This window comes from Aythya ferina, assembly GCF_964211825.1.
Source record: "Aythya ferina genome assembly, chromosome: 2".
NCBI classification, from domain to species: domain Eukaryota; kingdom Metazoa; phylum Chordata; class Aves; order Anseriformes; family Anatidae; genus Aythya; species Aythya ferina.
In genome coordinates, this window is record NC_140297.1 from 89376952 (window position 1) to 89449040 (window position 72089).

The 72089-nt window shown below is 37.4% G+C and overlaps 1 long non-coding RNA gene across 1 annotated transcript; it reads left to right on the forward strand.

The window, feature by feature from the left end:
* The first annotated feature begins 20283 nt into the window (after positions 1-20283).
* Positions 20284-30694, forward strand: LOC311431790. Its single transcript, XR_014689645.1, has 3 exons — positions 20284-20404; positions 29136-29220; positions 29769-30694. It is a non-coding gene; the product is annotated as an uncharacterized lncRNA (long non-coding RNA).
* The last annotated feature ends 41395 nt before the right edge of the window (positions 30695-72089 follow it).

Genomic DNA, 72089 nt, shown 5'->3' on the forward strand with positions numbered 1-72089 from the left:
GGTTGAAGTTCTGGCGAAGTTTGACTGATTTGCGGAAAACTGACTCCACAATCAGTAAGATTGTAAAGTAGGTATGTAAAGTAGGTATGTTTATTCAGCGCTGGGCAGCACGGGGGTAGTCCCACCAAAGTCGTGCACACCTTAAGCGGCAACTTGCTTTGGTTATATGCAGTAAAGAGTTACATGAATTCATATGCATGAATTTTCCCAGTACACCTATACATATGCATAACCTGTCCCCGCTTAGTATTAAAATTAGCTCCAAGAAGTCATTTCCATAAACTCCTGTCTGCGCTTGTGCTGTGCCTTCTGGTGGTGGGCGCTGAAGGTTGTGAGGATGAAGTAAGATGTCTTCATCAGGGTTGAACTTTTCACTTCATCTCTTTGCGCATGCTCTCTGAGGTCTTGGTCACAATCTGGGCCATGAGGTTGGTTTGGTCTGGTTCTCAGGGTCCAAGGGGCTCCCGTTATCTTCACAGAATCACAGAATTTCTAGGTTGGAAGAGACCTCAAGATCATCGAGTCCAACCTCTGACCTAACGCTAACAAGTCCTCCACTAAACCATATCACTAAGCTCTACATCTAAATGTATTTTAAAGACCTCCATGGGCAGCCCGTTCCAATGCCCAACAACCCTTTCGGTAAAGAAGTTCTTTCTAACATCCAGACCTAAAAGGTCTTGAGGCTTGCATGTTTGACATTCTTTATCTTGTCCTTTTGTGAACAGTCCTCCTTATCTTTGAGCCCTTGGTCAAAGTCCAAACCACGAGGTTGGTTCTCAGAGTCCTAGGGGCTCCTGTTATCTGGAGGCCTAAACACAGCACAGGCACAGTCCATTGTAAATGTAGCATATATTAAGCAATGAGTGTTGCCTACTTATTAATTCTTAATCAATCGCTCTCTAATTTCTAATCCCATGTTTCATGACTTTATCTTGAAAGCTTACGCATAGTGGACATGTTCTCTCCTTGGAGATACTATTCAATACTGAATTAGCAGGCTGAATTCAGTAAAGGAATTCAGAAACAAGCGTCTTGGTTCAGCTGGAAAAAAATAAACACTTACAATGAAGCTCTGCATTTCTCTTCCTAGGGGTCTAGGAGTCCAGTGTTATCACCAACCATGGGGCTTGTCGATCCCCATGGCCACGCTCCCACAAGAAGTTGCATAGATTTGGGTGTCCCCCCCAGATCTCTGCTTCATCCAGGCTTCTTTGTCACGCCTCTTGCCCTGCGCTGCCTGAGAGAGGAGCATGGTGGGATGGGGCTGAAAGCACCAGCGCAACAGCTCCTGCACCCCCTGCCACAGGCACATTGTGGGTGTGCTCCCAGCTGCTGCCGTGGGAGCATGCAGGCACCCAGTGCCGGCTAGCACTAGGAGGAAGGGGCATGGAGGCACCAGCACCCCACTGGGCAGGGCACAGGAGGCACGTTCACACTGGGAGAAGGGGAGCCTGAGCCAGCACCCTTGAGGGGTGCTGGGGGCAACCCGCAAGGGGAGCTGGGGGTGACCCGTGGGGCACCAGGCCTCACACCGACCTCTGTGACAGGTACACGGAGCCCCCTGCCCATAGAATTGGGGCTCTGCCTAGGAAGCACTGGGGGATTTTTGGTAGCTGCAGGGGATTAAGATAGAGGTGCAGCCTGAGCAGCTGCAGCCCTCAGGCACCTTTGGTAAGCATAAAGAGGAGCACCTGCCTCAACTCAGGACCAGTGTCCTACACCTCAGCAGCAGCGCAGACCTCAAGGTGTAGTACCAGCCCCCTGCAACCCTCTGCCAATGAGAGCTGCGATGACAAGCTTTGGTACCTCAGCCTGGCCAGAGCTACCTGGGGAAACCGAGGATGGCAGCTCCCCATATCCTCCTATCAGCCTGGCTCTGCTGCAGAGCCCACAGGAACCCTGCTTGGGTTGGGATCAGAAGTGCTGGACACAGACAGCACCAGCTGTCCCCTGTAAAGACAGCTTTGGGCACCACGGGTGTCAGGGAAGCAGGGTGACTCCAACAGTTCTGCCTCTCGCCCTCCTGGGTCTGGGGCAGCTGACCTCAATCAGCATCCAGGTGGTTGTAGGACAGGGAGTAACTCCTGTGGTCTGTGTCAAAGGAGTCATCTTCTTCTTCCTCAAAAAGCTGCTCCTCAAAGAAGCTCCCACCCAGGCCATAATCCTGCTTGTGGAAAGAGATCTCACTGGAGGTAAGGTGGGAGATGCCGCTCATGAAGTCAGCAAATCTCTTGGGAGACTGGATGCGGGAGACTGCGGTCCAGGCAGAGAAATCCATGCTTCTGCAGTAGCTTCAAAGCTCCTTGAGGGCCTTGCGTGTCTCCACCTCGCCCTGGATGCAGTACTCCTCCTGAGTCAGCAGGCAAGGGGGGATCAGCCCCAACTGGGTGCTCTGTGCTCTCCTGCCAGCAGCATGGCACCAGTTACTGCTCTCCCAGCCCGGACAGGGCACCTAGCATGGGTCCAGACCCCAGGGAGCTGGGCCAAGATCTGGCGGTGGGATGAAGCAGAGCTCATGGCTCCTCACTATCAAGGGAGGCTCCGACATGCGAGGAGTGTGGTGCTGCCCTACACCAACCCTGGGAGGAGGGGAACATCTCCCCGTTCTTTAACAAAGAAAGTGCAATTAAAACACAGAGAAAAAACTATCAGGCATACTAATCCTATCTTTAACAAACTTTGTAACCACAACCCTGGGAGAGGCAGGCACTGAGTGCTTAAAAATTTAAAGAACGATTTAAAAAATTAATAACATAGCATGCTTTAGCTATCTTTTCCTGGGATCACACACCTACTCTCCCTTTTTTGTTTTTGAAGCATAGCTTTTAGGGTACCACAGGCTTGTTCACTAATTGCTTGACCCATGGGGAGAGTGAGGTATACCCGTCAGATGTTGAATATCCTGCTGTTGAAAAAAAAGTGGGTTGCGTGGGCCACATGTCCTGGCCCATTACCTGTTTTAATTGTTTTGAGGATTTCTAATGTCACAAAAACTGACAGAAAATGTTTACACACACCCTTTGCCTTTTCTCCTGCATGGACAGATGCAAAAATACAATCAGAAAAGTATCAATTGAAATATAAACATAGTGAAGTTTTACAAATTCTGGCAAATGTGTAAAAAGCCAATCCTTTAAAGTCTATTACTATTAATGTCTATGACTGGGGGAGCATAGTTGGAGATGGCAATCCTGGTTGAAGTGCTCTCCTGTCTTCCATGACTTCATTAATTTTTCTCAAATCATGTAACACTCTCCACTTTCCATTCATTTTCTTGATTATAAACACTGGAGAGTTCCAGGGCTAGTTGTGGGAACAATATGTTGTGCTTTAAGTTTTTAAGCAACTTGGCCTTTGGGTCTTATCCCTCCTGGATCGAAGGGAAACAGATCCAGCTCCTTTTTGGGGCCTATAGGGCCTGGATCGAAAGGAACGTCCAGGTCATCAGGGAGTATAACAGAAAAAGTCTGCAATGGCAGTAGCAACAGGGGGGGGCAATGGCATTGCAGGAGGATCGGTGGATGAGCCCACAGCTCCCTCACTACCTGGCAAGCCGCACGTTTCTGACTGTGGTCCCACATGGCTCTTTAAGGCATCAGAGATTGCTTACCAGGTGCTGAGCAATCCAGCTGCAACCTTGTAGTTTTCAGCAGCAGTGTCCCAAAGCTTGACCTCAATTTGGTCCTATGTTTCAGGATCATAAACTGTCTGATTCATAATACAGGGAATAAACTGGAAGGTTACCAGGACATTCTCTGTTTCTAAGGACATATGATTCCCCATAGTGTGCAACTGCTTCCGTTTGGCCAGTGAGGGGCAGTTGTGTGTGCAGGTCCGCTTCCCTCAGCTGGAGCTTCCTTCCAGCTCAAGTGCACTTCCTTTTAGGAGTGACTTTCAGTATGAGCTTCCTTTCAGCGACTTTAAGTATGAGCTTCCGTCAAGCTCGGGTGCACTTCCTTTAAAGGACTCTCAGTAGGAGCTTCCTCTGAGCTGTTTGCTGTGTTTGGCCAAACCTATCTTCATGAGGCAACCAGTGTCCTTGCTCCTGTTCTGTTAGCCTGTTCCCTGTTCCTGTTCTTCAAGTCCCTGTTCATTTTTGTCAAGTCCCTGTTTGGGCACCATTTGTGGTGTAATGGACCACACAGACACCAGGGTTCTTTTAGGATCAGTAACTGTTGCTACTTTATTGATGACATAACTTCAACTCCCTCTTATTATGCTTTGCAAGATCTAAGGGCCATGAGTACACCAGAGCCCATCCAGGCTAACCCTCTAATCTGAATTTAGTGTGTGTACATTTGCAGAAAATAAATTGTTTTACACTCAATATATCCATCCTGCCAATAAACGAACTTTTGTTTGCATGTCAGTGGGTGGTGTGGTTTCGTTCTAGTGGCTACCCCACACAACATCCCAATGCCTTAGAATTTTGCAGTGTATTTTCCCTCATAAAATGAAATGTATTTAACCTCAGAAAACTGTAATTCTTACTTGAAACAAGATTTTTCATTTTACCACCAGTCCTATTTGTGGAAGAAGTACATTACTGAGAGAATCCCAGACTGAATGTGCAGCTGCGTGTACAGGTACTATGATTCTCTTTGTCCTCAGAAGTAGAAATTTCTTACTTACAAATTTACACAATATGAAAGAATTTTAATTGCTGAGAACTGTACACATGTGTGAAGATGAACAGTTTAACTGATCTTACAATTTGCAAAAGGTAATCTAAATAGTGACTTGTCTTTAAATAGGAGACAAATAATATGTGTTCTGCAAGGTAGTCACACCTTACTTTTCACACAGGACTTTCATCCTGAAAGATTACAGAACCAGGATTGTTTAGTTCCTAATGAGACAGCAAATTCAAAGTGTTTCAAAGTCCTTTGTTCCTTACAAACAAACAAACAAATAAATAAATGCTGCAGACCTGGCATTCAAATAACGGTATTTAGTAATTGTGCACATAGTTGGCCAGGTAAATACATATTGATATTTTGACTTATGTCTGGCCCCTTCTCAGAGATCATAAAGCTCTAGATAAAATACTCAGTCAAGAGATAATAGCTTATTAACCAGTGAAGCTAGCTAATTCTAAAGCGCAGGGAAAACAAGGATTGCTTTTTTGCCTATTACACTTTCTATTAGATCTTGAGTAAGACTGCTGTTATGTAAGAGATGAGAACAAAAATCCAGCCATCCTTGGGAGAAAGTGTTATTCCTAAATGCTAAGATTTTCTAGCATTTCCAGACAAAGATTTTCTAGCATTTACATGAATGTCATCTTAAGAGCTGCCTGGAAGATTGGGGTCTACCTGCTGCCCTTGAATATACCTGTAACCCTTATCCTCTGTGCCATTTAGGTAAAACAAATCACATGTAAAACCTCTATTTCATATATGCTCTAGTGTGAATTCATTTCCTGCTTGATGTTAACTAATCAATGTGACTGTAATAAATCAAGTTACATGTAAAGAACCAAGGAGGAAGAAAAGAAAAAAAAATCATTTATTAATGAAACAGAATGTCACATAGAAGAGGAAGAAAGCTCCGTTGTGTCAAGTCCTTATGAAGACCTCACCCACACAGCTGCTTGTGGAGTGTCAGGATACATACTCAGATTCTGCCTGATCATTGAAGCTCAGCAGAAATGACAGACATCAGTGCACAGCCGTAAGAGAAGCACATCAGGTAAGCATCAGTCATGGATGGCAATTTCATGTTTCCTGAACAAAGTGTACTTGCACAAAAGTACCTTGTCTGTTGAAACAGTTCCATCTGTGAAAAAAAAGTGGTGGCCAATTCGCCAATAGTGGGAAATTAGACTTTTGAACTGGTTTTGTCCTAAGAGAATGTGGGAAAGGCAATTGCTACCTGGTTCTCCTGAACTGGTCATGACCACTGCCTGAATAAGGGTCTCACTGGGAATAAAATCTCTAGATGACCTAGACGATTACTCAGACACATAAAAACTAAGATGACTTCTCTTGCTCTAGCAAAGCCACTAGTAGTGCTAACAAGGAATTCAGCTTGATATAGGAGGCACTGTGAGCATGGAAAATTTTTAAGTGCAACCACATGAACCCTTTGGATTGTAGCCACAGCGCTGAGAGCAAGCCATCATTACCTAGAGGTCTGCTGTTGAATTCAGATGGGCAGTAGCCAAAGCAGTGTTGGAGCAAGATGGAAAGACAGATGAGGATGTAGATAGTGCAATTGCATTTTAAAAGTATAGATAAGACATTCTGCCTTGGTATAGATGTGTTAATGCAGACCAAAAGCAACCCAGGAAGGAGTGGATGTGTATCTCCTTTAGAAAAAATAATTCTTCTTTTTCTTAAGTAAAGTATATTTTGCTTCTGTACCGTATAAACTACAGTTCTCTTTTATCAGAATGCCTGCAAGTAATCCTACTTGCAATTTATTTTAGCGGTAGAAAGGTAACAAAATTAATGAAAATGTGGAAGTTAGATAACTTAATTATCAAAGTTGGCAAGTAAATCAAAGAATCTAGCTTCTGAGATATCTCAGTTTTATAATGGATCTCAGGAAACATTCTGTGATTATGTAGTCTTAAACTGAGAAAACAAGGAAACCTTGAAGAAAACAGGAAGATTACTAGCTTTGACCTAGCAGAAGCAAGGGAAATAAGGGATAAAAGCTAAAAAACTAGGAGAAAAACAGCTGAAGGAAGATTCCAGTCTGACCTATGGTAACCTTTTGCTCATTAAGGACTATTAACATATTAAAAAAAAAAAAAACAACTATCAAAATGCTAATATATGCAAATGTGAGATTTGGTGTTCCCTCCTGCTGGTCCTCTGTAACATGCAAACTCAGTAGAGATATAAGTTAGGTGAGCTGAAACAGCCAATTAAAAGTAGCCAGAGAGATAGTTTCACAACTTCACTCTGTATAAATAGCAGTGATTCAAGTCAGAGGTGTGCTTGCTTTGTGAAAGATTGCCTAGCACCTGTCTTTGCAGAGTTATATAAGTAATTATTTAATTAAAAAACCTTCATGTGGATTTTGACTCTGTGTGCTTATTGGCAGGATGCACCAGTCATGAACCTATGGATAGCAATTACTCAGACACATAAGAACTAAGATGACTTCTCTTGCTCTAGCAAAGCCACTATATGGTAGTGCTATGTGCCTAATAAAACTAAATAAGTTTTAGAGATAAGAGATAAATATCACCATGATCTAACTCCTCTTCAGACAACTTTAAGACAAAATAATTGTGAAGCTAGGGCTGTCACATATGTTTTCTGACTGTCAGCTTTGCACAATAACAAAAGAATAAAAAGAGAACAGCAGTTTAAAAATGATGCTCTGGACATTTGAAATGGAACATCCAAAGCAAGACATTTAAAGTTTTAAATAGAAAGGTTCTTGTTATAGAAAAGCTACTGCTCTTCATTGTAAGTTTAAAGTAAACGTCCTGCACTTTAACTCCAAAAAAAAAAAAAAAAATCAAAAAAAGACTTTACTTGTTCCTTTTAAAGAAGCATTCAGCAAAGTGAAGTGGCAATTTGTATCACCCAAATTAACTGGTAACAATGAGGTTGACCCAACAACCCAACAACAGATGAGAATTAGAGCTTTAATTGCTGGTCCATGTGTAAACATCCTTGGTGAAGCATTCAGTTTTAACATGGCACATATGTTCAAGCTGAATTTATTCCTTGAAAAAGAGCAGTAGCAACATGTAAATGAATTTCTATAGAAAGTTGGAAATAATTACCATGAATCTCCAAATATTGTGTCTTTCTTTTGATATTGTATTAGCAGATGCAAAATACTTGAGAAAATATTTCTACCTTACCTAAAAGTAGTGTTGTGGGTTTTTTTTTGTTTTGTTTTGTTTTGTTTTGTTTTCCAGCTTGAGTAAAAGCAGTTGTTTCCTCTGAACTACAACTTTTATACTTTTTGCCATGCCACTTTTTTTTTCATGGAATAAACCAAACTATAATACTACAAAAACATAATGCACGTAGAACACACAAAATCACTATCTATTTTGCTAAATCAAATCTGACAGTAACCTTGTAGCCTCTTTGAAAGTTAACATAGCCAACAGGCAAACTCAGAATGACACAAGCATCTTTGTGTAAGAGAATAGCAGTTGTAATTGGAAGAGGATACAAAGGCACCTCTGTTGTTTTTGATGCAAAAGAAACCTCCCACCTCTCACACTTCTCAGATTTCTTGGGTTTGTTTTATTTTTGTTGTACTTCTGAACTGTCTATAGATGTGAAACATACTATAACATATGTTTGCATAAGATTATACTTTGTGTCACTTTATGCACCATAGTTGTTTTAAACAAAGCACAAGTGATGTTTCAGTGTCTTGCGTTAATATAAGAAAGAAATATAAGGCTCAAAATTAAATCCCTCACTCCTACAGATAGCATCCTTACTCAATGACATTTGAGTCTTCTTTAATCAGGGCTATGACGGAAACCAGGAAGCTCATGGTTCTGTTGTCTGACTCAGAAGTGCACAGATGTTTTCAGAGCAGAAGGCTAAAATTAGGACTCTTTACTACATTAGGCAGTATCATTATATAATGAGTAGAATCCCTTTATTCCTGAAAAAGCAAGGGATCTCACTGCCCAGCTGCCTTACCGTACCCTCTTCTCCTCTAGGACAGTCTGAATAGACTGAAGTGGTTGTACAACTTATTTAAGAAAGAAAATAAATCAATTAATGCTTTTGATCACACAGCAGGGTTAAATCAATAAACACCCTTAAAACTGTTGGTATTAATCACTATTCCTTATTCCTCTGTTTGTTTGAGAAAGGCAACTGATGCTTACATCATTTTAATATGAAGGGTGCTGGACCTGGTGCTCATCAGTGCAGAAGAGCTCATTAAAAAAGTTAAGATTAGAGGAAGCCTGGGTTGCAGTGACCATGCCCTGGTTGAGTTTGTGATCTCGAGAGATATGGGCCTGGCTAAAAGTCAAGTCAAGACATTGAACTTCAGAAGAGCCAAATTCCAGCTGTTCAAAGAATTAGTGAATGAGATCCTTAGGGACAGAGGATCTGAGTTGGCAACTCTTTAAGGATATTTTCCTTGGAGCACAAGAGCTATCTATTTCCATGTGTAATAAATGAAATTGGGAAGGTGGGAAACTGACATGGTTTAATAAGGATCTACTGGTCAAATTTAGGCAAAAGAAGAAAATGCACAGGTGGTGAAAACAGGGCCATGTGCCCTGGGAAGAGTACAAAAATGCTGTCTGAATGTGCAGGAGTCTTCTTTTCTGATCAGGATAGCTGACAGAAATAAACTTTGTGAGGGATGCAAAGAATAACAAGAAGTTCTACAGGTACATTGGCCTCAAAAGAAAGACTAGGAAGAGTGTAGAGCCTCTGACAAATGAAGACCTTTGTCTTCAACTGGTAACGATAGGTGGGGAGAAGGCAGAGGTACTTAACATCTTCTCTGCCTCGGTCTTCACTAGTAGTCAGGCTTCCCACAACTCTTGTGTCCCTGAAACTCTAGACGGGTCTAGGGGAGGAGAGTCCCTCTCACTGTAAGCAAAGAGCAAGTTCAGAACCTCCTGACTTAACAACTACAAGACTATGGGCCCTGATGGCATGCATCCCAGGGTACTGAGGGAACTGGCTGATGTAGTTGCCAAGCCTCTCTCCCTCATATTTGAAAACTCATGGCAGTCAAGTGAAGCCCTCACTGACTGAAAAAAGGGAAACATCACTGCCATTTTAAAAAAGGGTAGAAAGGAAGACCCAGGGAACTACAGACCAAAGAGCCTCACCTCTGTGCCTGGGAAGATCATGGTACAAATCCTCCTGGAGGAAATGTTAAGGCACATGCAGGACAAGAAGGTGATCCGGGACAGCCAGCATGGCTTCCCCAAGGGAAAAACATGCCTGATCTATCTGGTGGACTTCTACGATGGAGTGATTGCATCAGTTGACAAGGTAAGACAGACTGATGTCATCTAGTTGGACTTCTGTAAGGCCTTTGACAAAGTCCCGTATGGCATCCTAATCTCTAAATTGGAAAGATATGGATTTGAAGGGTGGACCATTCAGTGAGTAAGGAATTAGCTTAATGTCTACAGCCAGATAGTAGTGGTGAATGACTCTATGTCCGGGTGGAGACCAGTGACAAGCGCTGTCCCTCAAGAGTCTGTCTTGGGACCAGTGTTTTTTAATATCTTCTTCGATGACATAGATGACAGGATTGAGTGCAAGTTTGTAGATGACACCGATCTGAGATGTGTGGTGGAAGGACTTGGGGATTCTGGTTGACGAAAGGCTTGACATGAGCCAGCAGTGTGCACTTGCAGTCTAGAAAGCCAACTGCATCCTGGGCTGCCTCAAAAGAGGAGAGTCCAGCAGGTAGACGGAGATGATTGTCCCCCTCTACTCTGCCCTCATGAGGTCCCACCTGGAGTCCAGGATTGTGGCCCTCATCAGAAGAAGGATGTGGACCTGCATGAGTGAGTCCAGAAGAGGACCAGAGGGCTGGAGCACCTCTCCTATGAAGAAAGGCCAAGAGAGATAGGGATGGAGAAGAGAAGGCTCTGGGAAGACCTCATTGTGGCCTTCAGTACTTAAAGGGGTCTTACAAAAAGGATGGAGAAGGACTCCTTACTCAGGTAGATAATGATAGGACAAGGGGAATGGCCTTAAACTAAAAACATATAGATTTAGATTATACATTAGGAGGAAGTTCTTCACTGTAGGGGTAGTGAGGCACTGGAACAGGTTTCCAAGAGAAGTTGTGGATGCCCCATTCCTGGATGTGTTCAAGGCCAGGCTGGATGGAGCCTTGGCCAACCTGATCTAGGGGGATGGAGTTGGAGTTAGATAATCTTTAAGGTCCCTTCCAACTTGAGCCATTCTATGATTCTATGATAAAATAAGAAAGTTGTCCAGACTTGTGTTAGCATAGGACTGTTGGAGATTTTTAAGGCAAGTTCAAAGTAATAGCAATATCTTATGCAGAGAAGATGTGGTCAGGCAACTTTTTAAACCAAAACAGTGCTGTCACAATCCCAACTGAGGAATGAGGAGCTCACCCTAATCTGCTTTTAGACCATGCTTTGCTTCAATTATTATTAACAAACTGCTGGTACAGATAGTAGAAAGTGTCATGCTGTGTCCTGTACATGTTTTTGCTCTGAGTAGAAGATACTACATGTATCAGCAATACATGCCACAGTCCAGCTGTAAAGACAAGCTAGGTTTATTTTCTTCATGGTTTAGTGGAGGACTTGTTAGTGTTAGGTCAGAGGTTGGACTTGATGATCTTGAGATCTCTTCCAACCTAGACAATTCTGTGATTCTGTGATTCTGTGAAGCCTTATTCTCGCTTAGCATGTTATTTCTTAAAAATATTTTCAAATAACTATGCAAATCATGGGTTGACAATGTATAGCAAATAAACTTAGTTATAGGACAACCTCAAAAAATTGGTGGCTTTTATTATGCTGCACAAAGAGCTGTAGCAATATTGACATGGATGACAAAAACGTTCAGGGAAGTAGATGGGGAAAACAATACATTTTCTTGAACTGGCCATTCTGAAAACAAACAAACAAACAAACAGAAAAAAAAAAAAAAAAGATTTACAATTCTGCAGCAGCTGAAATGATTTTTTATTTCCATTTGAAAGAAAACATTCTTAAACACCACTGTATTTCTAAGTGAATAAAACCACATTTCACTGAGGACAGCTACTGAGACTGAGGTATTGCTTTCCATTTTCCTTGTAAAACATAGTTTTACATTTGCAGGTACTTAATCACCTCACAGAGTCATGATCTCTAACAGTAGCATTGCCTATTATTCTGCATCTGGACAAAATATTTTGTCAGTTGCACTAATAGAATAATTCTTGTCCATTTCAAAAAGTTATTTCACCTATTTGTACTTATTAGTGATCAAAGCAATGATCCAGATGATGAAAAGGAAATAATTGTAATGACTAAAGATAGATAGAAATATTGGAATTCTAGTAGTTTTTGAACTGGTCAAAAACAGTGAGGTAGAAGATTACGAATTTTTTAAAAAAATTTTTTTCTAAAAAAAAAGAAGAAGAAGGAAAGGGTACCTATTACCTTATTGGAAATTAAATAAAATAAAATAAAAAATCAAGAGGAAAAAATCAAGAGGAACATCTCTAATGATGATGATTATTATTTTTTAATTCTATAGTGTTTGCATTTAGGAGAGCTTCAATAAGCATACATGTATTATGAAGGTGTTGAGAAAACAAAGTGTGAAATCTTCCCACAAGATCCCAAGTATTTTCCTGAGTCAATTTGTAAATTGTATAGCATTTACAGAAAAGTTCTGCTTCATAAGCATAAATTTCACACTAAAAATGTTGCCTGAGAAATGGAAATTAGAAGTTTCAATCAAGCCTAGAACTAATTCAAATTTACAAGCAATTTTATGTGGATGTCATCAAATGACTACTGCAGGCTCTTGTTTAGATCAAAGCACCCTTAAATGCTTACCCAGCTGCAAAAACAGTCTCAGTGTAAGTAGTGTTCAGAAAAGGGGAAAAAATCACCTATTTTTGCATGAAATATTAGTTTGATCTTCATTGTGGCAAGGAAACTGCTATTTTTTTTTCTTTTGTTTTTCAAGAGGATTAAGATGATTGAATATTTTTAATTAGTATTTCACAGTTCAGATAAGGATTTTGTTTGTTTGTTTCTTTGCTAAACAGGAGTGATCCTGATTCTTTAGCCTCTCTGACAAGATCCCAACTGAAAACATGTTCCACATGGCAACCATTACACACACTTGACAGATTTGATAAATGATATTTTAGCCCCAATAAACATATGATATACATTTGAGATTTCTGTGTCTGTCCCCATTGGGTCTTCAACCTGCACAAAATTTCTGATGCATACAATCGGCATTATGTGATCAATTATTAGGAAGAACTAGGAAATTGTTTCCCATAATACTGCTAAATGCTGTGCTCTGTGCTCACTTATGCAATTTGGAACACATAAATTTGGATTTTTTCATGAAGTCTGCAAGTAAAATTCTTACTGCATTTCTCAAACCAGACAAGTTGGTGATAATCAAAGTGCACTAAACTTGATATCTGCTCAATCCCTTGACTGGCAAGTTACTTACTGTTGACAAAAAGGTATGCCAACATTTATTTATTTATTTATTTATTGCAAAGGGTACTAAATGAGACAATATAAGTAGCATAACAACATTTACAGAATTTGTGCTCTAATCAGTATGTAACTCTCCAGAATCTGGCAGAACTACAACAGTATTTTCTGCAATTAACACACTCCTTGCTTCCTTCCCTGGAGGATCAATCTGTATATCTGTAACAACAGACTGACTCCTTTGATATGAATCCCAGTCATCTCCAATTGTCTCACATTGCTTCAGGTCTCAGCAATTTTACTTCACACAGTTGAATTCCTTTACAAGAAGCTACACCTGAAGTACCAATGCTAATACATACCCACTAAGGTAACACTTAATGTGGTGTTGCAGTACCAGAAATCATTTGTTAGGCACATAGGCACGTAGTATGTATGCATGAACCATGTGAAAACTACAGCACCCACAGGAGCTACTAGTGCAAACCCTTCAGCTGATCTGTGGGCTATATAGCAGAACAAATGCCGTGAGTATCATTCCATTTACCCTCCAGTGCCAAACCTCTACAAACTTGCTTCTTTGACAATCCTGACCTTGCAGCTCCTTGTACATGTTCAGATATTTTTAATTTTTAACCACTTGCAGTTGAGACCAAAGAATAATTTATCATATAAATGTGAAATTACTCATATACTCATTTTAACAAACATATTTTACAGAATTAAAACTGAAGAAAAATAAAAAATGAAGTACTTTAATAATCTTACTTTAAATAAAATATAGTACATATGTATACTAATAAGTTTTAAGCACTTTTAAATTTATAATTTTCTACTTTTTTTCCTGCATCCTCCAAGAATGTTAACGACTAATATATACATCAGTGATCTGAAAAGAATGTAAACATCAACAACTGTATGGTAAGCGTTCTTCATCTTTGACTTATGTTCAATTTAAAGTCGAAAGAATTTGAAGTTTTTATATAATAACTTTGTAAATAAGTAGTGATGAATGTTTATTTTAATTTGACAAGACTGTTGTACAGATACACCAATGATTAGATCATGCTGTTAAACTCTCAGTCATCAGTTAGTTATAAAAATAGATAGAGAGACCTAACTGATGTTTTCTGCAATTGTGTTTATAAACAATATCCAGATCATCTATTTAGTGTCCACACAATCTGGAAGCAACCTAGAATCTAATGTTGACTTCAATATATTTGAATGCTGTAAGTGTGTCAACATTTGCCAAGATTAATATATTGAAATAGGTTGAGATACTTAGCTTCCATTTCAGACCACATTCACCAATGTTGCACAAAAAGCTTGGTCTGATGGTCGTTTCCCAAAACGTGTTCCAAAAAGGACAACCTGTCTGACAGAATGATCTCTCTAGATCCTCCTGTAGGAAATTGTATGAATTCAGTGATACTTTATACTAAAAATAGAGTAATAACATGCAGAAGTGGGAAAATAGATCCTTAACTAAACAATCTAGCAGATGAACCATAAGCTTGCATTTAACTACAGATAAACTAGCTAGCTATCTAGGATAAATAGATACCAGTCCAAAATAAATAAATATAAACTATTAAAAACAACAAAACAAAACTGATTATATATATATAGGGAAGAAAGAGTGGCTTAAACTGAAGAATTAAAATTCATCACATCTTTAGTTTTGCCTTAAGAATTCTATTTATTTTGATAAAACTAAAATATATTCAGTTCTGTATGTTTCAAACTTACTTTTTTATTGTATTATGTTTAGTGGAGGACTTGTTAGTGTTAGGTCAGAGGTTGGACTCGATGATCTTGAGGTGTCTTCCAACCTAGAAATTCTGTGATTCTGTGATTCTGTATTTTTTCATTCCAGAAAACAAAGATAATTTAAACAAGCTGACCCAAACTAGCACTTTGAGTTGTTCAGCTGTCTAGTCCATAAGTGTCTTGGCAGTTATCACAAAACTTAAATTCTCCTAGAACATGGTGGTCTATTCAGCACAGAGAACAGAATAAGAGTGTACTCTATTTGTTGTGCATGTGAGAAAGTATACAAATATTTATAGATTTAGGGGAAAAAATGGGCCTGTAAGTCCTCCAGACTCTGGAAAATGCTGGGGGTAGAAATCCTTTTTAAATGCATAACTTTGTTGTACGGTTAAAGAAAAGCCTTAAAATAATACCTGGCACCTTGAAGGCTTAGTTCTCAAGTAATGCTCAGACCACAAAGCAAGACATAACACAGATAAGCTACCTTAGGCAGCACCTAAGTATCAACATCACTTTACTTGTACTCTAATAACATAACATTCATAGTTTTTTGTTTGTTTTCTTGTTTGTTTGTTTTTTCTCCCCTGTGATTTGCCCTCAAGAACAGAGAGAAGGGACTCCCTCCTCCACCCCCACCTCCACCAAAAAAAGGGATAGACTTAGCTAAATAATAATAATAATAAAGCAACCCTTGTCTCTATGCCTGGACATTGACACATGGAAGACAGCCAGGACCATTAGCAAACACAGTGGCAGCCACAAGATCTTTGTAGTCCACAAAAATTTGCCTTGATGAAGCTATTACACTGTGACCCATATCTATCTTTCAGATGATTTTGGGTGCTTATTTAATCCTGCTGAATTATGTAGTTTCCTGGAAGTTTTATGTAACTGATGCACTGAACTGTTAAAAATGAGGAATGCATATTGGAGAGAAGTCAAGTATAGAAAAAAATGTTTGGAAGAAAGCCTAGATCTTGCTAAGCATGTCCCCAAGAACATAGAAACAATCAAAAGCTATTTACATTAAGTGTTTTTAACTCCAAGATTTCTCAGTCTGTGCATTAATTTGTCATGGCTAGAGGTAAAGAATTGGCTTACAGCTGCAGTTGCGGAATGTTGATTATATGGATTGGTTAATGTTTTGAGTTAAATTAAAATGGAAGATTATTCCTTGGAAGTGTTAAGCTAAAACTTTTGCACATATCCTGCCAGTTATTTACATAGGGCATTGCAAATTTGCAATGCACTAAAGGGAAAATGACAAAAAAAATGCATAGGCTTAATCAAGTCATGTCAATATTGCATCTTTATTGGATGCAAAGGACATTTTTGGGATTTTGATGACAGATGAAAAGAAGAAAGCTGCAGCTGTCATCATGAATCTGGAGCACCTTCTTGAAACCTGTATTTTAAAGCATAACATACTGTAAACAGGAAAAGGTTCAAGCTACTGAAGGATATCAAGGGAAAAAAAAATATCATATGCTAACAGGGGAAAGGAGAGGAACACAAAATAATGTGACAGGATAAATTCAATTAAGAGGAACAAACGAGGGCTGCCAGGGAAAACTGCTCATACATTTTCACTCATGTTTGCACACATAGGGATCACAATCTTAGCCGTCACCTGAGCCCTGCCTTGATTCCTTTGAGATGGTAGAGTATACCAGGTTGGGGAAGGGGGATGGGAGAGGTGGCAAGGAGAAGAGGGACGGGTGGACAGATAGATGGATGAATGGATGGACACATGATACCACAATGACCCTTGGCAGTGGACCAGTCCAGAAGGCAATGGTCCCACCTTAGACTCTCTTCTGCATGGTGGCAAACAGCCCTGTCACAATGTTCTCCCAGTCTCTGTTTGAGGGGTCTGTGTGTGCGCGCATGTGCATGTGAGCATGTGTGCATGTGTTCAGCCAGACCTGCGAATTAGATCCATCCATGATGAAATCACAATTTGCTCTTTCAGGTATTATTGTTCTACTGGCTGTTGATCTCCAGGTGATGTCAAGGACCATGGCACTCAATTTGTGTTTGTAAATTTGAAGCAAGCAGATTATTTTCAAGGACATATCTCTATAATCTCTATAAAAGACACATAGAATTTAAGAGATTTGCACTCCTAAGTTGTACCTAAGTCAGAAATGAGCAGACGTGGTAAAATAGGGTAAACTATAAATCAATACTCAGGTCAGACAGTCCAAACATATAATGGGAAATGGAAAAGCTTATGAGGTAACAGGTCACTCTATTTGGGAATGGTACCCCCATTTATCAGAAATTCAGTATGTTATATATTGATACTTTTGAAGTTAGTTTATGCTGTTCTCAAACTGAAGCATTAAATAAAAGAAATTAGAAAAGACGTAATATGCCTACAGATATCTGAAGACAGGAAGAGCTTCTGAAGAGAATGGGGATTATATTTCATTAAGGCTGGAGTGTAATTCATAAAAAAGAATAATAAATAATAATTAAAAACTACTTGTAATTCACTTGTTATCTGAATACTCTAAGGAGTTTGGAAATAAATTCACCTTTGTGATAATTGTTTTTCAAAACTTACACTGAACATCATACCATAAATTTGATTATTAAAAACTGATTTAAGTTTCTTGTTTGTGAATAGAACTTGGGACAGAATTTTAGTATGGAGGAAAACCAAAGATAACAGTCTATTTTACATTACAGATATCTACTCTCATTTTACTTTCATACTGACCTTTCTGAACTCATACTAGACTCATTTTAGGGTAATAGCAACATGAAACTCTAGTTCCTAGGAACTACAATAGTAAAAAGAAATAGCAGCGGGAGAAAGCCAGAAGAGCCTCCTTTTTTTTTTTTTTTTTTTTTTTTTTAATGGCAATTATATATATGTATGTGTTTGTGTGTTCCTGCTGCAGATAAGAACATGATTAGATTATAATGTATATTGCTGACATAGGTTCTGATGTTATTTATTAAAATAACTGTTAAAAATCACTTCTGAAAGCTTTCCATTTACCTTGATTACTGGCTTCTTATTGCAAATTATTCACATCAGGTACAAACTCATACATTTTAAATGCTTATGTGAATAGGATTTGAAAAGTCTCATCAGTGTTTTCCATGTAGGGAACATCTGTGACAACATGAACATAAGAACCTTTGGTGCACCTTAAATAGTACACAGGTTTCAAAGGAATTTATATTCCAGACAGAGTGGAATTTCAGTATTTTTTTCTAAAGAAAATATCATCCTATAGGTTTCAAATTGTTTAAAAAAACTTCAATGTAGAAGCTTCAAAAGAGAATATTTAATACCATCAGAATCAATATTATCATAAACAATTGATACTAAAATTCAGTGGCACTGCCACAATACTTCAGAAAACTAAAATTATATTTTAAATGAGCAATATAAATACATTTAAACTTGATAAAATATTTTGAATAGCTCAACAGTTAAATAAAAATGAATGTGGTGAATTTAAGAGTGTTTTTTAATTTTATTCACTCTGTAGCATTTAAGCATATTTCTGCTTCTTTCCCCACTCAGAAAAGCATAGCTGACTTCTAAGCTTTATTCTGATAAATGGGTCTTTTATGAAATTTTTATATGCATCATTAAAGATTTAAATTAAATTAATTTCAATGGACTATTCAGATGTATTGATTCCTCTATCATGACTGACATGACATTGCAAAATTTATGCTGTTCTACATTTGTTTGTGTCATTGGCCCTCCAGATGTAGTTTGGATTTTCTTTTATTGTACGCTTAGTATTAAATATATCCGGAACATTTTTTCATACACTTGCATGATACTCATGTACAGATTGTTTGTATGTGGGGGGTGGGGTGTAAAACTGGCTTTAAAAATAGTTAATTGGTGCTAAAATACTCTTCATGTGAAGCATACTTATGCTTTTAACAGCAGGATTTCAACCACCGGTGCTTGTGTTCCTCAGTATGACACCAATCGGTGGTATTTGGGTGTTTGTTAACAGTCCTTTCAGCCTTTATTCAGCCTTTTGTTTTGTTTTTAACAAAAATAGAGGGTCTTAACTGAAAGACAAAGTCTGCCAGTCTGCATAATGCTTTATCTCATAGCTCTCAATACAGCATCTGCTCCCCGACATTTTTTTTTTTTCACTGCTTGCATTAACTTCATGCATTTTCCAGGTTTAAATATGTTAAATGAAACACTCTAGGCACCTGTTTAATAAATTGGGTATGTATTTCTGCTACTTCACTACCATCAGAATGACAGAATTCTTTGGGTTGAAAGGAACCTTAAAGATTCCACTTCCACTCTCCTGCCATGGGAAGGGACACCTACTAGACTATGTTACTCAAAGCCCCAACCAACCTGGCCTTGAACACCCCTGGCCTTGGGGCATCCAAACGGTCTCTGTGCAACCTGTTCCAATGCCTCACCACCCTCATCATGAAGAATTTATTCATTATATGTAATTTAAATTTACCATCTTTCAGTTTAAAGCTGTTACTCCTTGTCCTATTACTACACTCCCCAAAAAGTCCCTCCCCATCTTTCCCATAGGAAAGATGCCCCCTTTAAATACTGGAAGGCCACAACAAGAATTCTGTGAAGCCTTTTTTAGGCTGAATGACCCCAACTCTCTCAGCATCTCCTTCATAAGAAAGCCGATTATTTTTGTGTCCTTCTTCTGGACCTGCTCTAACTGGTCCACATCTCTCTTACACTGTTTTTATTGATACGTGAAAAACTAGTGTATGTAAGCACCAACGTAACACAGTAAATGGCTGTGTTCTTAATTGTAAACTTTTCCGAAGAAGATGGTGTCATTAAACCAGCCCTTATCTGTGCAGCAAAACTTACTGTATTTTTGTTTTTTTGATTGGTTTGTTTCATATGGTCCAATTTCAAATTCTGCTGCTGAAAATCCATGTTTGCTTTCAAAGGCAGGCACATACAAGGGGAATTAACTTTTGCTTTCAAATAGTAACCTGTTCTTTTCCTTCTGCCCTCATTCCTAATGTGATTTCCAGAGTTCATTATCAAAAGAATATATTTGCATACATATATTCAAACACAAGATTGATATTATCTTACTCTGTATACTTTTTTTACGTGTGTGTACATAGATATAAATCCTTACTAAGCTAAAGACTCTTTGAAAACATTTTAAAGATCAAATAATTTTCTTTATAACCTTTCACAAAATTAAACATGAAAAGCTTTTTAATTTTGTTTTAAGTATTTGCTTTCTTTTTCTACCAATTAGACATCAGGGACCTGTGGGCACTAATTAGCCTTAATTGTCCTGACCACTATCACCTGGGATTCTCACCCACCACTCAGTCTGCCCATCAAGTTAGTGGCTCCATTTAATATCTGGCCTGGGCTTGCTTACTTTGTTTTTAACTCTGCTGTAGGTAGGGTTATTTCCTACTGGTCTTGATCCTTAGCTAGCCTATGGGTCTGATTCATTGCTTTGCCTGATGAACACTGAAAAAGCAGTGAAGGTAATACGATATTTGTTTTGTTTTTCTTGAAATATTTCATAGAAAGTAAGAGAGGGTAACTGATGTTACTTGCTCTGATTTTAGTGTGTTGCCCTGAAATCTTTCTTTTCTGAATTACTGAATAAAAGCACCCTTCTTTGGTGATTGTCTCTGAAAACTTTCAGAACTTAAGAGAAACAGAGCTGCTGTGACTTTTTAAGTTCTGAAATGCTAGTAGACTTGATTAACAATATAATAATTAGCTAATTTCTCTTCTAAAACTCTATGGGAGGCTATAGCTGGATTTATCTGCTGTAGACAAGTGATTCAGCTGGGAAAAATTAACCTTGTACTGCTTCATATTAACTCATACTTTTGAAGAGTAGAATACCTGGAAGCAATATTGGGTGTTCTTGGTGAGTCCTGAAGGTTGTAAAAGTAGTTTTAACTGTAAAGGAACCCTTTTAAAAGGTGAGTGCATTAGAACCCTTAGTGGGATATGAAGATAGATACAAGGCAACATGTGGTTGATGGCAGTAAACAGGTTTTCATTCAGAATAGTAGTACCAAATTATTTTGGGCAGTTACACAAAAGGGAAAAGACACTCCAGTATACTTTTACATGCGCTCTGCGTCCCCATGTCCTCTGTGAGGAGCCCAATGGGATCAGAAGGGAGTGGATTTTGCTGTCCAGTTATTCTGTCTGCTTGTTGATGGATCATAATGTTGTGATTTACCTTGTCCTAATTGGCCCTTTTAGAGGTAGTCTGTCCTCCCACTAACTATAAAATGTAAATGGTGATAAGTAATGGCATGCTTTAAATTAAAGTGCTTCAGTATAGCATTGCATACACGATATTCCAAATAACAGCTCATGTTGTTTCTCTTCTAAAACATGTCTGCATATTGTAGTTATGCTGTGTGATGGTATATGGTGTATAGCCAGTCACTAGCTTTCATCCTGAGATGGTTAATTGCTCATAAGGCTAATTTTATGCTGGTGATGAATGGCACGTACCAGGTATGTCTATGTACATATTCTGCCAGCACGTTTGTTTCCACGTTAGAGGTGTGTGATGCGGGAGCATGCATACATGGAGGAATGTACTGATTTGTCCATTAGTCTCACGGAGGCAACCCAGTCCCTGAGGCTAGCCCTGGTTCTTCATTAACAGGAAGGCCTTTTCCTGTGGCGCGCTTGAGGTGATTGCAGCATCCTTACTGTGGTTGATGCCAACACTGCAGCACTGCAAGGAGCCTTTGTGTCCTGTAATTCTAGTCTGGCTGGGGCTAACAAAAGGCCTGTTTGTATTTGGTGTAGAGCCTAATGAGATCAGCCACCTCTTTCCCTTGATGATCCTGCTTGCTTCCTGCCAAGATGTCTCATTAAGCCTTTAACTGGCAACTTCTTTCTCCCAGAAATCTACCTCTGTTATCTGAACTGCTCACCACATTTGAGTGTCAACATCAAAGGATGATGGAGAGTCGTTGCACTGTGAGTCTAGTCTAAACCTCAGTTACCTGGGAAGATGCTGATTTCTTTTTGTAACCAGTACTGCAGCTGCTAGGGAGCAAAGGAAAAAAGATGGCAAGATGGGATGTTTATGACTGGGATGTGCCTGCACACAGGCACAATTGAATGACACAGTGGTTGATTTGTTTGTTTTGTTTTTCTTCCTCACAGAGGTAAATATAAATAAAATAAATTTTGTACTGTTAATTTTGTACCTCATGGGTAGTGCTACTATAAGATACATAGGGACTAATCTGCTTCTCAGATCTGAAGACTGATAAGAAAATTCCAGGCAGCTACTGGCCAGAGATCTGAAATAATGCAAGCTATGACTCACCAGCACCAGGACTGTGAAATCAATGTCACTAGCACATGTCCACACTGTACTGCAGTGTATACTGTACTAAATTTTATTTCATGTTCTATCTTTATATCTAGGTTGAAATTCTGTGTTGGTGAGGCTTCATCTTTAGTACCATGTCTAGTTCTGGGCCCTTTAGTACATGGACATACTGGAGAGAGTGCAATGTAGGGCTGCCAAGGTGATGAAGGCACTGGAGAACCTCACCTATGAGGAATGAGGAGAGGGAGCTGGGACTGTTCAGCCTGGAGAAGAGGAGGCTTGGGGAGGAGAGGGGATCTTATCAATATTTATAAATACATGAAGGGAGTGTGTAAAGAGAACAGAGCCAGGCTGTTCTCAGCAGTGGCCAGTGACAGGACAAGAGGCAATGGGTGTTAAGTGGAACATAGGAGGCTCTGTCTAAACATTGGGAAGCACCTTTCTGTGCAGGTGACAGAGCACTGAAAGAGGTGTTATCCAGAGAGGCTGTGGAGTCTCTTCCCCTGGAGATTTTCAAAAACTATCTGGACATGGTCCTGGGCAACCTGCTCTAGGTATTCCTGCTTAAGCAAAGGTGTTGGACCAGAGTTCCACAGGTCCTTACTCCAACCATTCTGTGAAAACAGTCCTGTATTGTTTTCTGGTGGTGCTACAGCATGGTACTTGCAGTTCCTATTTTTTTTTTCTCACTGTTATGAAAATGTTGGTTCAGTACAGGTGTGTTCATCTCTTAGTCTTATAGCTGTATAGATTTGTGAAATAAACTCTGCCTACCTGTTTTCCAGATATGGCAAAAGTCTGTTTGATTTAAAGCAAAAACATGAAATATCCTCATTGCAATGGTGCCAAGGCATACAAGACAGATTTAGGGTAGGAAGTGAAATATTTTGTAATATGTCTGAAACAAATGTGTCAAAAGGTAAAATAATATTATCCAGTCAGAAGTGGATCCCTTGATGTTGTGTTACTATGTTTCTTTGATGAACTCAGTGAAGATAAAAGTAATTATTTTCCATGTAGGATTTTTTTTTTTTTTGTATTTCCATGTTAGTGTTTATCTTCAGTCTTTGAGGTACATATGACCACTATCATAATTTAAGTTTGTGACTTTACCTCTTCTATCATGTGTGACTGCTTTGGACTTCTCACAGCTTTTCAGTTTCCTCTGTAATCTGTGATGAGGTTATGCAGCTAGGCTTCACTGGGGCTAGATTTTAGATCCTTGGAGCAGGCAGATGAGTTTGGGGATGAATCTTGTTAGAGAGAATGAGTTAATCTAGACAAGATGTAGGCCAGAATTGTGATACCTCTGGAGTATGCCATTCACTTTTCTCTTTAAAATTAGGTATGTCTCTGAAGATCTACTTGTGCCAGAGACCCCTTAAGCAAGTGGAGAGCAGTCATTGTTCTTCTTAGTCAGGGAGATCATATACATGTACCTTATTTAGAGCTATTTACTACAGTTCTTCTCTCAGTAGGGAACAATTGTGCCAAATATGACAATCACTTTGTGATCTGGAGAATAAAAGGGTTCAGAATATAGCCTGCTTCAGATTTGACTACCTTGGTTGATGGACAACTGTTTCAGAAGCTTCTTTAGTTGTGCCTAGGGGGTGGAATCTTTTTAAATTCAGTTTTGAAGGCAGCTTAGTGTGATTATGAATGAGGGAAAACAATGTTGTCTCATTCTGCTTATGATGTCTTGTGACTTTGGATAATATGAAACATGGAATATGCTATAAAATTTTCCTTTGACATCACAATCAATTGACTGAATAAATTATAATATCGCTTGAATTTAAAAACAAACAAACAAACACCTCAGGCAGTGATTCAACATAAAATCAGTTTATATGTCAGTGTTCAGCATGACTGCTGCTTTCATTAAGCAGAGGAGTAAAGTGTATTTACTATTAGTACTGTAAGCTGTTGCAGTTTGGTAACTTAGCTGTAGAATCCAGTAATGTCTAGTGTCCCTTTAGTTATCTCAAATATTTATGTGGGCAGTATTTATAGCGATCTTCCATTCATGATCACGTGGTCAGCAACTATCTCATAATGGACCAGTATAGAACCTATACTGCCTGCTTCCATTTAACAGTTGTTGCATACTATCACATTTAACCTTCAGTGCTGGGAGACCTAAAAAGGAACTTGAAGCTGAGCTCCTTAACTGTTAAATTCTGTAGGCACATTGCAAGCATTAAATTCAATTTCAAAAAGTTCATTCTATTATCCAGAGTTGTGGTCTTGCTTTTGAAAAGCTTAAACACTTTGGTTCTAGTAACATGCCTGGGTATACTGTCAAAATGAAACAACAGTTTTGAAGTTAGTGACCTGAATGATATGCTCATAATCTGGAGGAAACTAGCCAGTGATTTTTTTTTTCAGACATTCTTTGATCTTTAAAGAATGCAATTGCACAATTTATTTGGCATGCCACCTTGTCTTGTTTCCCAAAGCCAAATGCAGTACTGAAAATAGAGACAGATCCTCATTTTCAAGCATTGTACATACCATGGTCCCTGTTGCATAGCCTCAGGCACTTGCTTGCAACAGTATTCTCGGTTGTGAGACTTGAGTAGAGCAGGTGTTATGGCTAGGTCAGACTATCCAAAACAGGCATAGGAGGTGTTAGAAAGGTCTAGAAGAGAGCTTTGGGCAAAGTATGTAAATTCTGTAGCTTGCCAAGTGTGAGAGTAGATGTACCTGATAGAATAATTTTTCTCTTTTAGTGTGGTCTCCCCTTTGCTATGTTGCTATGTATTTTGCATTATCACACAGAAATTTCCTAAATGGTGTGCTGCATCACTATAACTAAAGCATGTGTTCTACTATACTTCAGAAGGAATATTGATGAAATGCATATATTCTATATAAATGTATATTTATATAGAATAAAATGGACACTGTATTTTCTCAAGCTTCATTGTAACCTAGACATTTATGTGCCTATGTTTCTGTAACATTTCGTGGTCTTTGTATTTTTTGGCTCTTCTACTTTGTAGAAGAAGGTGAAATTGCTTTATTGGTTTAAAAAAAATAGCTTATTTGCCTGGTCTTTCCCTGGCTGAAGTCCTTCTGTAGAGAAATATAATATTTTATAGGAAAAATAAGGTTGTCTGTTTTCATCCTTGTTAATGCTAAGTTCTGATGACTCTTATCCACTGGCAATGTATGGGAGTCTACCTTCCCGACAATGCTACTCTTCCAGTGAAGACCAAGGTCAACTTTCCTGACTTCTCACAATCTCTCAGAAACAATAACCTCTTGAGATATTGTGGGAGGAACTTGGATGTTGTCAGTGCTGAATGTCACTGAATGTGCTAAGGTATTTAACCACCAAGAAACCATAACTTTATCTTTTACTAAAGATAAAGTTATGCACTTTCCAAAAGCTTCTAACTTCTGTAACTTACTTCTAACTTTCTGTAACTTAAGCTCACTCAAGCTACTACTCATGTTAGTAGCATCAAAGGGTAGCAGCTGTGAATGTATATTCGGGTGGTGGAAAAAGGATATTAGTATATTAATGGTGGAAAACATATAGTTGACACTATCCTTGACTTTATTTCTTTGTTAGCACAGGTAGCTGTCTGCACTGAGTTGATATCTCTAGGGGGTGAAGGGGAGAGTTCAACAATCACTTACTATCCCTTGGTAAAGTGTGTTTATGCCTTGTATGAGTTGCTCTTGCATTGAGCAATTTCTACACAAGTAGAGGTAGCAGGGAAAGAATGCAGCATGCATGTTAGCATTTGAAAATAGATTTTATTAGGTATCTTTTCATCCCAAAACTCGGTAAACAAATATTCTGCAAATCCTGCTTCAAGAACAACATGACTTCATGTCCTCAAATTTTAAGTAGTGTAGTAGACCTGTGTGTCACTGTGGTGGTTTTACTCAGGTGGGCAGCTGAGCTCTACCAAAACCACTCTTTAACTCTACCTCCTCAAAGGGAGAAAATATGCAAAGGGCTCAAGGGTAAATACAAGGACAGGGAGATCATTCAAGAGTTTTCATCATAGGCAAAACAGACTCAGCTTAGGGAGATTAATAAAATTTATTGCTTATTACTAACAAGCCAGAGAAGTGAGAAACAAAACAGAAACAAACAAAAAAACACCTTCCCCCTATCCACCCTCTTCCACCTTCTCCCCTGAGCAGTACAGGGGAATGGGGGTTATGGTCAGCCTATAGCACTTCATCTCCACTGCTCCTTCACAGTCACTCTCTGCCCCTGCTCCATGTGGGGTCCCTCCCATGGGATACCATTCTTCCCGAACTGATCCTGTGTGGGCTTCCCACAGGCAGCAGCTCTTCAAGCACTGCTCCCACATGGCTCCATCCCATGGGGTCCATCCATTCCCCAGAAGCAAACTGCTCCAGCATGGGTCCCCCACGGGTGGCAGCAGCTCCCCCCCAGACCTCCTGCTCCTGCGGGGGCTCCTCTCCATGGGCTGCAGCTCCAGCCCGCGGCCTGCTCCTGCAGGGGCTCTCCATGGGCTGCAGCCTTCTCCAGCCCACTTCCACCTGCTCCACCGGGGGCTCCTCCACCCATGGGGGGGCTGTAGCGTGGAGATCTGCTCCATGGGGGACCCATGGAGCTGCAGGGGGACAGCCTGCTCCACCAAGGGCCTCTCCACAGCCCACAGGGGAACTGCTGCTTTGGAGCCTGGAGCACTGCCCAGGGAAGTGGTGGAGTCACCATCCATGGAAGTCTTCAAAAGACGTTTAGATGTAGAGCTTAGGGATATGGTTTAGTGGAGGGCTGTTAGCGTTAGGTTGGAGGTTGGACTCGATGACCTTGAGGTCTCTTCCAACCTAGAAAATTCTGTGATTCTGTGACCTCCTGCCCCGACTTCCTGTGAAGTTTTGAGGGGAAAATAAACAGAAACTCATTTCTATTTTTTTTTTTCAGTCCTGGTTATAACACTACAGGAAATCTACTTCAGTGTTTTTGTTTTTAATTCTCACTCAGGGCTCCAGTAACTCTTCACTTTTGTTTATATTTCAGGATTATAGTCTGAATTAATTGTTTTTCTACTGGTGTTATCAATAAATTCATCTTCTGTGAGCCCCATACCACTGAGGGACACACAGTGATAATGTTATTTATTTCCTCTTCTAACTGACATTAAAAGGAGAACTTCATATTCCCCTGGCTCTCAGTGGAGGCTGAATGAGGTTGCTACTATGCCACTTGTACTTGCTGTGGTACTATGCTGTTGCTGTTCACATTACAGCATGATGCAATCTTGCATGGGTCTATGATCATTGTGTTTCTTTCTTTGGTATCCAAATACTAGAGTATTTGAATGCTGTACTATTTTTAGTGCAAAATCCCTGTAGCCTACTGTGTTTGGGCTGTTTGCGTGACCTTGCATGGACGTTCCTGAAGACTGCAAAGGCAGTGATGTACCACTCTTGGATATGGGAAATTCAGTTGTTGTGGACCTGGGTACTAACATAGGTTGGCTATTGTGTTGGAGCAATTTCCATCTGTTCCAGGATTCAAAATAATATTTAAAGATACCTCTGCCTCCTGTTTCTTGTCTGACATCCATGATGGAGGTTTTCTCAAAGCACAAGAGATTCTCAGTAATATCTGGAGGACTGGAGCTGAATCCAGGAAAGTGTTTTCCATGTTAGATGTCTAAAATGGAGAAGGGAATGCGTTGTTGTGTTTTTTTTTTTTTTTTTTTTTTTTCTTCCATAGCATGATTGTCTGGAACAAAGAAGGTTTTCTTCTTCAAGAAGACCTAGGATTTGCATTAAAACTGTTTCCACTGGAAATTGTTCTCATACACATAGCCAGCAGTCCTGTGAAGCTGAGGAAAAAGAATATGATTTTCCATTAACAACAACAATGAAATACTTTCTATATAACCTCACTAATAGTGAGTCCACTGGACAGTGCAGTTATAATTTTAATTAATACAAAACTAGGTTACTTGATCCTTAAGATAGAAGCCTACCAATTCTCTAACATTCTGAAAAATTGTCTTATTTCAAGAACTGGAAGAGCTTGGACTTTCTGCATTATATCCATCACTAATTAGATAACATTCACCATACACTTCATAGTTCATAGTCTAAATTCTCTAATGTTTTATAACTTTATAGTTAACCTAACATAGCATGCTTTTGATTGTGAACAGTTTCTAATTGAGAGAATTATTATCACAGTTCATATTCAGAAGACTTAGTGCTTTTGTTCCCTGCTGTTTTCAATTTTCTTTATATTTCTTTCTCAGCTGGCTAGTTTACTGAATAATATTATTCCAGATATATTTTCTGCCTCCTTAAAATTATTTGAAAACCTCAAAATTCAAGCTCAGTTCAGCTTACTAACATACTTTGAAAAATTATCTGTTCATGACCCTCCTGCCTTGAGGATGGTGACAGCTGTCAGAGGTGAGGATGGAAGCCAGGGGTTGGTTATTGCTTCATCTATCTGTTTTTAATTTAATAAAATCTGTGAGATACCAAATTCAAATCATCGTTGTAACATGGCACCTGCTCAGAACAGAATGAGTCTATCATTTGTCTAGTCCAGCAATCACAGGAGTCTGTGAATTGCTAGCAGGACATACTGCAAACAAAATACTTGCTTTTATAGCTGCCTGAAGAGCAAGCAAATTGCAGTATCTGTTTATTCCTATAAGAAGGAGGAGATAAAGGAGTATAGGCACAGATAAAAACTGAGAAGCCAGAAAAGGAAGACTGTGATAAAGGGAAATGTAGAATAGAGATGCTGATGAGGAGTCTAGTCCTAGGGAAACTTGTGTCCTGGTTTTGGTTGGGATAATTTTCTTCCTAGTAGTAGGTATGGTTCTGTTTTTGGATTTTATGATGAGAATGAAGTTGATAACACACTGTTTTGGTTGTCACAGAGTCAAGGACTTTCTTGCTTCTCGTGCTGCCCTGCCAACAAGGAGACTGAGGGTACACCAGGAGCTGAGAGGGGACACAAGACAGGTGACTCAGACTGACCAGAGGGATGGCACATATCATATGGAATCATGCTCAGTGTTATACATGATTTGATAATTCTCCTGCCACCCCTTTTTTTCTTTATTAAACTGTCCTTACTTCGGCACTGAAGTTCTTGCTTCCTTCTGTCCAGTTCTTTTCCCACATGCTAGGGTGGTAGGGTAGGGACATCAGTGAGCTGTGTGACACACAGCTGCTTGATGGATTAAACCATAACTTTTTATTTCCTCATGTTGTGTTTAAGTTAGAAAGGAGGTCTTTTAAAGCACCAGGGTGCTAAAACTGGAGGGAAAAAAAAGTAACACAATTAGTTTTCTACTGATATTTACTGTGTTTGTTCTACCTTGGATTTGCTAGGCTTTCCTGTTGGACTCTTTGCCTTCTGCCTGAGTGAAGAGTATACATCTAGGAAAAAAAATCCGTGTTCTTATTTTGAGAACATCTTTCATTTTCACTGCTGTCTTTTGCTGCACCTATAGGAATACAAGGGCTAAATAATCCAACTGAATTCCTGACTACCTTGTTTTAAACAGGGAGAAAACTTCAGCAGTGCTATGAAATTACGAAAGAACAAACTCTTCTATTGTCTGACATTGCCAACTGTTGCACAACCATTCTTCAGAGCATTTTGGAAGAGTCTTTTCCATGTTCGTGGCTTATTTGCTAAGGAAAGCTGTCGTCTAATTAATATTTAGATTAGTTGTATTATTTGCCTGATCCAATGTACCATAAGGTATGAGCTTTAAAGTAATACTGCTTGGGTACCAAAAGATGTCTGGTTGCAGCAGCATTGAAATATTTGTATTGATTTACTCTGCCCTTTGGCAGGTGTTTTCCAATGAATAAAGTGTTGTGAACAATGACAAACAAGCATTCTCTTAGGGTGAGACCACTCTGAATAGAGCAGCATGTGCATGATAGTGCCCTGGAAAGCATTTGTCTCATAAATGAAACCCAAATGAACACATACACATTCATCAACAGAGATATGTAAAACAGACTGGCAATGTTTCAGAGCATAAGCAAAGCTGGAAAATGATTAGCTCTTTTTTTCATAGTTAGATTAACAATGCAAACAAAGGCTGAATTCTTTGGATCTTTCACTGTTGTGTAACCATGTTTATTGATGATCTCTGTAAGTGAGGGAATCTTAAAGAACAGAAACATCTATTTATGCTCTGGGATGAGCTTTCATTTTCAGTTGGGTCTATGAGAATTGACAAAGGTAGATTAGAATTTTCTCCTGATACAAAACTGTCACTGTAGAATCAAAACATCTTAATGTTTTGCCTCAAAACATCTTAATGCCTCTGCACACCTATGTAAATGGTGCAAAGACTCTGGAGGTTATATAAACCAGGAAAAAACTTAGTTGTTTTAAAATAAATAAGCAGTTAGCATCCAACACATTGGATGGCTGGTCACTGATTTATGCTCAATAAAGCTGTGAGAGAACTTAGTCTTATTTGTGTATTTCCCCCCCCCCCCCCCCCCCCCCCTCACTATAATGAACTTTAATCTAATTCCAGTCTTTTATCCTGAACTTTGTTGTAGTGGCATTACTTTAGGTATATTGCTGAAAAGTGAACTAAAGCTTACATCACTGATGAAAAAAGTCTCAGTAGACAGTTTGCTATATGATAAGCTTTCTAATGAAAATTTCTCATTTAAAATTATTTTTCCTTCTATGTGTTTTTTCTATTCTCAATTCTTACAGTTTTGTTTTCACAAATGTTATCTCATTGGGAATTTTTTCCCTTACGAAGACCTGACTACCTTATAGAATCTATTGCCTTCAAAAGACTGTTTCAAATAAGCTGGGAAACTGGAATTGAAGGAACATATAGAAAATTTCCCGATTTTACTAATGTCTTCTGTAACTATTTCTTGCAACTGGATTTTTCACCATGCGGTGTGTGTGTGTGTATATAGTTAAAGCTAAGGACAATATAAAAAGCCCCTATTTCTTGCCCTTACTCAGTACAACTGTGAAAATATCTTGCTTTTGTTATATACTAGAAACACTGAACATATGGAGAAAAAAAATGTTATTTGTTTATAAATTTAAAAAGTTGAGCACTTCTCTTCATTTGGAAGGGGGAAAAAAAAAAAAAACTTTCATAAAATGCTACTTAAATACCAGGTTGGGGGGGGTGGGGACCTTGGAGGTTTTCTTTTCTTTTTTTTTTTTTTTAAAAGCTTTACTTGCTATAGATTTTTTTTTTCCTCATGCTAAAAATCAGAATGAAAAGAGATTATGTTGGTATGAGGAAAACTTTATTTTAACTAGTCCTAACATCAAAGAGTCCTGTCTTTTATTTCCTTACCATGAGAAAGAGTTCTGTCAAGTAGGTTAAAGCATTTATTTTTTTTAAAGATGTGAGAATTTATAGAGAAATTTAATTGACTTAGGAAAGTAAGGATAATATATGTAAACAATTGGCAATAGCTGGTTCTAGCCAACTGCAGGTAAATTTTAAATTTTTAACTCAGGTGTTCATGTAATTATCTCAGATGTTGGAAATGATATCCTGATTCTGGTGTATCATGTATTAGATGATATTTTCTTGTGAGTAAATTTCTGTTGTGACAACTGAAATCTTTTTTAACAGGTCACTACAATGCCGGGTCTGTTTTTTCTTGGTAGTTCCATTTCTTTTCCTGGATTTGAACAATTATTCCTCTTGGGGAAAACTTGCCTTTAGAACAGCGTTAGACTTAAAAACTAATAAATAAAAATAAATAAATGATACGTGAAGACAGCTTACAGCCACCTGCTGTCAGGCAGCCTTTTGCTAACTACAGTTTCTCATTTCCTATCATGATCACTTGCATCTGCTTTCTTCCCTTTTTGGAAGCTGATACGGGTCTGCATGATGAGCTATCTGGTCAGCTCTGCCCATGTGGTCCTGTTTGTTAAGACAAGCCAGCACTAAAATGTGGAACTGTAAAAGTTCTTTAATTTCTTCCTGAGCAAGGCTTTCCGTTCTTGTTTTTCTACCTCACTTTCAGTCTCACTTATTATATTAAAATGTTCAAGAGCACTGGTGCATTTTTGCAGACCTTGGCACATATCAGTCATTCTGTGAGGAAAACGGGATATATGCTAATTTAAGAACCACTTGATGTTGCTTTCAATTCCCAGGAGTAATATATAGGGTTATTATTATTATTATTTTTTCTTCTGAGTTTGTGTCTATAAGATTGCATTGGGTTTATTTGGCAAGGTTTTGGTAGCAGGGGGCTGCAGGGGTGGGCTCTATGAGCAGAGCCCAGCAGCTGCCCCATGTAGATAAGGTCCATTGTCGGCCAGCTCCAAGTGGACCTGCTGCTTGGCTTGAGCTGAGCCGATAAGCAAGGTTATTTGCACCTTTGTGAGAGCAGATTTAAGAAAGGGGGGGGGGGGGGGGGGGGAGTAGGATTGGTGCACAACAGCAGTTTGGAGAGAGGGGGGAGAACCAGCTCTGCAGCCCCCCAGGATGGTGAAAAAAAGATGGTAGGAAGTGCTCCAGGCAGCAGTTCCCCTGTGGCCTGTGGAGAGGCCCCTGGTGGAGCAGGCTGTCCCCCTGCAGTTCCATTAGTCCCACATGGAGCAGGTCTCCACGCTGCAGCCCCCTGTGGGTGGAGGAGCCCCTGGTGGAGCAGGTGGATGTGGCCTGGAGGAGGCTGCGGCCCATGGAGAGCCCCTGCAGAAGCAGGCCCCGGGCCAGAGCTGCAGCCTGTGGAGAGGAGCCCCCGCAGGAGCAGGGGGCCTGCGGGGAGCAGCTGCCACCCATGGGGGACCCGTGCTGGAGCAGTTTGCTCCTGGGGGATGGATGGATGGACCCCGTGGGACGGAGCCATGTGGGAGCAGTGCTTGAGGAGCTGCTGCCTGTGGAAAGCCCACGCGGGATCAGTTTGGGACTGATGGTGTTATAAATGAAGTCTCAACTCAATCTAAATTTAGTAGTATTTATAAAAAGGTATAAAAGGCAAGTAAACAGTATTGGGTGTGCGGGGAGTCTACACTCCACCAAGACGTACACACCAACACCAAACATTCTAAATATACAGAACGTTGCTTTTACATACTAAACGCAAGTATGCCTATACAATCTGAAAAGGTAACAATCAATCCTTTATGTTCCATGGCTTAACAGTCTCCATTTTCCATTCCCTTTGAACAATATGTCTTGCTTTAAGTTGTTAAGCAGCTCAGTCTTCGGGCCTTATGTATCCCGTTCTTCCCAGATCGAAGAAAAGCATATCCGTCTCCTTTTCAAGGCCAACAGGGCCTGGGTCAAAAGGCATGTCCAGGTCAGCAGAGGGCGTAACAGCAAAAGCCTTTGATGGCTGTAGCAGCAGAGGGGCCCATGGCATAACAGTTGGATTAGTAAAGGAGCCTGCAGCTCCCTCACTGTCTGGCAAACCACGTTTGTGATTGTGGCTCCACATGGCTCTTTAAGGCCTCAGAGATTGCTCGCCAGGGGCCAAGTAATCTGACTGGGGAGGCAAGGACAATCCCCAGACAAGGACTGTATATTTTGAAGCAAGACACTGGAACTCGTGATAAGGAAGTAGCAGACGGACAGAGAAACAAATGTAAGGACTATAAATTTCAAAACTGGACACTGGAATTCATTATAAAGGTACAACAAACGGAAGAATTAGCAACAACCAGCTCTTGCAATTAAGAAACATGCCAACTCAGCAGATTCCTGACCAAAGGTGAAAAGTACACTGTGAGGAAGACTCAGGGTCTTCCTCCCAAAGACCACTGCCCACAATTCTTGGGAGGCTCTACACAGGCGCAAGGTGCCAAAAGGCTAATTAGCATGAGAAGCGAGGGAAGGCGGGGATAGGTAATGAATATGTATAGGCACTTGAGGAATATTGACAGATTTATTGTATAAATTCAAGGCTGTTTTCCGCTTTGGGTATGCACGATAGGTGGAGAGATCCCCCGTGCATCCAGCGCTGCAATAAAGAATATAACACTTCAAGGAATTTTGGCTTTGATCTTTGAATCAAATCCCACTGCAACCTTGTTGTTTTTAGTTGCAGAGTCCCACCCCTTGACCTCAATTTGGTCCCACGTTTCAGGATCATAAACTGTCCGATTGTTAATAAGGAGAATAAGCTGTAAGGTTACCAGGACAGTCTTTGTTTCTAGGGATGTATGATTCCCCATAATGCGCAACTGCTTCCCAGCAAGAGGCAGTTGTGTGCGAGGGTCCGCTTTTCTCAGCTTGAGCTTCTTCCCAGCCCCGGTGCACCTGTTTCCAGCAACTTTCTCTATGAGCTTCTCTGAGCAGTTTGCTGAGTTTGGCCGAATCTATCTTCATGAGGAGATCAATGTGCCTGTTCCAGTCCTGGTCTCCGTTCTGCTAGCCTGTCCCTATTCATTCCTTCTTTCTGTTTCTTTATTGATGACATAACTTCGTGTTGCCTTCTTTTTATCTTGAAGGCAGCTTCCCCTCTTATACCCTTCGCCCCACAGTAATCCTTTTCAAAAACAACTTTTCATCAGTCCAACAAGTTTGTATATAACAACAACAACAGCAAACACCTAGAAACTTCCATGTCTTAAAGGCTGGAGAACAAGCAACATGAGACTGCATGGTCTCTCCTGAATCACCCTTCTTTGTTCCCTCTAAGTTCTTTTACGTTTCCGATGGCCTCATCGTTAAGAGTCTGATGTTATCATCAGCGATGGGGCTTTCCGACCCCCATGGCCACATTCCGAAATCTACCCCTTCTTTATTAATATCAACCATTTTCTCGACACAAATTACCACTCTATATATAACAATGGCATCCCGTGGGAGGGACCCCTTGTGGAGCAGGGGCAGAGAGTGACTGTGAAGGAGTGGTGGAGACAAAGCATTATGTACTGACTGCAGCCCCCATTACCCTATGCTGCTTGGGGGGAGAACATAGAAGGATGGGGTGGGAGGTTGAGGGGGAGAAATGTTTTTAGTTTGAGTTTCTCACTGTTCTAATTGGCTGTTGAGCCTACTTCTCTACTGGGGTGGGTGGGTGGGTGGGGAATGTTCTTACAAACTCATTGTGTCTCTCTGCTATGGGTAATAAATGATATTCAACAATGCTCTACTTTCAGAAGCTGCAGTTTATCTAAGAAGGCTCATATTCTCCTTTTGTCAGTCTTACACAAATTAGATGAACATAATCAGTGTCCAGGGGAGAGGCTATAACAGAACAGCTTTCAAAAGCTCTTGTTTCTGTTGTTGTTAACAGTAACACTGGGGGAAGAAAGGATATAAAAATATATATTTATAAATTTTTCATATATTACCTTCAATACTTCTGTGCTTGAAATGTATGAATGGATAAGGGCAAGTTTTCAAAAGAACATGCTTCTTCTTTAGAGGCTGGTTTAACCAATATCAATTAAGGAAAAATGTTCATATATCCAGTTTCAGTAAAGCAGTATGCTTTTTAATTGATCTTGTCAAAGTAAACAGGCAAAAGATGGTACTACTACTGGTACTAACAAAAGAAAAAGAAAGTACAAATAGCAGAAGTATAAATACATTCTGGCCAATGTTGAAAGTATTCATGGTTTCCTGTGAGATAGCACTTGATAGCTTGCTAGAAGCAGATGTCACTTGCTAAAGTCAAGTAAATGGTTGTTAGGTTAGTGTGATGCAAAAAGTATCCCCAGAACTTTGATCTATTATTTCATTACATACCTTATTTGAAAATAACCCTGAGGATTAAGTTTCATTTGACTGCACAGAAATATCAATTTCTTTATCTTTACTATTTACTGTAGTTCTTCTGCGGTATTCATTTTCTTGTATGTAAACTTGTATTCTTCCTAAAGAGATAAAAAAAAAAAAAAAAGCAGTTCTGCTACATACCTTTATGATTTTAGCCAGTGGTACACTTAGAGTAGTGTTAGCTGGAGCATTAACTGGAGTGCTAGACTATCTGTTGAATGCTCTGCTCATTTATCTTTGAAGAACGTTTATTATTTGTGTTGCTATTGTATTTAGAAGAACTAGTCATGGATTTAAGCCTTTTTACAACAGGAACAGCTGTGCAAACATCAAAATAAAGAACATATTTTTCTCTTCTGAAGTTTCTAACAAAACAAAATACACTGTATTATGAAATTATAAATGCTAATACAAGATAGTAGCACAAAAAGCCCCGCTATCACCAGGAGTTTAAATGAGATGACCTTCAGGGTTTCATCCTACAATAAATAATTCTATGATTTATAAAAAAAAAATGTGTTCCCATATGGCTCCAGTAAGCATTTATTTGCAATAAAGATAGATATTAATGGCTTGAATCTGTTGCCTAAGCATTATTATATCTAAATTGTAATGAAGACTCAAGAGTAGAGTGCTGGATCAAACACAGCAATAAATGTATTTTCCTTTAATATTTAAGTAATACTACATTGTAGCATCAGTGTCTCAGGATGTAAGTGTGAACAGATCTATACTCTTAAATCTAAAGTAATATGTCAGTGCAACTAGGTAGTTTTGTGTATGAACCCCCTACGCAGTTGGAAAACAGCTTTGCCATTGCTATCAGTTTTAGGCAGTCAGGCAGTCTTCACAATTTTTTAACTATTTATTTTTTTAAAATTTCTGTGTTTGTAATTATGTAACCCCTGCAATACTGCTAAGAATTGTTAAAATGGAAGGTTCCTCAGTTTCCTTACCTTTCAGGATTATTGTTTTCTCCTCCATTTGATTATTCCTACCTCTCTGAACATTCCTCAGGATATATCTTTTTAGTATTGTATATAATTGCTTCACCAGTGCACCTATGTCATGAATATGTTATGCCCTAAAACCAGTTTCTTTGCAGGCTGCACTCCAGATTGATTAATAAATGCCCACACACGTCTGACATTCATATTTACAATGGACATTGACTAGGCCAGAATGAAGTTCATCATCTCATCTTGTGCACAGGGCTTTAAGTGCTTTACATTAAACAGATATTCTTTGCATCCTCAGCCTTTTGTATTCATCATCTCTTTATGGACACAGATGTTTTCATGCAATCTAGCTCTTCCTTTCTGTGTCAAGGATGGTCAAGATATTGTTTCATATAGAAAAGCAGATTTTTTTTGTAGTTTCCTTTGAATTTAGATGTGTCCTAGTCTTCATGATGAAGTGCTGGGATTTTGCTTCAGAGATACGCAATAGTGGGACAAAAAGCACCAGACTGATCTGGATGAAGTAGGCTTTCATGTGATGCCCACTGTAAGGGCCACTGGGGGAAAGCTGCTGATCCTTCTCTGCTGTAAAACTGGTACCTGAGCGGTGGTCCCACAATATTTCTTAATGAGGTGCATTTATTACATGTATCTGCATCTGTCTGACTTGTCACCACAGCATAACATCCTTATTACTCTGACCAGTGTGAGTGATGTCTTCTCCTATGTTAAATCATTCCCTCCAGTTATCACTATATGGCCATGAGTATGACCTGCACAAGTGATTTACATTGTTCCAACCTTGACTGACACTGAAAAGCTTAAAATTGTCTCATGCTCTGATTCTGAATTCTTCTGACTTTCAGAAGGATTTTCCAGCTACTAGATTTAAGATTATAAGGGATTTAACAAATCAATATCTCTTTAAGATTTACCGCCATTCTTGATGCAAAGAGCTTAAAGGGGGAAACCCAATCAATATCCTTCATAGTCTACCCTCCAGTAGGCTGAAATTTTAGTCATACTACTTTTCTTTGAAGTTAGCTTTTGATACTACTTAGCTTGAAACAAAGGTTCTTTTTGACAGATAGTACTCATCTCTTTTCAATCTGTTTTGTTATTGTTGCTTGAAGGGTAGGTTTCATGTCATGTCCTTTGGTGGTCTTGTGTTAGGAAAGGAAATGAGATGTAGTGGGATCTCTTATTAGTCATTTCTAATTCTTTCCCACTTCAGAATATTCTAAAATAATGGTTTAGAAAGTACTATAGTCTTTCTATATCTTCAGGGAAATCCTTTATTCACATATTCTGTCTTCTTCCACAGTTTTTATTATCCCTTGATTTTTCTGCACTGTCTCTCTATCTCCTCCTCCTCCTGACCCAAGCAATTTAATTTTATTGTGTTAGAGTTCCTAATTTCACTCTTTAGTATATATCTGTTTCCAGGTCAATCATTCTGCTCCCAGTTTCTTCAAAGCCTGCGTAAGTTTTATGGCCCTTACTATCCATGAGAGTTTAAATTCAATAGTCATCTGCTTATATAGAATACTTTTAAAAAGTATTCTTCTTTGTCTTCAGCCTTTTATACACAGAGCTTGCCCTCTACAGGAGTGGAAATCTTGGGTAACTGAAAGGAATCTACCGTCACAGTCTTCTCATGACCAAATGATATTACTTTAATGAAATGAATTTGCCTTATTTTTACTGTTGTTTCTGCAAGAAATTCTTATTGGGCATATATTCTAGGGGATAATGCTAAGTCTAGGGTAGGAAATATAGATTATATCAATGAACTTGAAGCTCTAATGGCTAGAGTTGCCATTTTAGTCTTAATAGATTACCCCTGCACCCAAAGTTCTTTCTGCATATTTGTCAAAAAGTAATGTTGGAGCAGTGTCTTCCCATTAAGAGTGTACTCAGTCTAATTTGTCAAAAGATGTGTTTATTACAATGCTACAAAAATTTTCATAAAATCTGATGTATTTCAAACCATATTATTTTGCTTTTTAATTATTTTAAAACATTATTTTAATTGAGACTAAGTGACTATAATTACTTTTTTATCCTTCTACTAGTTAGAAGGGCTTGAGAGAAAGAGCCTTTGTTTTTGAATCATTGCTCTGGACTGCAAATGAACACTGAAGAGACAAAAAACCTGTCAGTTCATGTAATGTAAAATTCAGTTCACTGAACTTCATACACAAGTCAATTCAGTAGAAAATCCTTATAGATAGACCTCTTTCTCAAATCAACTGCATGTGGAAAACTAAAATCAACAGGAAAGTTTAAGGCCATAACTTTACTGAAGTTAAATATGCTTCTATAAAATAAAACAATAGTAATGATTAGTTTAACATATGGCCAGTATTATACTCGTTACTGTTTAAACGCAAAAACAGGGTTTAACAGAAGTAAATGAGGTATTGAAATAGTCATTGTTCAGTGAATATTTGTGGCCTACATGCCTGTTTGATTAAAAACCATTTCAGTTCACTTGAGTTCTGTTATAAGAGTGAAGTGGTTGTCTGTAATTCTGATTTCTATCATGTTACTCATGAGATGTGAAAGTTGCAAAATCTTACAACTCAAATTTGTTGTTATGCATTGATAATTTCCAGTAAAGCGACTTCAGCTCATGGAAGCTTTTGTCTTGTTTTGACAAGCAATGCATCCTCACTTGTAGAAAATAAGTGTTTCTGTGTGGGATGGACCTATAAAAGAATAGTATGTAAATCTTAAACAAAAGATCCTACTAATGTGGGAAGGGGAATTTAATTTATTTTAGCCATTTTTGACATAGCAATAATTGTACATATTCAAATAAACATCTAAAGAATTTGGGAGGAGCTACACAGTATTTCTCTTTTGTCAAATTATTTTTGTTTTCCTCAGAATCAGAGCGGAAAATAAGATCTGAACCTTGACACTTCAGAAAAACTGTGTACGGGAGGCCTTCAGCAAAGCTAATAGTGGAGGATGTGGAGTGGAGGATGAACTGAGTAGATGCGCTAACAGCTGTCTGAAAAATTAATTGTTGATATCTGTGGGAGCTGTTTACAGTATTAATTTTTTAATACAGAAGACAGTTTGCTGTCTTCTCTGTGAGGCAGTCAGATGAAGTCATCAAATGTAAGAAAAGACAGAGCTGTTGGAACTTGTTCTTGTCTTCAGCCCCACAAATTTGACAGATCCAAATTTAAAATTGTTTCCTGCTGCCCTGTAATCTGCTCTGTTCATCAGTAGTACAGGATCGCCTCCCCTGTCTAGATATAAAATGAGTGCCATAAAGAAAGCTAACTTATCTTTCATTAAGCCCTGAACTCAAGAAGTCATGAAATCAAATGAGCTAAATAAGCATGAAGTGCTGTATATTTTAAGTGTTGAAATGTTTTACGAAAAGGATGGATGACTGTGATCTGTGAACCACAGTAGTGCTAGCCCAGCCAATTATGCCTTTCTACTTGATCAAATATCTGTAATTCTGTAATTTTGGACAATCCAAATTGCTTTGAGAAAATGTTACAAAGGACTAACTGAGTAGTCAGTCTAATTGAATTGATCTCTACTTCAAGATAGCTTAATCTACTTCAAACTTGGCAAATAACTGTTCGCTATGGCCATTTATTGAGTGAAAATATCTTTATAGCTAAAACTAATTATGAAAGCTTATGAAATAAAAAAACTTTAATTTGTCCTACAGTTTAAAGTTGGACCAGGTTATTCTCTTAAACTATCAAGACGGGAGACATTGCACATTGCTGCTTTCCAGCCGTCTGCTGGGGTAGTTTCTGCAAGAGTTGATCAGTTTTAATCTTTAATAATAATCTACTAGCATTGAGATACTGAAATAAAACATTTGGTGAGTCCAGTTTTTGAGATGTGTCTTGTAACAGCTGAATGCCATTTTGATGGGCGCTCTTAAGTTCAACAAGGCCAAGTGCCGGGTCCTGCAGCTGGGGTGCAATAACCCCAAGCAGAGCTACAGGCTGGGAGATGAGTGGTTGGAGAGCTGCCAGGCAGAGAAGGACCTGGGAGTGATGGTTGGTAGTCGGCTGAATATGAGCCAGCATTGTGCTCAGGTGGCCAAAAAGGCCAACAGCATCCTGGCTTGCATAAGAAACAGTGTGACCAGCAGGGCTAGGGAGGTGATCGTCCCCCTGTACTCGGCTCTGGTGAGGCCACACCTCGAATACTGTGTTCAGTTTTGGGCCCCTCACTACAAGAAGGACATGGAGGTGCTTGAGCGAGTCCAGAGAAGGGCGACGAAGCTGGTGAGGGGCCTGGAGAACAAGTCCTACGAGGAGCAGCTGAACTTGTTCAGCCTGGAGAAAAGGAGGCTCAGGGGCGACCTTATCGCTCTTTATAAGTACATTAAAGGAGGCTGTAGTGAGGTGGGGGTTGGTCTGTTCTCCCATGTGCCTGGTGACAGGACAAGGGGGAATGGGCTTAAGTTGCACGAGGGGAGTTTTAGGTTGGATCTTAGGAAGAACTTCTTTACCAGAAGGGTTGTTAGACATTGGAACAGGCTGCCCAGGGAAGTGGTGGAGTCACCATCCCTGGAAGTCTTTAAAAGATGTTTAGATGTAGAGCTTAGGGATATGGTTTAGTGGGGACTGCTAGCGTTAGGTCAGAGGTTGGACTCGATGATCTTTAGGTCTCTTCCAACCTAGAAATTCTGTGATTCTGTGATTCTTTGAAAGCTGATTAAATTTCAAAAATAAGCAAAGTTCATCTTTCAGTTGAAGACCATCAAGGTTTTTCCATAAAATAGCTGTTACATAACACAAATTATTTTATTTTTTTATCACACCTACTAAATAAAAAATAAAAATAAACCCATGAATCAAGAGGGGCTGTTAATAATTCTTTGTGGTTTCTTATCCGTTACACACCTATTGTTGTACTGCACCAATACAGCACACCTAACCACAGCAATTTGTTGTATGTGAAATTTTCACTGTGGCACAGTATTTCTTACTCTATTGTCTTTCTTTGAAGTGAATTGTAGCCATCTCCCACAGAAGTAGCAGACATATAAGTTGAGTTAGATGTGGCTGCAGACTTAGAGAAACAAAGAATCTTTTGGAATTAGTCTGAGAACATTAAATCATTTGAATGTTTATACATTTAACAAAATTTTTAATGTATGTGAACACCAGAACATTGTGAAGGGGTTCTTCATTTCATCTTAATCTTCATCTTCATCATCATCTTCATCATCATCTTCAGGTTCATCCCCTCCAATACATTGTCACATTCTTAATGTGACACACTGCAACCACAGCAGGAACAATTACAGTATTTGTTATTGTGTATTTAATTTTACATACTACACAAATCATTAAGAAACTTCTTAGGAAAGCATTAGTGATTTTGTTGAAGGTGTTTGTTTTTCTGTTCATTATATTCTGTTGACTTTCTACTTTTGTTCTTTCTGCTGGATTAAATTTGCTGGCTAATCAACATTCATAGTAAGCTTAGTTTGCAGAGTTCTTTCATAGGTTTAATGCTATTTTGTCAAACGACTGTTTATAGAACACTCTGGATAGTCTTAATTTTCAGTCATTAAGTGTAGCTGTGCTGTATGCAGTTCTCTTGGTATTTCCTCTTGACCTTATTCTGCAAGGCCTTACCTTTGAACTTCACTGCTTGCTTGTCTCCTCACAGCCCATTTTGTATTTAATCAGTAACACTAGTTCCATTCTCACTTCTGCTGGTTTCTTTTTGCTTGAAAGATTTATTTATTTATTTTAAGGGAAGCTCATTCAAAAATGTCTTGCGAATTGTGTCTATGCATAAACGTGCATGCTGTGTAGTAAGCAGATTAGTGACCAGATGACAACTGGCTTTATACAGAACTAGGTGAGCTTGAAAAGAAACCTGTCAAATGTCAGTGTCATGCTACAGTCCACATTTTGAGATAATGGTCTGAGGATTAATGTCTCAGAAGTTGCTTTCTGTCTTGCCATATCTCATTCTAAAATATCTCATTCTAAACATAGAACAATCAAGGATGATATTCCTCAAAAGCTTGAGGAATCTGAAATTGTGTGAATGATTGCAGGACATAATCTGCTAACAAGATGAAAATACAAAAAAATAAAAGAGTTTTCATCCACATGTGATAGGCAACTGATTAATAAGATAGTACACCAGCTTTGGTCCTCATTCTTACACTACTGAAATGTCATTTCCGTAGCTGGAAGATACAATGAAGAACCCTCTGAAAAATTATCACTGAATGTCTGAAAACATGAAGTCTAGGCATTCTGACATTTTTCTTTAAAATAATAGGAGTGATAATAGGACAATGTTGCAGCAATCCTGGATTGTTCTTTGTCAAGAAAACAAAAGATGAACTGAAACAGAAAATTGCAGGTTGCACTAAATGTTTTAAATATTCCACCCCCATGTGTCAGTCCAAAAACCAGGGATGTATTTACCAGTTCAAGACAGAACAGTGAAACCTGAAATCTGCAAAAGCTGTGACAGTTGAGCGCTGTCTGATGCAATATTTCCTTCTTCAGTATCCAGGCAAGCTTAATATTGTTTGTAGGAGTGTGAATGTATGTCTCCTCCATTCCCCAAGTGTCTATCTTTTGTAAAGTGAATGTGTATTTCACATCACTGTTCCAAGGAAGAGGTCAAAACTTATTCTGCCTGAAGAATGACTTTTGGGGGGCTACTTTTAGTCAGCAAGGTTTTCTGGTCAAGTTTATAGCACAGCCTCACATCAAGAGGATATGGTTGAGGGTACACTTAGCAGAACAATTCCTAGGTGTATGACTACAACTGTATCCTGCATGCTATATGGTATAGCCAGAGAATGAGGAATGTTGAGACATGCTTTAGATATTAACTTTTGCATGTGTTGTTTGTGTATGGTTTTAGAATGTATACATTTGGAAATTTTTTAAAAATAAGACAAAAAAAAGCAAAAAGCAGAATAGTATATTAAGTTCAAGAATACTGTATATGGATCAGCAAGTGCAGTACAGGGACAGTGTGAAATGCTTTGCCAAGTACTCTTTTCTGAATGTCATTAAAAATAAGACACTTTCCTCTAGAGTTGAGCAATATGTGCAAAACAGAGCTTGAAGTAGATGCAGCAAGTAGATGGAGAAGAACATGATTCTATTTGGGAGAGCTGTGAAGAGTTTTAGGAACTATGAGTGGGACTGGAACATCACTGTCTTTCCAGCCTGTTCCATGACTCTGCTTCCTCACTCTGCTAAAGGAGATTTTCGAGACTTTTTCCTCTCAGGGCACAAAAATACTGTGGGGGAGTGTACTGATTTTCAGGTTCTCCTTTATTCTTCTTCCTTCATTCTGCACATAAATCTAGAAATTCAGCTCAGGAAACACCTGCAGATCTTATCCCTTTATCTTATTTCAAGGTTTAAACATATATAGTTTGGAACCCTGGTCTGAGAAAAGCACTGCTGATAGTCTCATTCTAACATGCTTTAGATTAGCTGTAGCTACTCTTTCAAGGTTTAGAAACACAGTAAGTCTCATTCCAGAGGGAAGGTTGAAAAAAAGACTTCCCAGGCCCCCTTGAAACAACCTGAACTTTTGCTTCCACTATCGGCCAGGACTGACTGAAGGCCATCAGTGGAGAATGTCCTTGCCCTGGGTACTCAGTTCTTCCCTCTTGCTTGCCAGAGTTCATCAAACATCTGCTCTGGCCTCAGTAGTCCTGTCTTGGTTATGTCTGCTGAACAGGGAAGGTGGAGACTTTGACTGAAGCAGTCTCTCTAAAACTGCCTGTCTCACTATATTCTTTGGTAAACATTTTGAACCTCATCAATGATCATGGACCAACAAAAGCTTGACTCTGGTCTCTTAACCAGAGAGTAAAATACAATTTGCCAATCAAAAATTGGGCATGTATGTCCTCAAAAGAAAGTTTTCTTCTTTGATATGAACTTAGATTGCTTTTAGTTTTTACTTTAAAACAAGTGCTACTTTTCTGTTGAATCTAGCCAAATATTTAACCAGAAGAGTATCATCTTCATGTCCTGTGTCACTCATTTCTTGCATGTTCACTGCAGGTCAACATTGGTCAGTCACTCTTCAGTCTACTGGATGTTGCTTTTCTTGTACAATGAATTTGAAGATGGAAAAAGTTGTGGAGATGCTGTGAAGAACTAATGAGGGATAGACAGGTCTTAGACTTAAACTTGGACTGTATGTGAAGATACAGACTGTACATCCTCTGTTCTGTAGTATAAAATTGGGTATCTGTACATACTACTGTGGCAAGCAGCCAAAAAAGCAATCTTTCTCATACGTGATGACCTAGTTTGGTTCCACAATATAAGTCAGCATGAATAGGGGTCTGGGATTTTAAGGTAAAGTCCGTGTTGTTCCATGGTCACAGAATGGATAGGTAATCCAGTGACTATGCAAATGGTACTAGAGTTCAGCCTCTCTGTTGTCTGTGCCATGCCAAAAAAAAAATATTAAAAATTAAAAAAAAAAAAAAAAACTAGACAAAATTCAACAAGCAAATATTAGGTACGTATTCTATTTTCTTATCACTCCTGCATAAATCTGTCACTGCTAGAAACTTTCACAGACTTCATTGACTTTGAATGGCTGTTGAAATGCAAGCAATAGAAGCTAATGGAACACTCAATTTAAAATCCACTCACAAACAAGACAATGGCTGAGAGAATTATAGAGAAACAGCTGTACTTCTAATGGTTATGATCTATTATTAAAAAAAAAAAAAGTAACCTGTATTGTTACTTCATTTCTCAGTTTACCTGAAATGAGAATTTAATCTTGGAAATGTAGAGTTTGTACCTGCTGGTTTGAGAAGTTTGTCACACAGTAAGATCTGAAATGTTGACACAAATTTGTTGTGATTCCAGATGAGCAAATTCACAACACTGAGCTTAAGACAAGAGAACTCTTCATTAGGCACATGCTGTCCTAGTTAGTACTTATAACAATAGATCCAAATCCTTCAGAGATTTCACAGGAAAAAAAAATCCTCTTTGCAAGAAGGACAATTACATTTCTCCTGTTGTTTTCTCTGGGAATTGATTAATTCTTGATTTGTTTCCAAATTGAGAATGTCATCTATTTGGGACCTCTTGATCCTTGGATGAAGGTGTTCACAGGTATCACAGGTGTTACAGATGATATCTACCCTGCAGTGAGTAATCAGTCAAGTTAAACAGCAAGATCCTTGCATATAAAGCAGAAGATATCTGTGTTGGCAGAAGCTTTTAAAAATAAAACAAGCAAAAAAACAAAAAAACAAAAAACAAACAAAAAAAAAAGCCATATTTACCTGGAAGAGGCAGGAATAATTGCTAATATCTTAACGAAGCTCATTTACTAAGATGTCTTGGTAGCTTCCTGAATTGTTTTATAGTAGTTGGTGGTTTTGTTTATTTATTTATTTATTTTTAATGTCAAGATACTTGTTAGAATGAGATTTGCACTAGTATGTAACAGTAGAAAGAAACTAATATCTAAGTTATGGCTGTCTTGTTGAATATCTTTACGTATGTATTGGTCAATGGAACCAGGCTTTGGAGACATCACAATCACACCTGAAAAATATACGGAGTGTGGGGTCACTGACACAGATGTGTAAGGCACCTTTTTTGTTTTTTATTCATTTTGAAGAGGCCAGTCACTGGCACTCTTACTTTCCCCACTCTACAGCACAAGTTTGGGATTGTTTTGAGGTTGTAAGTGACATTTTTTATCATGTAGGATGGTCAGAAATTGCATTTTATTTTTATTTTATTTTTATTTTATTTTATTTTATTTTATTTTATTTTATTTTATTTTATTTTATTTTATTTTATTTTATTTTATTTTATTTTATTTTATTTTATTTTATTTTATTTTATTTTATTTTATTTTATTTTATTTTATTTTTTTTCCCCACTGCTAGAAAGCTTTGTTATTCATATTTCATAAGCTTTTTTTTTTTTTTTTTCCACACACATTCTAAATTTTTTTTTTTTGAGAATGAATCAAAAGCTATTGTGAAGATAATTGCTTTGAAATCTAGGTCTGTCAGCTGTTGAGTTCCACTTGCAACATTCAAAACCAGCAACTGTCTGTACATTTTGTAACTGTTGTTGTTGTTTGTTTCTTTAGTATCAAATCTTCAATTTCATTATTTGGATTTCCACGATTAACAATCTAATTAAATGAGTATTTCTACATTTCAACTTCAAGTATGTGAAACCTTATTCTCAATGTTATTTTGTATTAAAGAGTTTCCAAGGATCATTATTCATTAATAATCCAATCCTAGATATAAAAAACATGTATTTAACACTAAAATATTTAAGCGTATTAATTAAAATATATGCAATGAATTTATCATAATAGTATTGTTTTTTTAACAATGACACAGTTGCTTAAACATTAAACTAAATACAAGTATTGCATATGTATATATATCTCAACTTATTTAAATCCATCTCTTGAACATATATTTCTGAAACTGTGAAAATAACTGGAATTATCAACATATTATAGTAGAACATTACTTACTAAAAATCTTTAACTTATAACTCCATGCACTGACATTTGAGTGTCTGTATTCTAAAGGAATATGTAATTCCACACCACAGTTTATGATGCTAGGCCTCCCTCTGACAAACCGATTTTATCCGTCTTTACCCATCGTATATATCTCCAATCCCTCTCATTCTGGAAGAGCAGGACAAACCATAGAAAGCGTGTACTGGATTGCCAGGTGTGGCTGCTTGGCTATCATGTTTGCAGGCAAATGCCTTTAGGATCTCTTTTCTATCACAGATTTCCAGAGTTTTTCAAAAGTCTGTGTGTGCTCCTGGGCCATTCATTCATCATTTGATCCCTAATGAATATTCTGTAATGTTTTCATTTGGGATACCTTTGATTTCTTAAATGTGTCCTCATTTACAACCTCCTTTAAACTACACCTTTATTTCCTCAAACATATTGTGTTCTGAAAGATTTTTTTAAAAGTAATGAATGGTAAATTCTCCCTCCCCTTCCCTTCCCATAACAAAATACAGAAAGGAATGTTCCCACTGTGACTGACTTAGAGACGGAGTGAAGAATGTTACCCCTGCTGTACAGAGTTATGCCTTTCATCTGTGCACACCACATTTTTAATTGCTTTCTGTTGTGGCAACAGAATGATGTTCTAAGATGGTAAATTAAACATATTTAGCCCAGACTTGTGGTGGTACTGACTTCTACCTTGAGAGAGATGGTAGCATTAGGCTGGTCTGGAGGAGGTTGATGTCACCCTCTGCACTGAGGCAATCCTTAGTGTGGGCTCACTGATGAATCACAGAAAAGGTGTTTTAACCTTATGAGGCCTGAATAGGGCCAAGCAGCAGGAATAGGGGTTAGGCTTCACAAGCTTGCTAGCTCTCCTCTAGCCTTTGTTTGCCATTCCAACTGCAATGCCACTCTGCTCTGACCTATCTCCTTGTCTGACTCATGTTTCTGTACTTATCCTTACACTGCACCAAAGACATCCCTCATTCCTAGTGTCAATTGTGATCCCTTTCTACAGCTAATAATACAACAATAAGATAATCCAACTTCCCCAAATATGTCACTCTTTTTCCATTTCCTGTTGCTAACCCCACATTAAGTCTGAGGATGTCTATTTTTGACATTTTTACATCAATATGCAAGCGCCATTTTCATCAAAGGAGCCCCTATTCCACATGTATCTTTTCAGTGGCATGAGTCAGTCCAGCTAAATGTTGGTAGGATTGCTATAGTCTATACAATGTCAACATTCTGCTTTGTCTGCGTGTGGTTCATTAGAAGAGAAAGATAGATCCTACTGAAACTGTAGCTGGAGTATACATGCCTAAAGCCCAGTAGGCATCCTACATCTTCCTTAAGCACATGGAACAGTAGTACTGAATCACTTTTGAAGACACTGGGACTCTACAGCAGCAATAGACATTGACAAAGGGCACAGAATTAACCCTAATTTTGCCACTGCTTGCTTTACTTGTGTTCTTAAGTATACTCTTTCTGATATGACTTATTAATCTTGTAGTACTTTTACATTTTCTAAACATGTAAAAGATCAGGTGGGTCTAAGACCATGACATTACAGAAGCAGCAGTTTCCCTTCTTCTTCAGAACTGGAATAACAAATACAGGGTGTCGTCATGTATTCCTTGAGAGTTCAGGATTACTTTGAAGGATTAAACAGTCTGTCTTCTTTGGGGTCTCTCTGGGATACTGCATTTTTTATCTACTCCTGGAGATCACCACCTATTCATTTCCATTCATTTTTTCTCCTCTTGCTTTAAATAGTTTCTGAAAATGTGCTGTTCTCAGCATGCGTTAGTAATATAATGACAGTCCATGTTCTCGTTGTTCAACATATTGCATATACCTTCTCCAGAGGGAACTGGCACTAGATAGACCCTGCTTTAGCAGAGATGAGGGAAGCAAGCTTACTTTTTTTTTTTTTTTTTTTTTTTTTTTTTTTTTTTTAACAGCTGCTGACACGTCATATGTGCTTCTCTGTGGGCTTAATTGCTCCTTCCATTTGGCCCTGAAATAAAAGTTGGCCCACCCATTGGATTTAATGATGTCTGTGATTGCTTGTAAGTACAGACGCTCTTGGTGGCAGTCATTAGCACTTTCTGTATGACAAGCTGTCATCCCCCATGTAGGTGTCAGTATGTCTCACAGCAACCCAGAATGGCTGTGTTCTGAACCCACCATTCCATCTTTCTCAGTGGGACCAGATTTCACAGCAAGTGCTTTGAAATTATCCAGCAATATGAATTTATACAAATTTCCATCTTCACTCTCATCCCCTCTTTAAATTTTAATTCCTAGTTGGAAATGCTACTTGTAAGTAAGCATTAGAAAAAAATATTTTTAGCTGAGATGTTCTGATATAATGCTTGATTTTGCATCTTTTTTTTTTTTTTCTCAGTGGAGTCAATAACATGGACTACAGAAAATGTAATGCTACTTATGACCTAGATTAGAATTTTCTTTCTCATGTCATTGCCAAAAATAAAAGAGCTCATAACTCATTTGGTTTTACCTTGCACTTCATGAGGCCTCAGCTGTTGTGCCGTTTTCCATATGGCCAGAAGAGAAGTCCAGTTCCCTCTACACCTTGGCTACAGGCTGGTCACTCTCTCTGTCTTTACTACTGCACACTGGCTGAATGAAACAGTATAAGGAACATACACATTGCCCCACTTCTCTGGGGAAAAATTGAAGATAGTTGTGGATGCCCCAGCAGGGCAAAAACACAAAGCACAAGTCAGCTTCCTGGTTGCAGAGAAATGAAAGGTGTCTCACAAGGTTTTAGGACTCAGAAGCCCTTCAGCTAAGGAATTCTGATACCTACTAAGTAACATGTGGGATAGCTTTCTACAAGATCAGGGAAGACGTGGATCATATTTTTTAGCTGTGTCCCTTAAAACTAAACTTGTACACTTGATATCTATTTTTCCCTTATAATAATTATTTTTGTAGCAGAGGGAGGCCTTGGCTACACTAGATATGAGAATATGTAGAACACCTTTTTTGCATTGTCATTTATTCCTCAGCTGCCATCTCAGTGTGATAAACACATAGAATAAGTCCTATCAGGAGCTTATAATTGGACTTCTTTTATGAAATTAGATATATGTTTGTCCATATCTTTTATGAAATAAAATTATAGTATTTTTGGTGTGGAAATATATTGGTGAAGCTTGTATCTAGGAAATAAGGTCTTCTCTAGATGAGAACTTCAGAGATGAATCCACATTTATGTACAAATTGAAGGAGGTATTTTCAGCCTGTTAAAAATGGCTGTGGTTTGTTGCACTAGGCACTGACTTGCACTGAAACTTATTATGCACTGAAAACAAATAATTAGTAGAAAACGTAAGATCTTTAAGGAACTTATTTGTTGTCATTATAAACAGCTCTGGAAAAGTCCTCAGAAATGGATGTCATATCTTTTATTTATTTATTTATTTATATTTATGTTTTATCTTTTTACTAACGCTTGCCTAGCATCACAAAATTTTATTTGTTGAAATCCTCCTATTTAAATAGAATTCTGTAGTCATTTACGAACACTTTATTTAAGTTAACTTTATTGTTTTGTCTTTCTCATTACTTACCGGAATTTCTACAAGCTAGTGAAAATCTTAACTTTTCCCGACTGTTTGAACCTCTGACAGTGTGTCTAATCCTGATTAGAATCTTGCTGATACCACAGTCTTTGCTTATAGGGAAAATTTTGTTTCTGGCTACTCAGTATCCTTGCTCTTTTGCAGTTTTTAAATGACTGTCTTTTGTGTTGTGTTAGAAATGTGTAGCTCTGATTGGGTGGCATATTTACCAGTAATAGCACTTTTATTGTTCCATGAAGCATTTACAATTGTGCTTCTTTGAAAAGAAACACTCCTTTTATTTTTCTGAAATCCTCATATTGTCTGACAATTTCCAGCAGTTGATTCTGAAAGGCAGGAACAATAGCAGTGCATGCTTCATAATTTTCAGCTGAAATAAAATCATTGTGGCTGAGAAAAGTAATGGAATTTGTTCCTTTCATGGTCATCTGTGAATACTCTCAATTTCCTTGTGAGGATATAATGCTTCCTTTGAATATTAATACTGGTCTGATTTCTGTCATGCAGTTTCAGTTTCAGGTCCCTGAAGTAACTTGTTAAGCCAGCTAAGAAAACCCTATCAAGGGTATCTTTCCTGTACTATAAGTAAATTTGAGGGAGTAACATTTTTTTTTCCCACCTATGTTTTTGTTTGTTTGTTTGTTTTGTTTTGTTTTTCCACATTGTTCAAGTGTTTAGATAAAATAATTGGTTTCTTTCCTTGTTCTTCAGGAACCTTTTCAATTTCTGACACTTCTGCATCTTTTTCTCTTCTCACCAGATGCAGCACTGATGTATCTCACAGGATTATGCGATAGCAACAGTGCTGTGTCATTGAATTAACATGCCTGTTTACAAGCTCCATAACTATTCTGCATGTTCAACTTAATGAAGATTTAGTAAATACCACAGGGATCATTTGATGGATTATTGTGCTAAGCAGTATTGTGCTAAACAGCACTTGACATGCTTTCAGGCAAAAAAGTAGACCTTTTTCTTTTCCCATCACAGCTGCAAACTTGCCGTAGCAACCCTAATCACCTCCACAGATTAATGTTGCATTATCAGAGCTGTCCCAAGGGCCTGTCTACTGTTCAGCAAGATTATCTGCCAGGTCTGAGATCCACTGTCTGCACTACATCTTGCTACTGTTTGTGGCAGATATACAGTAGTGACACCATGTTTATGTTACTTGGAAGAGTAAGTTGGTTCCTACTGTTAGTTTTGTCATGTTGTTTTCTGTATTTTTTTATTTATTTTTTTTTTGTATTTTTTTGATGCCTGTCTTGATGCCTGGTCCTCTCAAGTTTTACTGAGCTGCTATCTAGTATATGCTAGTATATTAAAGGGATATATAGGAGTATCTGCTGACCTGATACAGCCTCTTTTCTCTGTTGTAAGAGCTCTGTGTCAGGGTTTATCTGTCTGTTATTATTATTCTTATGATCATTGCATATTTTTGTTTATATTTCTACAAATCTCTTGGTGTTTCTTATTTATATTTCCTGGTAGGAGTTAATCTTTTAATTGAAGATTAAAAATTATCATTTCTGGCTCAAGTACATTTTTTCAGAAGACTGAATTTTCTGGGAGAAGAATTGTGCTGGAAACAGGTCATTGCAGCTTAGATGCAATGTCTGCCATCACTGTAGCATGTGATTTTTGCTCCCTTCCCATGAGAAGTATGACAATGCTCAGCTTGGAAAATGACTCCTCTTCATTCCCCACCTCTATCCTATTTGCTTTGATGCAGGAGACTTTACTCCAAAGGTGGTGTGGGAAGATTAAACAAATCATTCCTATCTCTCTATCTTTGGTTTAATTTCTTGCTACTTCTTTTCCTTGTTATTCAACTTCAGACAGAAGTCCAGCATTGGAGCTGAGGGGAAGAGAGATGTAAGCACCTTCTGTCAGCTCTTTCCTCAGTATCCTTATACCCCGTTCCCTGGCTACCACTCAACACAACTCTGCCTAAAATGCAGGACAGAAAAAATTGATTTTTTTTTATTATTTTTTTTTTCTAGTGACATTCTTCTGCATCTAATTCCTCACAATATTTCAAGCGAATGGAATACTTAATCCATTAAAGTCAGTGGGAGCTTTGCTTTGGATATCAGCAGATCCAACAATTCAAGCTGGGGAGAGGCTTAAAAAAAAAGGGTTAACGTTTAAAAGGAACTAAAGAGAGTTTGTATGAAGCTACTGGAAGAAAGCATCAAAAATTGCAAAAACTGCATTCTTTCATTTCCAATATATTTGAATGCTGCTTTATAACACAAAAAGCTTTCTTGCAGGTAGCCATCTTTTCTTGTTTCTTTGCTTTTATCTCAAACTATCTCAAACACTATTTCACTGATTCAAGGTTTGGTTGTGTTTTTTATTGTTTCTTTTATTTATTTATTTATTTATTTTTCCCCTAGAGCACGAAGAATTTACAATGAAAATTCTGGCCACCAAATTAATATGAGATTCAGAGATTCTTTAATGTTCTTATCCCATTTGTTTTAACTTCACACGGTTCCCATTGCCATCAAGGTACAAAACCAAGAATATAACTTAAATAGAGGGATATATATGAATGTACATAGGGATATATATGCATGTACATATGAAAACAACTTTCTTATCTCACCAAATCAAGACCTTTAGCCTTTTCTGGATATGATCTTTAGAATTTGAGTACATGGTCAAATTTATTCTACCTGCATATCTTGCAGAATGCCTAGCATTTTTGTTTGAACTCATTTTAAAGAAAAGATTGGTAAAATGCTATAGTTTGATGAGCCATAAAATATTCAGCTTAGGATGTAAAGCCCTTTAGGTATGACAGAAGTGTTTTGAGGCTGTAGCATTAAGAACTTGTCTTAATCTTGGTTTAAATTTGTAACACTGCTAAATGCTAAGGTTTTATATGTCTATGTAGTTGCATTTATTTCTGTGGTCCTTATTTCACATGAGGATGGTAGTGATGTAATTCCAGTGCAGTTAAATCTAAATTTCACCTCTGTAAAATCAGAATCAGGCTCACTTTTTGATTGCAAGCAATCTTTCTGAGGAATTTATCACAAAACCACCTTTTCCTTGTGTGGCATTTCCACCTTTTCTCTGGCACAGACTAATGTGTGTATTACATGGTTGTCTGTTCTTAAATATTATTAATAGTTGTTTATCAACTGCTAAAAGCTGCATGCTGAGCCATAAATAAAAGCCTGACACATTATTACTGCTGTAAAGAAATAAGCAGCTGGAAGTCATAAGCTAAATGCTTACGGAGAAAAATAACTGCTTACCGGCTTACTGTACATTACTATGAAAAGATTCATATAGCTTTATTCATTTGAAGATAAACACCGCATTCCAAGAAACACTAAGATTCGGTAGACACGAATGATCTCTATTTGGAAAGTTATCGCCAGCTGCTACTTCATATGATTTCCTAGTTTTATGGCCCCTGGGACTAGTTTGTCCTTGGATGCTGAGTGATTTGGGGGTAAAAATCTCTCCTTATTATTTCAGTCAGCAAAGTGAAAAATGGAACTTCACAGAAGTGTGATATTTCCTGTAAGCAAAAGAGTAAAGTAATGCAAGAGATAGGGGCTAAAACTCCTCTCCTATCTCTCTTTCTTGCTGGCAAAAGTTACACTCTGGGCATGCAGGTGCAGAGTGACAAAGAGCCCGTAAGTGTGAAATAAACTACGTCTTCTTCCCAGGCAAATGGAGGAAAGTTATGTCCTTCTCAGAGCTAACAAATTCTTTGACATCTCATTATAGGTATGTGGAGAAAGTACTTTTCTGCTTTTCTCTTTGAATAATCTACTAAAAAGTCTAACTAATAGTTAACTTGATACTTACTTACCAAGTAGATAATTATTCTACATTTGTACTTGGATTACTAGTGTCAGAATAAGAATGTGCAAGAAGGAGGCTTTTTTGCATTTATGTTCTGCGGCAGCTCCTCAACACTATGATATTTAATAGAATTAGATGTGCAGTATGAACATATGCCCATCAGGGAAGGCATATCTGCAAGACTGAAAAAACAATGCAGAAGGCAACACTTGCTTTCAGATATGCATAGGAGAGTAAATCTGCCCTCTGTTTTTCCCATGAGCTCCATTTAATGGCTAACAGTGTTTCGACTACTTGGATTAGTTGGCATATGCTCTCTGGAGTAATAAAAGGACTGGCAATCCCATTGTCCTCTGATCAGTGTGGCTTGTTACCTAAGCTCTGGTGCTGGATTTGGTTTGAAATAGAAGTGATCTGGAACTGTGGTATGGTGTTTTAACACAAGCAAATATTACCTTTCAAAGTTACTTCACACTACTAAGCCTTTTATAAGAATTCCTTGCTTAGGTGAAATCTCATATATAAATTATATATATATATATATATCAGAGTTGCATTGTTGGGTATTGTAGGTAGATTCAGAAAATCATCTTAATAATGAACTTGTATGATTTATTTGCCTATGTTTCTAAGAAGCCTTCAGCCTCAAAGTTCATATCAGATGCCATGCCACAAAGCTAATCAAAACAGTATCTCTATTCATTTCAGTATTAAATGATATCTTATTCAGAAAACTTCTTCAATGTTTCCCCCACCACTCACCAAAAAAATAAATAAATAAATAAAATAATCATATGGCACAAAACAATTATCCATGTAACCCTGACAGGTCATTCCAAGTCCTGTGTCAAACACCCCATCATACTCACCATTTTAGGTATTTACCACCAGGCTTCCTTGCCTTCGCTTGCTACGCTATAGACTATGTAATGTGGTAAATCCAATGCTAGAAACAGGCCATGAGATTCATTCACAGCTTGCTAGGAAGGCCTCAGGACTGAATGTCATTGCATCTTCTCTGTATGAATGTTTTTTGACTGCCTGCAGCTTTGGTTTACATGGTTTTGCTGGAATTTTATAATTGGCCAGGTATCAATGGGTAATTTGGTTTGCTCTTGTTTATCTTTGTGTGATACCACCATGGTTTTACGATTTTAGCCTAATGATGAAATGTAGGGAGGTGCAGGCATGGTATAATAACAGTGGTCTTCAAATGGAGGCCCAGGTTGCAATGCAATGAAGCGCATATTGGGTGTAGCAAAGAAAATAAAGTAATAGTAACTGTACCTGACATATAAAAGGCAATGTATATGTTAAATTTAGATGTAATATGGATGTAATATGGAGCTGCAGTGCCATGAGGAGATAGGAGGGTATAAAGATATAAAGAGAAAGAATGGTATAAAGAAGTGTTCTAACACACAGAAGTATGATCCACTAAGTGGATCCCAGAATGTGGAAGAAGTAATCATTAACATGAGCATGCCATTCCTCTCAATGTAGGACTCCAGGTGCTGACAACTCACTATGACATTAAGCCACCAGAATAAAGCCACTGACCTAATTACCCAGAGGGGTAGAAACTAAGTATGAATAGAGAAGTTTTCACTGTGTAATTATATTATTTTTTATTATTATATCATATATTTATTATATTTTTTATATTTTTATTTTTTATTTATATTATTTTATTATATTTTATTATATTATTTTTTATATTTTTGATTCTTCTTATTATTACTTATTAAAAATAACCTGGCCATTTTGTTTGTTCTCCTGTAAAAATTAGATTCTTGGAATAGACTGTTGAGGTGTCTGCCACTGAGATGGGCCCATTCCCTGATATATGATGCAGCAGAAATCAGAAATTTCACAATTGAGCAGCTGGATGCTGCAAGGCATGGAGAAGTTTCTTTTTTTTTTCTTTTTTTTTTTTTTTTTCTTCCACCCCTTTACATATCTTCTGGCTTGTTGAGATGTGACAGACTCTCCAAAGCACAAGAATTTCTCCAAAGTCTCTTGGTGTGGAGCACCTGATTTATGCCACATACATGACAGTACAAAAGAAGTAAAATGAACTGTGCTGAGCTTAGGCCTGCTTTAGGTGATTATGTCCAGTTAGACCATACCTAAATAATTCATGAGAAGTCTGAACTAAGTTGATAGGCCATTATTTTCCTTCTGTTACACATCTTAGATAATAATTGACCTTGTATTATTTTCCTCTCCAGGATGGAAAATCAGTTTTGTTTCAATCTATTTTAGAAGCAGTAAAAATTTACTCTGTAGCGCAATAAAAGCATATTATATTATATTAATATTGTATATTAATAAGTATACATATATATACTAATATATAATATATATATATTATTAATAATATATTAATAAGTATATATATATATATTTAGATCTATTTCTTATGTCATAAAATCAATCTGCACTTAGTACTGTCAGTGGTGCCCAGAATAGACCAGAACATTACTAATAATGAAGTAGTAATTTGAAACAATGGCAAACAATTTGCAGCTTTTTCAGAAGCAAAATAAAATAAAATAAATAAATAAATAAAAATTGTCTATATTGATGGAGAGTTGTTGGCCATAGAACTTACAGAAAAATAAAGCTGCAGTAATGAATGAATACTGACCTAAAGGGGAAAAAAAATAGTATATTTAAGGCAAAATGAATGAAAATTTCCCTCTGTGCTCCATCCAGTCCACATAGATTCCCTGAATTCCAAATCTGTTGACTTTAAGATTCCCTCCTGGGTATAAAGTCAAGACAGCTGTTTAATAATGAAAATCAGATTAGATAGAGTCTTGCTTGGATAATATAAAATACCTAATACAGTAAAAGGGCATAGAGTTTATCAGTCTCTCGTTGTCACTGGAACAGATGTGTCATCAAGTTTTATTTTAATTTTAAAAACATTCTACTATAATCCCATGTTCTCTTTCTTCCTGCTGAAATAATTGAATCAGCTACTAAGTTAGCCATTCCTACTCTTTCTGAAGAGCAGTTCATCAAGCAATGAAATCATAAATTAAATCATTCATAGTATAGAAAGGATACTAATCTTGATAATACCAGCAGTCTCATTTTTTCTCCCTAAAATGCGTCAGGTATCAGTGTAGAGGATCCATATCACATCTGACCTTGTTAATTGCAAATGTTCTTTAAATTATAAAAAGTACTGGTAAACACGTTTTACAATAGTAAAGTATCTAAATGACGACATGCAATAACTATAATTACATCAGTCATCAATACTGGATAAATGTTCTTACAAGTATTTTAGCAGCATTTATTAGTTAATATTTTTTATTGCACAGCCTCTTATCCTGATGAAAATCTAACAAAATACATGAGTTGTCACCAACAAAATATAGGATAAGCATTTAGCTGCTAATAGCTTAAACCAACACACACACACACACACACACACACACACACACAAAAAAAGTGGTATGAGTCAAACAGGTTAGTAAAGTGGTTCCAAGTTTTGATATTCATGCCATTCATATACACCATATACACTAGTTATTTCCAAAAAGGCATTGGGTATGCTGCACTGCAAAAGAGTTGCTGCTTATGTTGGTACTCACATTTAGCAAGGCAAAACAGCACAACACAAACAAAAACAAACACATTTGTGATTTTCTATTTTAATAAAATAGCAATACACTTGTGTACATGTGTACAGAATATTGTGACCTTTATGGCTTTCTAATAAAACCACCCACTGTTCTTGATTTTATTAATAATTAAGATGGAGGAATCATAATAATTAAGATGGAGGAATCAGTATGTAACAGCAACAGATTTAAAGTAGAGCCAGATTATTGAAAATGGCAGAGTGCTGACTGAGAATATTGGCTCTGAAGGATTACTTAGCACTAGAAAAATGGATGGCCAGAAAGTGCTGAGAATAAACTAAAGAGAAATGCATTTGTTAGACAAGCCAACGCAAGTATCTCTTACCAGTGAAACATAACAAGAATTTCCAGAAAGCAGCATAGGAAACAAATGTTAAAATGTATGAAAGTAAATAAATACTCATGCTTGTAAGCATTACAGATCTACAAAACTGAAAAATGGCGAGTTGATGTTTTCCAAAGGAAATCAACTGTGGAATTTTTAGAAAGGTTTAGACACCTCTGATGTTACGAACATTCAACATTACATTTAATAAGTTAATGGAAAGTTTCCATATTCAGACAAGTTGTTGGGTACAAATTTGTTGATCTAGTGTCCTTACAGTCTAGTGATCTAAATGCTTGTACCACAGTTATTCAATATGTACTGCCTATATTATTTCTTAGTCTGCAAGAGCTTCTTACAAACTATTTTGCTTTCTAACAGCAATGTGCTTTGCATCTCTGACACAGCCATGAACCTCTCACAAGCACCATCCCAGATGGTTTACAGAGAAGCAATTTCAAATGTCAGTTTTCTAACTGGAGGTCAGGCTGAAAACAACACATCTCATTGAGAGAACTACTCTGGCGTTTCATTGTTCTTTGCATTTTTTTTCCATTCCTCTTACTTTTTGAAGTTCTGTCTGACAAGCTTTGGATTGCAACTGCCAAATAACTCCAACCATGCTTAATGAGAGGATCTGTCTTACACATTTCTGTAGATAGCATATTCACTATGTTACCATCACTCTCTCGATTATTTTGTTCAGGCATCTATATAAGAGTCTCTAAAGTAGGATTAATAGAACAGAGAAGTTATTTCTGGCCAGGAAACAAAAAATTTCTAGGATTTAGTTAAATAACTGTGATATATGGAGTAATAATTCATGTGAAGAAGATGGTTGATATTAATAAAGAAGGGGGAGATGTGGGAGTGTGGCCATGGGGGTCAGCAAGCCCAATGGTTGGCAATAACATCAGACTCTTTAACGATGTGGTCATCAGGAATGTAAAAGAGTTTAGAGGGAACAAAGAAAGGTGATTCAGGAGACACCATGCAGTCTCGGGTTGCTTGTTCTCCAGCCATTAAGGCGTGGAAGTTGCTGGGTGTTTGCTGTTGCTGGGCGAAATTGTTTGACCAATGAAAAGTTGTTTTTGAAAAGGACTGCTGTGGGGCGAAGGCTATAGGAGGGGAACCTGTCCTCAAGATAAAAAGGCAACACGATATAATGAAGTTATGTCATCAATAAAGAAGCAGAAAGAAGGAATGAATAGGGACAGGCTAGCAGAACGGAGACCAGGACTGGAACAGGCACATTGATCGCTTCATGACGATAGGTTGGGCCAGGCTCTGCAAATCGCTCAAAGAAGCTCATAGAGAAAGTTGCTGGAAGCAGGTGCACTGGGGCTGGGAAGAAGCTCAAGCTGAGAGAAGTGGACACACAACTGCCACTCCATGGTAAGCAGTTGCGCATTATGGGGAATCATACGTCCTTAGGAACAAAGACTGTCCCGGTAACCTTACAGCTTATTTTCTTTATTAACAATCAGACAGTTTATGATCCTGAAATATGGGACCAAACTGAGGTCAAGGTGTGGGACTCTGCTACTAAAAATGACAAGGTTGCGGCGGGATTGCTCGGCACCTGGCAAGCGATCTCTGAGGCATTAAAGAGCCATGTGGGACCACAATCGGAAATGTGTGGCTTGCCAGATAGTGAGGGAGCTGCGGGCTCGTCCACCGATCCTTCTGCTACACCATTGCCCCTCCGCCCCCCGCTACTGCCATTGCAGGCCTTTTCTGTTCCGCCTCCTGGTGACCTGAACGTGCCTTCTGTGCCTTCTGCTCTAGGCCCTATTGGCCTTGGAGAGAAGCCGGGTACGTTTCCCTTTTGATCCGGAAAGAATAGGATACATAAGGCCCAAAGGCCAAGTTGCTTAACAACTTAAAGCACAACATATTGTTCCGGTGTTTGTAGTCACAAAAAGGAATGGAAAATGGAGACTGTTATATGATCTGAGAAAAGTTATTGAAGTCATGGAAGATATGGGAGCATTTCAACATGGATTACCAACTCCAGCTATGCTCCCCCAGTAATGGACATTAATAGTAATAGAGTTAAAGAATTGTTTGTTAAACACTTGCCAAAATTTGGAAAACTTTGCCATGTTTATGTTTCAATTGATACCTTTTCTGATTGTACATATGTATAGGGTTTGTACTCGGGTTTAATATGTAAAAGCAAGGTTCTGTATATTTAGAAAGTTTGATGTTAGTGTGTGCGTGTTGGTAGAGCATAGACTCCCCACACACCCAGTGCTGTTTACTTGCCTTTTATAAAAATTATTAATTTCAGATTGAGTTGTATCTTCATTTATAACAATAACTATGGTAGTAATTGGAATGCTCACCCCCGTTAAGACCTTTTCGTGTCTTATTAGGATATCAAAAGATGCTATCCAGGCAAGTATGAGTCAGGAGAAGAAGTGTTAGTCTCCACAGCTTCCAGAAATAGATCTGTAGCATCTACCTGTAGCAATCTAATAGATTGTAAGCATCCATCAAATCTAATGGTATCAAAAGGCTGGAATATATATTTTTTAATTATTTTTTCCCTTTCAAATTTTGTATTTTTTTCATGTGGGTGCTTTTTTACCTTGAATCTTTGAGTTACTAACAATCGCCAACTTCATGGTTCTACCTCTGCCTGTAACTCTACAATCGTCACAGGTATGGTTCTACTCTGCAGCCTCTCAAAACTCTTTTCCACAGCCTATGAATTTGGCAGCCTGATAGCACATACTTTGACCACATCACAGCTGGATCTTTGAAGATCAAACAGCTGAGCCCTAGTTCTGGGAAGGCAAAAAAGAGAGATTGGTACAACCATAAAGAGGAGGATCGATCCTACTTAACCTTAAAAACCTAAGCATTAGACTTCAAAGTCTGAGCTAATGATCCTAAGTTGCCTTTATAGTCAATGGACTGAAATACCTGTTGTAAGTAGGTGAGTCATCTACAAAAATAGCATCTAAAGTAAATCAAATGACCCAGATCTGTATATGCCTGTTTCTCTCAGCTGACTGACAGAAAGTGTTGAGTGATTAGTTTAAACTTAGGTATCTCACTTTCAAATAACTGAACTGAAGCAGTTGTATTCCTTTATTGTCTTTATGGGAATGGCAAAAGAGGCCCTAGGCAATATGTAAAAAGCTCATGTTAGAGGGTGTTGTTCCATTTGCATAACCCAGTGCCTTGTTCACAATGCCTCAATTTAGCAGTAGTCATTAGTAGCTGTGTTTACTTTATGCTATAGTTCAAAGATTAAAGATAACATTTTGGTTTGAACTCATTTAGCTATTATAGGGCCAATAGAAAGCATAAGAGAATTTGAATCAAGTGTCAGAAGATCCTTCACCTGTCTTCATTTTTAAAATTGCACCTGTGCAACATTTCCATGGAGTAAAACCTATGTATAAAAGCATCTGAGAACAAAAAATAATCATGGCTTGTCTCTGATATCCCAGGTTAGATTCCAGCTGTTGCAATTAGAAAGAAGATAAACGAAAATGCATAACTTAAAATATTTCTAAGAACACATTTTTAATCCTGTACAAACCTTACTAACACAGCAGATACTAGTGTTTTAATGACAATGAAAAATGAGTAATAAAAATATTTGTCTATTTATTTTACATCTTGCCATGATCTTTTGACACTGAGCAAAGAGAATACCTCATTTAATATATGGATTATTAGTAACAAGGATTCAAATGAAATTAATGCAAAAAGTACTCAATCCATTAGTCTTGTTCTCTCATGTTCTAGAAACTAGCTTTGTGTCAAAGCATTTCTTAGAAATTCTCTCTCTTTTTCTCTTAGTTCCAATGTTGCCTGAAAATATATGAGCCAGGTTGGCTTTACTTTCTTTCCCACTTAAAAATTCAGAAGAGTTGATTTATTTCAGTTTTGTTTGGTGCAATATAAGAAGCGTTACACTGTCAATATACTGACTCATCTTCTTTATGTCAGATTTTCATGTCCTAATATTTTCTTATGAAAAAAATGTTGGAATTGCTTTGAAAGTGCTTGTATTTAGCACATGAAACATTCTGGAAATGTAAATAATACAACAGGATTGCATAAAACTGGGAAAATAAATAGTGAAGGTTTACAATTGTGGTATGCTGTGATACTATGTTACAATGGTTATTCTACAATAGTCTGATCCTTTGGAGTTTTCCTCTGCTACGAAATGTAAATGAGAACTCCACAGCCACTACTGTAGTTGTCCTGTAACAAATACTCATGCAGCAACTTTATCATGTATGTCTTGTGCTTCTGCATTACTTTTTTCCTTCAGTAAGTGATCTGATTTACTTTTCCTAGCAAGTATAAGCAGACGTTATATAGATGTTTCTTTTCATTAATTTCCATGGTTGACCTAATTCTGTATATTAGTACAGATCCTGTATACAAATTCTGTATACTCTTCTATCTTGATTATCTGTTCTACAAATAAAAATGAAAGTTTTTGTTTGATTGTTTTTTAATTCATAGACATAGAACAAGACTATGTTCTAATAGTGATGTAGAGAATGTACTTACCCCACTCATAGCACAATTGTGTTACTTTATAACTGGATGCACATGTGCATGCAATATGAAGGTAAGGAAAGGAAAAAAAAAATGCAAGCCACTATTTTGAGATTTGTTTATTTTTTTATATATATAAAAATATATAATATATAAAATATATATTTTAGTAGTTGTCTTACTGTAATTCTGTAAGTTACTATAATGCTAAACATTTAAATATTTATATATACCCCTTTGAGGATGAAAGCTAGGGTCTGTTTCTTTTCTTCCTCTTGGTAGAAAGCTAATATGCAAGCACATTTATTATGTTTAACTTCATTTTCATATGTTTGAATGAATCAGATTTTCTTAGTGTGCTATGGTAATCCTTTAGCTGAAGCAGGATTTTAAAGTATTTTTCTCTGTATGTGCATTTAGATTAGCAATATTTATCAAATACTTCTGAATTTCTATTCAATATTGGTTAAAACTTTATTGTCATAAGCATAAATAAATATATATACATAAATACACGTGCTTCTGTACACTTCTTGTTCATCTAGCATAAAACAATTTATTTAATTCCATGTGGCCCCAAAAGCTTTCAAATTGCAAAAGAAAACCAAAAAGGGAAAGCAATGGAATGGAGAGCCAAAGAAACCCTTCAATCAACCCTAGATTTTACACCATCCTTCTGAAGAGCTGTTAATTTACCATTGTAAAGCTCACAGAAGAATTTCACAGTGGATACCAAGAACAGTGACTTAAAAGTTCATTCTTGTCCTAAAGATATTACCAGTGGAATTGGATTATTTATTTTAAGCATCAAGAATTCTGCTGGAATCTCTATCGTTAAAAATAGCTGATCTTTTTATGTACATCTCTATTCTACTCTCAAAATGCATGACTGAATGATTTATAAATCTTAACTGAATTTATGAGGGGATGTTGGAGTGAGGGGGAAGTACCACATGTGTATGAGAACTATTTTGGCACTGAAGCTTATTTTTTTACCTGTTAATTGAATAAATTTGCAGCATGAACAAGACCTGCTGAAGTTCCCTTATGTTTTGCATTCTCTCAAGTATTCAGACTAGGACAAAGCAGTAAAACCCCAGAGCCTGAAAGCAATATGTACAAAAAGCTTGTTGTGACTTTTGATCAGAGGTTGGGATGTTGGAAAAATTTATTGCAATTCTCAGTAAGGTAGTTGTTTCCAATACTGCTATTACTATCTATAAAGAGAAACCTTTGCCCTCAGATACCAGGAACTGCGGTATATCTGTAAAAAGGAAACAAAGGAAGAAAAAATCCACCATGGTATCTTGCAAGCTGTTCTTTCCTCTTCTAATAAAGAGAAATGTTATACTCTCTGATACCACCATGGATAAACACAAAGGCCAGGCACTTGCACAGCTCTACAAAAGTCAATATACCACTGAGTTAATTACATATGGTCTCAGTTGCATTGTTAAAATATTCCACATTTGCAATTCAAAAAAAAACTTGCAAAGAATCAGAGACCTTTTGACCAAATGTTGGGTACAACAGCTCTTAAAAATATTTCTTTTCTTTTCTTTTCTTTTCTTTTCTTTTCTTTTCTTTTCTTTTCTTTTCTTTTCTTTTCTTTTCTTTTCTTTTCTTTTCTTTTCTTTTCTTTTCTTTTCTTTTCTTTTCTTTTCTTTTCTTTTCTTTTCCTTTCCTTTCCTTTCCTTTCCTTTCCTTTCCTTTCCTTTCCTTTCCTTTCCTTTCCTTTCCTTTCCTTTCCTTTCCTTTCCTTTCCTTTCCTTTCCTTTCCTTTCCTTTCCTTTCCTTTCCTTTCCTTTCCTTTCCTTTCCTTTCCTTTCCTTTCCTTTCCTTTCCTTTCCTTTCCTTTCCTTTCCTTTCCTTTCCTTTCCTTTCCTTTCCTTTCCTTTCCTTTCCTTTCCTTTTTTTATTTTTTTGATATGAGGCCTTTGCTTTGAAAATAAATGGGAAGTACATTAAGCATGGAATTTAAGTGGCAACATTTACAAATGCAATATAAACATCTGCTTAGCAATTGTTTCTACTCCAGTAGAAATCCGGAGGAGTATTCCTACCTTTTTAAAATTTTATTTTTTTATTTTTTCTTTTTTTCTCCTTAGACACCTTAAATTAGCCCCAGTCTTTAAGGGAGGATCTTACTTATCCTTTCTTTACTGTACCAGATGTTGTTATACTTGTTAGTACTTGATAGATCATATCTATCTATCTGTCTATCTGTCTATATATACACACAAAGATAGATACATGTATATATCACATTTGCACACACTGGTCTCCCAAGTCCATTTGATAACATGTAAATATTAAGATTGATTTGAATCAGTTACAAATAATCCTAAAACCTAAAATAAGTTTGTTTTATCAGTGTGGTGTGATTTACGTGTCATCAGGAAGATATATATTTTATTATTTTTGCATGTGTATTTTATAATATTTTGTTATTTTATTGTCCATAGTAAAATATATCCTGCATATTTTAATTATATTAATTTTAGAGTAATTAATCTCCCTGGAATTAAAAAGTATGTAGGTGTAGCAAGACTATGATTATTCTTTCTCTACAGTGATAAGTGTCAGAAGTGCTGTAAGTTCATTCTCTAATGAGCCTGGTTCAATTAATATCACCACCTCCATTAAAATAACAGGCAGGAGTTATGAGTGCACTAAATATTGAAAATCTTATTTAAGGGCTTTGGATCTTCTTTGCAATTGCTTAGACTCAACTCATTAGATTTTGTCCAAATCTCATCAGGTGGCTATTGTTGCATCTTAAATGTAAAACCTTTAAACATTTTTATGAATATAAGGTCATTCAGAATGGGACAAGAGAAAGATTTAAAGCAAGCTCTATATCAGAAAAAATTATATGGTTGAAGTGGATCCGAACAATTTATTTTAAGTGCTTTCTATAAATCAACACATATTCTGCTGGGAGAAAATATTATGTAAATGGAACAGTGACTTCTGACTTCTGGTCTCGAAGGACGTTAACCAAGCTGCTGCAGCTTCTGTTTACGATGTAAATTCCCTGTGAAAAAGGGCCAGTTAGAAAATATTCTTCACAGACAGAATCATTTAATCTAGTTTGCACTCATCATTCCTATCAGCTCATTGCAAAGCTTAGGAAATCAATTTTCAGAGAAAAAAAAAAAAAAAAAAAAGAGCTTTTGAAGAATATTATAGACTCATTCTCAAAATGTCATGGATTTGAAAGGCTTCCTTGTCACGCAGAATGTATTCTGTATCAAAATTTGTATCTAAAGGTGAATAGAATGCTTAACTTCAAAGCCAGTCTTATTACTGACATCACCCTGTGTTGCTATTGCAATACACACAAAGGTCCTGCTAATCCATTAAAAAATGCCCTCAGGTCTACCAAACCAACAAAGTCATCTTCAGTAACTATGCTATAGTACTCTAGAAGTTATTAGAATTTGCAGGTGGATTTTAGAGATTCTACTCTGTCTTAATGGGACTCTGTATCTACTTTTAGCTATCAAAACAGTCTGTCTGTGCTTAATTCCCTTAATTGCAATAATACCATCTAGTTAACTGGCATTCAGACTTTCAGCTGCTGCTTTATATACCATCATCTTGAAATCGAGCCTGTCACCAGTACATTAAGCTGATCCACATAAAACCACTTTTCGCAGTTTCTTGTGCAATGACTGTGGAAAGGCAAGTGAATAAAGTGGGACTCTAGCACAATTTAGGAGCTCACAATGGAAAGTAGAAAATTCAGAGTTGCTTTGTTGGAGAAAATCAACCAGACAGAAGATGAGGAAGGGGGATCACTGGAAAGGGCCTCAGGAAACAAGGCAATGTACAGTCAGAGCAAGATAGTCATTCTGTGCCTAAAGCAGGCACAGAGGTCCGATCCCTGAGTTACTTGCAGAGAACTAACATGAAGACCACTGTTAAAGGCTGTCCCTCTTAAAAGCAAATCCCTGTCTCTGGGATTGACACTGATGTCTGAGAATGCATGTGCACATGCCTAGTCCGGACAAACCACTGTCTCAGCTCTTCTTTCTGCACTTAAACACATGGAAGAGCTCAGATGGGAAAGCTCTCAGCTTTACAGTGAAAAATCATTCAACGGTTCCTCAGTGGAAAGACAGTACTAGAGCTTCATGCTGAGTCATCATGGACAACAGCATCACTGAATATGGGCCCAGGTGCATGTACAGGGTTGCCCTAGTTGATGTTATAGGAAACTTCAAGCCTTTGCGGTGTTTATATGTTTTCAAGCTCACGAAGCATCTCACTGCTTTCACAAACCATCATCTCTGCTTCTCACAGAAACAGCCATCCCAGATGGTAGCAGCCTGAACATATTACCAGGTAGGACCATGGGTAACTGGGGGACTTGCCCATGCAGATATACATTAGAGTTTCCAGGTACCTCTGAAGAAAATAAGACCCACTGCTAACAGATGTTAAGTTTCTGGCTAATTCCAATTTAATAGCCAGTCCACAGATAGTAAAACACTCCCTGTCATCTTCCCTCAGACTCCATACACCCCATCTTGACACTTCCAAATCTCTTCCATAGGGAGATCATTACCTGTAACCATAAAGCAGTTTTGATCTTCCTTTTCATTGCTGCAACAGGTGTGTGTTTGTTTCCAGACCCTTTCTTCTATTGAGATCTTCAATTTTTAGAGACATACATTCAGAAATCCCTGCCTGGCTGAGGACAGGTGCCACACAGCCATCAGCTTTTTAGAAGATGACTTACAGAACAGTGTATGTGGAAAGGAGAACACCTCCACTCTTCCCACATTCATTATTACATATGCCAGAGTCACAAGAATAAAATTGGCCTTTTATTTATTTATTTATTTGGAAATCTCTATTTTTGCTGGGCTTTTTCACAGCTTTCCTGTTTCTCTAGGATAAAAACTTGGAGGCTCTAAATAGGCTCTAAATAGCAGTTATCTTTAACTAGAAGTTAACATGCACTTGGGAAGCTCTTGGGCACAGGAGACACTTTCAGAGGTTGGGTCCATTACATTTTTTTCCTTTACAACCTCTGGTCTCACAGCTTAGGTAGTGAAACAGTTTAACAGCTAGAATTTTTTACTCCTTTCCATATATTCAGACTAGAAAACTTTTAAAGCATTGTTAGAGATAAGATACTCAAGTACAAAACAAAAACAAAAAACACAGCACTTGTTCACTCCAACTGGTAGCATAGACTTACTAGAATTTTGAGTCCTGTTGAAACTTCTACATGAGTGATTTTTCCCATTATTTTTTTAGCATCTCTAACTAAAATGTAAGATCAATAAGTCAGCAATAAGTCTTCATTTACACACGGAAACATCAATTACAATACTAGACATCAACTTACGATACTAGTTTTGTCTTTCTTCCCTGCAGCCCTGTGTATCTGGATTATCTTCTGTATCTGATATTCATGTCCTTCTTCCTTATTGTTAAATATACTCAAAATTACCTGCAAAATATGCTTTCAAAATATTTTAATGTTATTTTTTTTTGATAATAGAATGTGATATATTTGGGGTGTATTAATACTGTGTGAATTTTAAAAGCACACCTAATATACACTTTTATCTAAGTGATATCTGTGTTCAAGGATTTTAAAAGAATGGACAGATATAAAATAATTGTGTATGCTAATGGTTATGTTTTTCTTAATACCTCAAACCACAAAGCTGTTTATTATCATAGATTGAATATAATTTACTATATATGTTTTAGATATGGTAAAAGCGTCTACCTTTTTGTAGAGAAAGAACTTTGAGGTCAATTTGATGTAAAATGTAGGTAGTGAACAAGTTTGGGAAATAAAGCAAAAAATGTTATTTTCTTTGGATCCATTATTTTTCTAACCTGTTAGGGGGACTCTTAATCCATGATGCAAGTTTGTTAGAAAAGATGTTTCAATACACAGTTCGTAAAACTTTTGAAGGTGTAAACGTACTGAGCATCAATATGCCATGTATCATCATGTAAGGCATAGTGATATCATGGATGCTTCAGAATGATATAATTGATTACTGTCCGTATTAATCTTAGCTAGAATTGAAGTTTATATACATTATTTGCTAATGAGCCTGACAATAAATTTAGAAAGGTAGAAATAGAATACATTTCATATAGAAACAAGGAATTTGTAATTCGCATGTATTGTTTTCTATATTGAAGAAACAGAATTTCAGTAGTATTTGATTTGTTAGCACTATGATTTTACCTGAGAACAATTGCAAGTATATATGAAGCAGATAAAGAAGATATATAAAGATAGGAATTAAGTCTGGAATTAAGGACTAAAAATTAATTATATGATCTCATTTAAGTTTTTTTTGTTTGTTTGTTTTTAGCATTAGTCTTATGATTTAAATAATTTTAAAAGCCTAATTCTATTACTTTAATAATAAGTTGAAAGTTGGTATAAAATTGTCTGTAAGTTACATGCAACTGTTAGTGAGCTTTTCTAATGACTTCCAACATAAGAATCTGTTAATCAAAAGTTTCAAGCCATGTGTTTACATCTGCATGGATCTTTTTGGTACATTTCAATAAAATATTTCAGCCATCCCAAATATTAAAACTGAAAAGATGGTCAGTTTGACTTTGAAATGCAAACTAATATATATATATAACATGTATAATAATTATATTTTATATAATTATCAATTATATATAATATATATATATATTATATATATATATGTTGTATTACATAATTGTTTCCAAATTCCATGTCAAATACCAGAAAATGACTCTATTTGGAATTTGCAATAGACCTTGTTGTATATACAGACATTCTTGTAAGGTTAAACTGATGTTATGCTACTAATTCTTAAGAATTTTTCAAATATTTTTGCTAGCATTAGGTAGGATTATTCAGAAATGTATCACAAGCATTACATGACTTTAACTAGTCATGACTAAGAAAGTCTTGCTTGCTCATCATGCCACATCTATGTGTATTTTTACTAAAGTGAGCATGAAAAGAGAGAAAAAAAGTCATTATTCTAAAACCAATGAGTTCTAAACCACAGTAATTCCTTCAAGAAGCCCATTGAAAGAGTAAGCTGACGGTGCTGAAAACTGTTATGCAGCTGTACAGACTGAACAATGGTAATATTTTTGATTTATTCATAACTAGTGACTTTTATCTATAAAGATTTTGGAAATCATAGTGAAGTGATATTAATGTACTCCAGTCAACCAATTAAATTACATTAAAGGTAGAGAAAGAGGAAGCTGGGGAAACCAATTTTTCTTCTGCAGCTGATGAATACTTTAAATCTCACTGAAGTGGAGCATCATAAAATCATTAATGATCTTAAGCAATTAATGACCAATTAATTGTTAACAGTAACCTTCCAACGTTGAGCTACTGGGAAAACTCCTTGACAGCAGTCATGACTAATTTTCACTCTTCCTCAGCACTTAGAGTTGAAGAGGGCAGTACATATTTGGAAAGCAGCAACTAGAGGGTTTGATGGTGCACTCATTAACAGGGTAGCTTCAACTGTTGCTGTAATTTTTCCTAGTGAAATTATTCTGTTAAATGCTGGCAAAAAGTTATATAAATAGTCAGTGAATATAGTAATAGCTTAAGAAAGCTGTATTTATGGAGATATAGGAAGTATAACCTCTTGGCTTTTTATAACTTCTAATCTGAAGAAATGCTGACTTTGTAATAGCAAAGCCCCAATTACATTTGTCAAAAATAAATAAATAAATAAATAAAAATCAAGATACTAGAAGGTATAGATCCAGAAGCTATATGGAAATACAATGGATCAATACCCAAATACAATACAATGGATCAATTCCCAAATGATAGTAATCAATGATAGTACTCAAATAGAAGTATGTACTAAAAATACAACTAAATTTTTAGAATAGAGGAAACAGGTTGCTTATATATATATATGTATGTATATATATATGTATACATATACGTATATACATATGTACATGTATATAACACTATACTGAAGAGAGGGAAAAGTCAAATGAGATATGAACATAGTAAAGAAATTTTTACAAGGCAAATATCTTTGTGAAAGAAATCTATGGGATGTTACTTATAACATAGATAGTTTTATTTGTTTGTTTAACAAAGAGGCACTTAGCAAGAATTATCTACTATGAGAACACCTGCAAGAGGTTAATCTCAGGAAAAGTAAAAAAGCTCTTCAGTGAAATATATATATATATGTAATATATATTATAAAACATATATATATTGTAATATATATATATTGAAGTGGAAGTACTATAAAAAAAGAACGTACTCTTGCCTCTCCTTCCAGATCCTTTCTTAAATATTAAAAGAGGGAGTTTTAATATTGAACTAGTAAAATGTAGGATGCAGTCACCTGTAGGAATTAATAGGAACAATATAGCAGTTATAACAGGTACAACAATTTCAGTATAATTTTAACTGCTGTGATCATTGACTATATTTTTAGTGGCATTTATAAGATCCACATATCACTTGTTGGGCTGATTAAACTTTGTTTCCATAATGTAGTTTTTCTTGTTTATATACAAGCAGGTCCGCATACAGGAACCACTCCAAAGCCTCTATGATTTTATTGTTAAACATTTGACAGATTTTCTTTTATCCATGTTCTATACATTCCAGATATAAATCCTGCTTTAATGATAATTGTTTCCATTCT